General features: G+C 34.4%; 3 protein-coding genes across 14 annotated transcripts in view; 2 read left to right on the forward strand and 1 right to left on the reverse strand.

Annotated features, from left to right (window-relative positions):
- Positions 1-9,780: 9,780 nt before the first annotated feature.
- On the forward strand, positions 9,781-54,889 carry marchf1 (membrane-associated ring finger (C3HC4) 1). Of its 5 annotated transcripts, none has more exons than XR_015476527.1 (8): positions 9,781-9,876; positions 10,045-10,271; positions 35,249-35,299; positions 35,375-35,454; positions 38,249-38,890; positions 41,095-41,275; positions 49,058-49,462; positions 49,632-49,748. XR_015476527.1 is itself a non-coding variant. In XM_087237075.1 (8 exons), exons 2-8 carry the CDS (start codon positions 10,179-10,181, stop codon positions 53,577-53,579), a joined length of 1,512 nt encoding a protein of 503 aa, XP_087093201.1. In that variant the 5' UTR covers positions 9,781-9,876; positions 10,045-10,178; the 3' UTR covers positions 53,580-54,889. The 5 variants fall into 5 exon arrangements, 4 of the variants coding, with proteins under 4 accessions (XP_087093201.1, XP_087093202.1, XP_087093203.1 ...); XM_087237075.1 differs by lacking the exon at positions 49,632-49,748 and adding an exon at positions 53,263-54,889 and having other exon boundaries at positions 49,058-49,205; XM_087237076.1 differs by lacking the exon at positions 49,632-49,748 and adding an exon at positions 53,296-54,698 and having other exon boundaries at positions 49,058-49,205.
- A 1,831-nt stretch (positions 54,890-56,720) lies between these two features.
- On the reverse strand, positions 56,721-61,379 carry tma16 (translation machinery associated 16 homolog). The gene is given in 7 exon segments (NM_001177745.1): positions 56,721-58,281; positions 58,373-58,415; positions 60,020-60,168; positions 60,243-60,327; positions 60,934-60,971; positions 61,082-61,191; positions 61,274-61,379. Coding segments are annotated over 7 exon segments (585 nt in total). The 5' UTR covers positions 61,277-61,379; the 3' UTR covers positions 56,721-58,124.
- An 870-nt stretch (positions 61,380-62,249) lies between these two features.
- Positions 62,250-72,089, forward strand: part of fnip2 (folliculin interacting protein 2) — a 39,298-nt gene continuing 29,458 nt past the window's right edge. For 4 of the 8 annotated variants that reach the window (XR_015475953.1, XR_015475954.1, XM_087236426.1 and 1 more), the window contains exon 1: positions 62,250-62,456. Coding sequence is in view for 5 of the 8 variants with exons in the window: in XM_087236426.1 (XP_087092552.1) it covers positions 62,365-62,456 (92 nt within the window). In the remaining 3 variants the exon portion in view is untranslated. 8 annotated transcript variants of the gene reach the window in all.

The raw sequence follows: 72,089 nt of genomic DNA on the forward strand, positions 1-72,089 counted from the left end.
AAATGTTTCTTTCTAAGTGAGAAGTTCTAAGTGTTTCTTTTTTAAGTGAGAAGTTTTGTAATACGCATTTTCAAAATGTTTGCACATATTGTAATGTCCATTAACACTGGAATTACCAGAATTTTATAACTACTAGAATTACCATGTAATTACAATCATTCTGACTGTTCACTTAAGATATTATATTGTCACGTCATACAGTATATGCATTCAATGCTTCTATTGAGATACTCTTAATGTGAGAGATTAACCCTTATGTGCTGTTGGGGATGTTTTCTTTCACTCTGGGGTGATTTTGAGTCTTAATTGGGCCATAACCTTTTCTGTGATTTAGCTTAGTATATAATGATATTTGGTAACACTTTACAATAAGGTTTATTAGTTAATGCATTTACTAACATAAACTAATCGTGAACAACACATGTACAGCATTTATTAATCATAATTGAACATTTACTAGTGCATTATTAACATCCAAGTCCATGCTTGTTAACATTAGTTAATGCACCATGAGTTAACATGAACTAGCAATGAACAACTGTATTTACATTAACTAACGTTAACTAGCATGAACAAATACAGTAGTAAATGTATTGTTCATTGTTTGTTCATGTTAGTAAATGCATTAATTAACATTAACTAATGAACCTTATTGTAAAGTGTGACCTGATATTTGACATGAATGCTTTGACATTTTTAAAGAACTCAACAGTACACTCTGGTTAAATTGACTATCCTTTTGTTATGTTCTGCATGAAAACATCCAGGAAATTAAACCGCTGTAAAAATGCATCAAATAAACATTATTTAAAATTATTTTTTTTTTGCATAAATCTGTTAATCAACCTCAGTCCTGATCAAAACTACTAAATTGCTTAGATAATTACAGGATTTTAACTCTTTTATTGCCAAATTCATAAATGATGTCACTGATGGTGAAAAAACACACAAAATTACATATTTTCAATATAAAAAGTAATTGTGGTCTGGATTTTTTTTTACCTTTAACCAAAGTCTTGGACATGTGAAAGAACATTGACTTTGATGCATTGTTTTGATTGATTTTCTTTTTTTCTCCCTAATTTACTGTTGGTGGCTGTTTTTGCTTCATTGATTCCATTATTCCATTATTCCATTCCATTATTACTTCCATGACACTATATAATCATGCATTTTTGATTATTGATGGCTTTCTCTCTTGGCAAGAGGTAAAAATTGTAAGTTTTACTGTTGAGCCTCAGTTAACACAATTAACTCTTAGATAGGCCTGTGCAAAAAAGCTTAGTTTCTTGATTTCATATGGAGTATAACAGTTATTAACACAAATTAAAGTGTGTGTATGTGTGTGAGAGTGACCTTTGCGCACTTACCTTGATGTGTCTATCAAAATATGCATCTCAGCTCTCAGAACTACATGTTGTAAGCAAAAACAAAGACTGTTTATTTATGCACCATCAAATGTGGTTATAATGGAAGTCAATAGGGCAAAAACAGCCACCAACAATAAATTAGGGAGAAAAAAATGAAAATCTAAAACCAAAGTTGTTATTAATCGTTCACATGTCCAAGACTGTGATAAAAGATAAAGAAAACCCAGTCCACAATTACTATTTATATTGAAAATACTTCATTTTGTGTGTTTTTTCCCAGCAAAACAGTGACAACATTTGTAAATTTGGCAATTAAAGAGTTAAAAATCTTGTACAAACATTTAGTAGTTTTGATCAGAACGAGTTGATTATGCAAAAAAATTAAAAAGAATATTGATCCGATGCATTTTTACAGCAGTTTATTTCAGTGGATGTTTTCATCCAGAACATAACAAAAAGGTATAGTACAATTGAACACTGCACAAGGATTGAATGTCTGTCATCATATATAATCAAGTCATCATCATAAAAAATGACCTTTTTGGTAATAAAGCCTATAGTTTGTACTGTATGAAGTTGCTAGGCATCTGAGACACTCATATTTAAATTCACGGGGATAAGTAGCATAGACCAAAATGCATGCAGTCATTTTGACAGCTATGGAAGTTAAATGTAGAAATACTCATAACTCTTTTGTGTTTTGCAGTTTTATAAAATAATGTAAAATATACACATATTTAGGAAAAGTATTAAAGATATTTGTTTTATTTTAATAAAGCAATTCAATTGCAAAAATTTTAGGCGGTCAAAATAACTTCCTTAATAGTTCTAGTGTTCAAACTAGTCCAAACGGCATAAAAAAAGATGAAAACATAACTTTCACTTTTTGACACATTTCCGTTTTGGAGTGTGCTATTTGCAGCATGTTTCTATATTTGCACGTGCTGTGAGAATTAGTGTGCACGTGTGTTTAAGTGATGAAGATGTTTTCTCAGTTTGTAAGTATTCTTCTATTTAAATATGTTTTGTAATGGGATTAAGCTCTCGGCCACTGTATTTTTCAGTTTCTTTGTGGTAATATGCATGGAATGACAAAAGTAGTACTTTTTAAGATAGCAGTGGTGTTAATGAGAGAGATGCTGTTTATACGTGTATCATTCATACCTGTAGTATGCGTGCATTTCTCTTGTATTAGGCCATGAAGTGTAACAAGACTGAACAAAACCAGAGAGAAGAGAATAGTGTAGCACTCCATCTCAGTGAAGGGTGAGGCCATCTGCTTCAGCTGAACGAACAAACACAAACACACTGCAGAATCAGGCCTTCACTGATACCTCAGCATGCAGCGCTGCGGCAGAAACACTATAGCAGCACTGGCGCATTATCAAAATAACATTACTAACATCATCTGAGCTTGTCAAACCATACAGATATTTTAACACACACACACATACAGATTTTGGAATGTGTGACACACATAATTGGTATAAAATCATTTACTTACATGTTCTGTTGTGCGTACAGACACCCACTTTGAAGTTGTTGCCGCTGTACATTATTTTATTAGTGCTTGTGCTCCTGCCTGTATGCAGGTGATAGTGTAATATGACGAGGGTTTACCACAATGAGAGGCTCATATTGCATGAGGTTAACTATCCACCTTTCTACCCTGGATACCAGACACAAATGCACCTTGATCCGTCATGATGATCATGCAAATCCAAGCTTGAATGTCAGAGTTTAGACTCGACATAAACATTAGACACACTAAACGGGTTTGCATGGCATTGCAGATTGTCCTAGGATGCAAGATTGTTTTACACATGTAAATCTATTTGTTTTTCTGCAGTATATGTATTTTATTACAACATATAAGAAAACGGGGAATGTTAAAGTTACCTAAGTATCTATACACACATTGGGTTTTCATGTTTTATGGGGACATCCCATAGACAATTATTTTTATATGACACAGACTGCATATTCTGCCCTGTTACCTTAATACTACCCCTAACATTCTTCAAACATTCTGCAGTTTTACAATCTCAAAATAACTAGCGCTGCCTCGGATGAAAGTCTGGAGAAGATTTGTTTTTGCGTCTACTGTATGTAAAAACAGTTTTTTAGTGTTAATGTCCTTGCTACAGCTAATTCCACATGCAGTCCATATTCACCGTTTTCTCAGCGTACGAGCGGGCGCTGCCATTTGAATCATTTTAGCTCAAGACTTCCAGTCTCATTCACTTTCATTCATTTTTAGACATTAAAACAGCTCGTTTTGCTGCTTGATGTTGCAAACGGATCATTTCTTATTATATTACTCTACTTTGTATGACCATGCAAACACTTGTTTGTAGAGACCGTTTTCTGCCATTTATTATTCCTTGTCATTTCTCTCATAGGCAACTGAATCGGAAATTCTAAAACAATAGCAAAAACGAGCACACTTCTAAAGAGTAAAGTCATCATTAATTGCGAGACATGGGATTTATCACAGACCTTCTGACCATTGACTTACATTCAACTTTAAAATTGATCATTTATTTAAATTTTGTAACCCTAAGATTCGAGTTTGATTATGTTGTTTTATTCACAGGTACCTGCATGTATTTGTTTCTACACCTTCAGGTGCTTGAGAACTGATTATATGTCCCTGTCCTACCTAGACTTTTACAGAGTTATAATTAGCACATATTGGCTATTATCTTACACACGGGTGAACAGTCCTTATATCACAACTGCCTGCAACTTTCCATTGAACCTGAAGACCTTGATCACTTTCCCAGGAGAAAAACTGAACACCTCTGATGTAAAACCAAAGATAGAACGTCTTAGAATAGAACTGGCTTTTCAGGATTGTGTGGTGCATTCATTCATTTTCTTCTCAGCTCAGTCCCCTTATTAATCTGGGGTCACCACAGCGGAACAAACCACCAACCTTTCCAGCACATTTTCATGCAGCGGATGCCCTTCCAGCCACAAACCATCTCTGAGAAACATCCAAAAACACTCATTCACACACTACAGACAATTTAGCTTACCTAATTCACCTGTACCACATGTCTTTGGACTGTGTGGGAAACCGGAAGGAAACCCAGGGAAAACATGCAAACTCAGAAACGCCAACTGAGCCAAGGATCGAACCAGTGACCTGCTTGCTGTGAGGCAACAGCACTATCTACTGCGTCACTGCTTCACCCTGGTATTTTCATAAGAAGCATTTTATTGTTTGTGCTAAGAAAATAGAAAAGAAAAATAAGAGTGTATAATGAACAAAAAATTGTTTCTTTTATGGATTATTTAATGTTTTGCTTTTGCTGTATGTCATCAAGCATGTACAGGTGTATTTGACATCATCTGTGAGTCACCAATCAGCAGAGCCAGACAGAATCTGCAGACATTTTATGCTATTTTTGTGCTGATTTTTTTTAGCAAAGTGGATAGCATGATCACAGCAAGAAGGACACTGGTTCGAGCCTCGTCTGGGTCAGTTGACATTTCTGTGTTGAGTTTGCATGTTCTCTCTATGTTCGTATGGGTTTTCTCTGGGTGCTTCGGTGTCACTAAAGACATGTGGTATAGATTAATTGAAAAAGCTAAATTGGCCGCACTGTATGTGTATAAATGAAAGAGTGTATGGATTTTTCCTAGTACTGGGTTGCAGATGGAAGGGTATCCGCTGTGTAAAACATATACTGTATAAGTTGGCAGTTCATTCAGCTGTGGTGACTCCAGATTAAGAAAAAGACTAAGCCAAAAAGAAAATGAATAAATGAATGAATAACTTCTATTTAAGATTTACAATGAAAATTCAAGTTCAGTTGGCATTTCTATGTGGAGTTTGCATGTTCTCCCCATGTTCGTGTGGGTTTCCTCTGGGTGCTTTGGTTTTCTTTACAAGTCTAAAGACATGCGCTATAGGTGAATTGGGTAAGCTAAATGTTTTGTGGTGTATGTGTGTGAATAAAAGTGTATGGGGGTTTCCCAGTAATAGGTTGCTGCTGGAAGGGCATCCGCTGCATAAAACATGTGCTAGATAAGTTGGTGGTTCATTCCGCTGTGGCAACCCCTGATTAATAAAGGGACTAAGCCAAAAAGAAAATGAATGAATGACGGCAGAGGGTTTGCTGAATTATACTGAGAGATTTCAGCTGCTGTCTGGGCTTTCCCTGCCTTTCTATGCCTGTCGCTTGATTTTATTACACATAACTTCACTTGTAAACTAATTAATTTGTTTATTTGGCATATAGGGATTTAATTGGTTGTTGTCAACATCCAGTGAATATAAAAGTCAATGGCACCTTTAGAAATATGTTTTCTGAAAAAAATGGTGTTATGTTCAATACTACAATGGGTTAAAATACTGCAGAATTCTATGGGCTCAGATTTATTGAAGAGCCTACAAATAAGCAATCAAAATAAAAGTAGTCTACACTTTTTTTTTATTTCAGACAAATCTAAAAAACCCTAATGGCTTATGTCTAACCTTGGATCGTTTAGGTCTTGCAGAAAGAATAAATAAATCTGAGACATGTGTTGTTTTGAGCCAATTAAATGCCTTCAATGTAGCAGACCAATTAAAATCAGACAAAAGCAAACAACCTTGAGGCTTTGGTGAAAAAGATAGTAAAGGACATTATGTCACACTAGTGGTAGGCTTGCATCTTGTTTTGTTTCTGTTTACCTTCATGTAATAAAAAGAAACTAAGAGAGAAAGAAAGAGAAATGGCTCCTCCTATGTGCAGTGAATGAAAAAGAAGAACCACTTTTTTCTTTTTGTACACTGTAAAACCCAATAAGTTAGGGTAACTCAAACATTTGAGAAAACCGATTGCAACAAACCATTCAAAAACTAATCCTAATGAGTACTATAAACCATAAGCCATTTGAGTAAATGAAGCAATTTGAGCACATAAAACCCCAAAAATGAAGAGAACTCAAACCAACTGAGTACTGTAAAACCCAATAAGTTAAGGCAACTCAAACATTTGAGGAAACCGATCGCTACAAATCATTTGAGTAAAAAAAAAATCTCTACGAGTACTGTGAACTTACTCCATTTAAGTTGAAGTAATGAGGTATTTAATTAACTCATTACCTTCAACACTGTGTTCAAAACCCTTTTCAAGTGAGTAGAATTACCTTAAAAGTAAATTTAGAGTTACCAAACACTCATTTCATTTGATAAAGTTGACTGCTGGGTTTTACAGTGTACTAATCAGTTTTGATTATGGAGTCATATAGGCATAACATTGAGCATTATGTAGACTCTGATGAAAAAAAAAACTTCCACTGTGTGTAAAAAGTGTGTATTCTATTGTAGTAACTTGTTTAGATCAACTCACTTTTAAAAGGCTTTTTTTTCTTTTTCTTGAAAATTAGGTGATATTTATTGACATTTAACAGTATGTTTGATTATAATAATTTAAAATTTTACGCTTAGATATTAATTGACACTATTCACAGGTTTGGCATGCTGTACCGGGAGAGAACCCTGAGCTTTGAAACTTTAACATGCATTTGGTTGACCATATGCATAGTTGCATATTTTCTAAAACTTTTATGAGATGTTTGCACCATTTCAGGTTTTCCACCAAAATAAATTATTATTTAGCAGGTGGACAAAAACATTACTAAAAAAAGAAGTCTAAATCTATATTAGTGAACCAGAAGTTGAAGCTGACTTTGATTATAATTATATATTGAGTAGCGATTTTATTCCTTTTATTTGTTTACGGTTAGATGGGTGCGGCTAAACCTTTTTCTCCTTTTTCAAACTGGCATTATAAGAAAAGAGCTGCCATTCCAGAGTGGAAGTAACTGATTAGATTTGGATTAAAGGTTACCAAAACAATTTTTTTTTCAGTGGATAAACTTGTGCAGATTCATTGTTCACATTAAGACTAACAATGTGCGCTAACAGAATAAACATTGTAATCCAATGACTTTAAGGTCTAGATGTAATAGATTTTAGATTCAAGACCCTTTATTGGTTACTCCCTGCTAGTATGACGGCTAGCTCAACTCTCACATGGTTGCCCACTGAAGTTAAGCAGGGCTGTGCCTGGTCAGTACCTGGATGGGAGACCACATGGGAAAGCTATAGGTTGCTGCTGGAAGTGGTGTTAGTGAGGCCAGAATGGGGCACTCAACCTGTGGTTTGTTACTGTTCAGTTTGCACCCCTTTTCGGATGAAACATTAAACCAAGGTCCTGACTCTGTGGTCATTAAAAATCCCAGGATGTCCTTTGAAAAAGAGTAGGGGTTTAACCCAGCATCCTGGCCAAATTTGCCCACTGGCCTCTGTCCATCATGGCCTCCTAACCATCCCCATAATTTAATTGGCTTCATCACTCTGTCTCCTCTCCACCAATCAACTGGTGTGCAGTCTGGCACAATATGGCTGCCGTCGTGTCATCCAGGGTGGATGCTGCACACTGGTGGTGGATGAGGAGATTCCCCCTTAATGTGTAAAGCGCTTTGAGTGTTGAGAAAAGCGTATAAATGTAAGGAATTATTTATTATTATTATCATCATCAGATAAATCCCCTTTGAACTTAGAACTGCCTTAGTTCTTAGTGACAGATTCAGAACACATTCTGGAAGTTTATTCCAGTAACAATTAAAGAACTGCATAGTAAATACATAAATTTAGAGTTCACATAAACACGATTAATAAGTATTAAGTTAGTCCTCACTAGAACTTTATAATTTTCAGTAACTGTTTTTCTGTTTCACATTTCATGTTGTGATGTGTTTTTGTATTTGGTGCCTGATATAGATTTATATTAGACAGAGGATGCCACTATGTATTACTGCATTTAAAAAAAGCATTTTTTGAGACTTTGAAAATACTTAACTCCAAGGACATTTTCTTTAAGGACAACAGATGGAAAATTAGCATTGACTAATTCTGGAACATGTACAGAAATGTTTAATAATGTGCACCGCCAAGGTTAATAGAACATGAACATGAATAAATGTAAAAACTGTCACTTGACCCAACATCGGAGGAACATGCGGAACATACAAATGTGCTGTTACATTTTTGAAATATTACTTGAAAATCTCAGTGGATACTTATACATCTAATGGGGTTTGACTAAAAAGAAAATTTGATCTAAACGATAGTTATGACTTTGAAGAAACTAATCCACACGGTTGTATGCTTTCCATTTTTTGTCTACTACATAATTCCAGAAACTTGGGAATTATGGCTTTACGTAATTTCAAAATGTTGACAATTTTTACAGCATTTTGTAGACAGAATAGGCATGCTTATATAAAAAACAGAAAGAAGGAATAATCCAGCACGTTAAAGTCTCTAATTGAATTCTTCTTTAGTTATATCATGTACTAAGACCGATGGAATGAAATGTTGTCATTTTCTAGGTTTATATATACTCGCATTCTGACGTAACTATCAAGGAAATTTGCTGCTGCACCATGGCTGTAGCAGGCGCACTGATATTACATGGCACTTTCACCTGGTGACTGCTGGATTTTCAGTTGCTGTGTAATACCATGCACCTGCTGCAGTGATGGTACAGTAGTAAAGTTACTTAATTATTACATGATATTTGTAATAACCAAGGTCGATAGGGTACCCAGCCACATCGACCTAGAAAATCACATTTTTTCATATTTAATCAGCTTTACACAAAAATAAAATTTTTTACACAAAAATAAAACTTTTGCTGCTTGTTCAAACTATTTATTTATAATGAGTTGAAACAACACAATTCTTAAGTTTTTTTTGGGACAACTTAATTGTTTCATGTTTAATCAACTTAAATAAGAAAAAGATTAAGCTAATATCAATGATTTGTGTCGGAACAACATGAAGTAATTGTGTGAAACCTGGCATTTTTTATATAGTAGACAACGTAACCACTTTCCCAGAGATGGGTTGCAGCATCCACTGGGTAAAAACTTGCTGGATAAGTTGGCGGTTCATTCCGCGGTGGCGACCCCGGATTAATAAAGGGACTAAGCCGACAAGAAAATGAATGAATGAATGAATGACAATGTAACCACAAAAAAGTCAAGAAAATTTGGGAAAATGATCAAACCTCTTTTTTTGTTTTTGTTTTTTAAGTGAAATGCTAATGGTCTAATCCAATTCCATCATTTATGCTAAGCTAAAACCTCTCCCGCAAGACCCAGAGATCGGCTGAATGGATTCAAAATCGTAAAAACAAATCTTTACTAGTTTAACTCTAGATTAATTGTAAAATGAGCCTATTTTCAACTTCAAAAAAGTGGGTTGTTTCTTTAACAGCCTTTGTGTATGTGTGTGTGTGTGTGTGTGTGTTGAAGTAACTGAGGTTGTGTTGTGCAGCCCCTGGGGTTGTAAGCTGATTAGCTGACCGCTCCGTCCCATGTTGCTCCTGAAGGGAGGAGATTTGCTGCTAAAATAACCTCTAAGTCTTCTCAGCAACATGTTTACAGGTCACGTTAGCAGATGCATACACTCCACAAACTGAAGCTTCGCTGCAGCTCTCAGGTAGAGTAGAATTTAAATGAGCTCGATCTTTCTTTCTGTCTGTCGCTCTCTCTCTCAGTCACAGATCACACAGGAAGAACGAGAGAGAGAGAGGGAGAGAGAGCTAGCCTTAAGCTTTTATTCTGGGATGTGACAAGCAGATCTTCCGGATGTTTCTCTCTGTTGCAGCTAAAGTGTGAGATCTCAGCCAGGATGCTTAACCGGATTTGATGCGTGCGTCTGCAGGAGGGTCGTATTTGTTTTCATGCCGACCCTCGGGATGATGTGAGTGAATTGTTGGGCTGTTTCTGGGCACTGCTAGCATGCCTGTGCATCAGATATCGGTTGTACCCATTGCCAAGGAGACTGTCAATGGCTCCAGCCGGAAAAAAAGAGACAAGAGTAAAGACAATGAGGTAAGTACAAGAGAATCTAAACACATTTAACACAGAGTTTTCAGCAATTAGAGTTACGCTGATGATGGGTTTCCTTAAAAATAATGGATTCAGATGGCTTTGGTGGAGATTTTCTTTAGGGTTACTTTTTATATTGAAGTCAAGTTGTAAGTTAGTATACTATCTTATAATGATATTTCAGATTTGTTGTTGTTGTTATTGTTGCAAAACAAGTCTGATTTAAATGCCAAAGCAAGCAAGAAAGCTTCTGAAGTGAGGATGAAAATGACTCATTCTTATGTAAACTGATACACAGCCTTGAGCAGGAGCTGGGCAGTGTTGTATTGGAAAAGAAATTGCTGCTATAAATAGAAGTGAAAGACACTGGTACATATATTTCAGCCTCTTCAGGGTCATTGGCATTTCTTTTTGATATACTGTATAGTATATATACTTTTCCATCATGTTGCTTCAGCATTTTTTAAAGTTGTGTTTGCCATTTTTTATTTATGATGGTTTATGGCGACTGGTTTGTTGACTGCCTGATGGATAACACATACAAACAGGCAAGTGCTGGTTAAAATCACCACCTTCAGTACTTTTCAGCTACTAATGCTAGTATACTCATTTAGTATTTCTTTTTTCAGTGTTACCATCAGTCTTTATTACAATTGGATTGACATGAATTAAGAAAATTATATTTAACTGAATGGCTTAACCCTAACTGTAAATTGATCTCACAAGGAAACAGGACTATTTTACATTTTGTCAGTTTAGTGGCAAATTCATAATTCGTACAAAGAGTTCAGTCTTCTGAAAATGTGACACCAAACCCCGCCCCTAATCCAACCGTCATTGGGGATGAGCAAATTGTAAATACTGAATAGTATGAGCTACTAAATCAAAAAGTTACCAATTGCCGTGAGATAGCGTTTACTAGGCATGGGACGATAACTGTTTTCAAGGTATACTGTGGTTTGGAAGAGTCAAGGTTTTAAAACTGGCAAAATTTTCTGCTATACTATTTATAAGCTATGTGTAAGGTTTTTTATTAACTCATTTTATTAATTAATTAGGACATCAGTAGCTCAAGTAGAAAATCCTTAGATGCTGTTTTAAATTGTAAAAAAAAATGTGTTTTTTTTTTTTAAATAAATGAAGACAACAGAAGTCAACGATTCTTTTTAATTATTTTGCCAGACATGTTTAAAATATTTTAAATGTTTTTTTTGTTTAAGCTGAAATTTAAAAAGCATTTATTTTTGAGCAGAAATCACAATACCGTGAAACTGTGATATTTTTATCCAAGGTCAGAATCCTATACCGGCCAATGCCTTGCGTTGACATTGGTCAACAATGGAAAAGAGATTTTAAACATCAAGAATGACACGTTTTTACTTTCTGTACTTTAAAATATGACCTGCTCATTTTTATTTTACTTTCTGAGCAAATGATAATAACTATCATATATTTAATTACAATGTCTTATAATTACAACAGCAATGATATTTTGACAATTTGTTCTCACAAAAGTAATTCGAAACATTAAGACGCTTATATTTTTACTTAAAGACTTTAGGTTTAATTTGTAAATTAAATCACTTTTGTAAAAATGTGTTTGTATTATGTAAACTTCATGTTCACCCAGTGGTCCTTTTTGGATGTACTTAAGTAGGTCTTGTCCTGTTACCAAACCAGTGAGAATTTTGATTTGTCATTTAAATTATTGAGTCTAAATTATTCAATTTTTCTAATTGTACTCCTGAAACATTTTAGAACATTTTCAAATATATTTCCTGACTGCATGTTCTGATGGAGATACCATGCCTGAAATTTGGCTACAGTCTGAATTCAGGAACTCGAGAGTGTGGATTTGAATTAAACTGACCAGGCCTCACATGAAGATCATTTGAAATTAGAATTTTATTTGAAAGATCAAAATGTACTAAAGAAACTTATAGCATTCCATAAAATGTATGTTAAGTGAATTATTAAAATCATTTTAAAATTGTCATCATAAAATGGTATTTGAATAATTATCAGGTTTTAAATATTATCCACTTTCAGACAAAGGTTTATGAAGCTGTCATTTGAATATAAATAAAAATGCACATATAGCAGTTATATCAATTAAAATGGCTCTGTATTCTTTAAATTCTAGTTTAAGAAACAGAAATGCAGTTTAATTCTTGATGGTAAATATACATTACAAACTATATTATTCATCATAGAGTCATTAGAGTTCAGTAGTCTTGTTATGACCCCAGTAACACTCCATTAGGTATTTCAACAAGTGCTCTACAAAGAGTTAAAAATCATCCCCAATTCTCAATTCTGGATATTGCAAAGCCCAGCTTGAAATATGTTTATTATTACTATTTATATTATTATTACGGGCAGCACGGTGGCGCAGTGGGTAGCACAATCGCCTCACAGCAAGAAGGTCACTGGTTCGAGCCCCGGCTGGGTCAGCTGGCATTTCTGTGTGGAGTTTGCATGTTCTCCCCTTGTTTGTGGGTGCTCTGGTTTGCCACACAGTCCAAAGACATACAAGTTACTTGAATGAGCTAAATTGGCCGTAGTGTATCTGTGTGAATATCGTGTTGGCTTGCAGCTGGAAGGGCATCCGCTGCGTAAAAGGGCTGGATAAGTTGGCGGTCATTCTGCCGTGGCGACCCCTGATTAATAAAGGGACTAAACCAAAAATAAAATGAATTATTATTATTATTATTATTTTATAAAAATAAATAGAAAAAAGACTGATGTGCAGTCTGTATCAATGAATTGATGCAATAAAGCAAAGACCAATCAATAAGTGGATTAAAGACAGATTGAATGGATGCCATTTTAATGTGTATATGGATCTTCTTGTACCAAATTAATTGTAGAAACAAGTCTTTAATATGAGCCCATAACTATGTCTAGAACAATGTGGGAACACCTTTGCCTTATAAGCATGAAGAAATAAAAACTTTATTTCAAAAATGAAACTAGATCTAACTCTAGTACTTGCAAATAATATTTTTAATTACATTCACTCAAAACATTTCTTCTGTCATCATATTCAACTAAGAAATTACATGAGTCATGTAGATCTGTAAATGATGTCATATTTTAAATTCAAAATAGTTAAATTTGAGGAAAAAAGTCAAGTAGTATGAATTACTAATTAGCATATCACAAACATTATGTCAAATACTAGATAATTTAGTTTCGATAATCTTTTAGTTCACTCTACTTTTAGATTGTTCTCCAAACTTCACACCTATCCTCAACAAACCAGAGTTTACATCTATCATTCACGCCAGTAGCACAATCACTACAGTTAAAACTAAACATTAAAGCTGTAAACTAGGTGTTTGTTCAAATCCTAATCCTAATCGTAAGTAAAAGTAACAGTGCAGTGCACTAATGCATTTCAGAATTCACATCTTCTCCTATCAAGAACTAAGCAGTGCCAAAACACTTTGTCTTTATAATATGGTCTGATATAGCAACATGGAGACTCTCAGATCTGTCATATGTTGTGTTTTTGCGGCAGTCAAGAGTGTGATGTGGATTTCACATGTTTGATTTAGCAGTTTTCTCACCAGCAGCTGGTAATCCGCTGGTCTCTCTGCTGGAGCTGTCAGCTGTGATCACTTTTTAGTATGCACAGAAACACACAGACACATTCACTTGGCACCATAGTGAGTACTAAATGGGGTTCCCTGTCTGACCATCCTGACCTTTGCTCTTTAAAACTGGATGACAGATATAGTTTGGGACACATATAATGATTAATTGCATTATTGATCAAAAGATTTGTTGTTTGTGAAGTATATTTCAGCTGAAAATAACAGCATTTTATTTATGTTTTTATTTATGTTTCTATTATTTATGTTTATTTGTGTTTCTATTTAGTAAGGATGCATTAAATTAATCTTAAATTTACATTGACACCAAAAATATATTTATAATAAACGGTTTTGTTTCTATTCGATGGCAAATCCTGCAATAAAAGAATCTCTCACCATTTTCACAAAAATTCCTTAATCATTGACTGAAATACCAGCTGCTAAAAGTTCATCACAGAAATATTTTAACCATTAAACCACTAACTTTCAGAGTATTTAATCTATTATTGATCCAAAAATTATAGCCTTGATGTCTAAAAAAAACTCAAATGAATTAGGATCTTAATGCTTAAAACACTCAAAATTGATGTTTGTCTGAACTGCATCTTTAAAATGAGCTGCAACAACACAATTTTCGCGTTCTTTGGGAGACTTATTTGTTTTATGTTCAATCTACTTAAATTTGTAAAACCTAATAAGTTACCTTAATTCCTTCATGTTGTCCCAACACAAATCAATTGTGTGGAACCCAGCATTTTTTTAGAGTGATGCATTTGACTGGTAGAGTGTCAAAGATACTGCTTTAAAACAATTATTCTGAAGGTTTGATGGAATTTTCATTATTTGCTGCATTTTGAAAATATCAAAGTGTAATAAATCCCATGTTTTTTTCTGCCTCACACTGGGAATATTTACATTATATAAAAACATGGAATGGTGAACATGTCTAGTCATCTTAATTTATGTTGCACTGCTTCACAGCAGTATAGTTATGTTTTTATTGTTGGTCTTATACAATGACTCAGTGTGGACATGCAACAATCAATCAATCAATCAATCAATCAATCTATCTATCTATCTATCTATCTATCTATCTATCTATCTATCTATCTATCTATCTATCTATCTATCTATCTATCTATCTATCTATCTATCTATCTATCTATCTATCCATCTATCCATCCATCCATCCATCCATCCATCTATGGCTGTCAGTCAAATTATTCATAATTTGTTTGGCCATTCAATCGATAGTTTATTTCTTCTTTCAGTCGTTCTATTGACTGGTTGCTCAATTATTTGGTTATTCATTCTGTGGATTGCTTGTTTGTTGCATGTTTGCTTATTCTATCAATCATTAGTTTGTTGTTTTATTGGTTTGTGTTTGATTGAGTCTGATGTCATGTAGTCTAGCGTAGACAGACCTCAGCTGAAGGTCTGGGAACTTTGGCCGTTTTGGAAGGACTGCTCTCCCACTATGTTATTTGACTGACAGATTAACCAACCAATCACATTTCCTTTTGTACTGCACCATGTTTGTGAGCATGCATTGTCCTCAGAATAACAGCCCGTCCCACAATCATTCATTCACAAACGTCTTTAAAAGTTTACAGCAAGCACGCATCAATATGCTAAATGATCTTTCAGCAAAACACAAGAAATCAGTAGAACATATATGTAGACTTTGTTCTGAGATTCATTCATTATGCATTTTTACACAAAGATCATGCAGACTGAGATGACAGATTACTGAGTGAAAGTTTTCTCTGTTTTATAAAAGCAAGGTTTTGTTGTTTTTGTGAGTATCCACAAAAACAAACAGTTACTATCTTTATTGTCAAAATGACAGTATCTGAAGGTTTTCACTGCCATCAGAAAAAAATGAGAATATAAACGTGTCTGTCGACATCACGTGTTGAAGCTCTTATGTAGTGAGAAATACATACCTTTAATAATCCAGCATTTAAGTCACATTGATAAATATTCATTGTCAAAAAGTTATCTTCACTAAAGCAGACTGTGTGCAGGCAGTATGTTTCAGAAAGTGAGCATCATCCTCAATCTAAACATCACAGCTTTTTTATCCGCACATACTTGTTTTCTGGCAGGCTGATTAAGATTGCCACACACTAAGCTTCCAGAAAAACTGTAAACCTAAACTTATTAGTGTGCAACTGAGGATCTGCTAAAGTGTTTCCAGAAAAGTGTGCCATATGCATCAGATGTTTCACCAAAGGTCAGTGGGTGGTGCTTGGGGTGATGTCTGAGGCTAAGGCTAGATGTCAAATGACACTCACTGATTATTTAACCTGTGAGAGTTGGCACAAACAGTATGGCGAGACATTGATACAAACACATGTTAAGTGCTCCTGATTATTCTACTGCTGGTCATCAGACCAACATAAACTAGTTATTATTTGTATATTGCTTTATTTGTTTTGATGTCCTTCAATTATGGCGTGTGTAGAACTGTTTCGTTGTTAATTTGTTGGTCTGTTCATTTGATTTTAAATCAATTGTTTGTTAATTCTATCGATCATTCAGTTGATCTTTTGTTTGATTGTTTGTTCAATCGACTCTGTTTACTTATCTTATCCATTAATTGTGTTCAATCATGTTTTTAATCGTTGAATTGATTGCTTTTTCATTCATCGTTCATTCGTTTGTAAGTTTGTGTCTTTAGTCATTAGTCATTAGACTATCATTAGTCATTTCTAGTCATTTCTTTCTTTATTCTGTTAACTATTTCTGTGTTCTACATGCTATACATTTTTGCACTTTTGTTTGGTAGCAGGTGACACGGTGGCTCAGTGGTTAGCACTGTCACCTCACAGCAAGAAGGTTGCTGGTTCAAGTCCCGGCTGAGTCAGTTGGCATGTCTTTGTGGAGTTTGCATGTTCTCCTTGTGTTCGTGTGGGTTTCCTCTGGGTGCTCCGGTTTTCCACACAGTCCAAAGACATGCGGTATAGATTAATTTAATAAGCTAAATTGACCGTAGTGTATGTATGTGAATGAGTGTGTGTGGATGTTTCCCATTGCTTGGTTGCAGCTAGAAAGGCATTCACTGTGTAAATCATATGCTGGATAAGTTGGTGGTTCATTCCACTGGGGCGACCCCTGATGAAAAAAGGGACTAAGCCAAAGGAAAACAAATGAATGTTTGCTGGCAACTGGTGCTGTGATTTATGGATACAATTATTCACAATGCTTCTGTTTTTCCACATTTTATGTCACAGCATTATTCCGAAATTGATTAAATTCATTATTTTCCTTTAAATTCTACAAGCAATACTCTATGAAATTTTCAAAACATTTCAAATGTAGCTCAGGTGCATCCTGTTTCCACTGATCTTCCTTGACATTGTAAAGATTGAGGTTTTGAGACTGCAATTCCTGTTTGCTGGAATATTCCACAGTTAAATATTCTGATTGCCTTTTATACTCCATGTAATTCTATTGTTTGCGTTGGCACAGTCTACATTGTTAAAACACTATATAAATAACAATGAATTGAATGTGGTTAATTCAGCTGATTGGACATGATCTGGACAGGACAAATCTCTCCATAAGAGCACAAAACAAGCCATAAGAGCACAAACCTAGCTATGAAGTCTAAGGAATTCTCTGTAGACCTCTAAGATAGTAATGCATTGAGATACAGACCTAGAAATTCCGCAGCATTGAAGGTTTTAATAAGCACAGTGGCCTCCATAATCTGTAAATGGAAGTGGTTCAGAACTAACAGAAGTACTAGAGCAGCTACCTGGCCAAACTGAGGGATCAGGGGAGAAGGGCCTTAGGGTGCACTCACACTATGGTATCTGAACCATGCCCAGGCACGTTTTACGGTTCATTTGACTAGTGTGAGTGCTCTGAATTGGGCCCAGGCATGGTTTAGTTGGCAGAGCCTGGCCTAGTTGGAAGAGGTATGCCAGAGCATGGTTTGATTGGGCTTTGGCACAGTACGCTTGTAGTGTGCAAGTAAAGCGTGCCTGAGCCCGAAACTGAAGATACAACGTCACTTTTAAGCGACTGTTTCATATGGATTTATTAATCATTTTTAAATTTCTAATTTTTAATTTGAACTGTCATAGTTTATTAAAGAAACAAATCCCCCACTGCATGTCAGCTGCACCTACAGCAAACCTCCTTATACATGCAGCACGAGAACTTTTATAATAATTTATGAGTGTCAAAAGTGGTGGATCTGTTTAGCAAAATATTTGACTGCATGTCACTGCACATCAAACGACTTAAAATAATACACAACGATTTAACTAAAGCAATCTCCATTGTACAGAGCAAGAGCACTTCTCTTCTGTTTAACTGAACAGTCACATCATCAATGAGCATGCTCGGGCTCAGAAGGCAAAAGGCAATGTGAGTGCAGGCCGAGGCGGAGAGGGGAGGGGGGACAAGCACACTTTGGCATGGTTCATGGCAACTGTACCTAGTGTGAGCACGCCCTTAATCAGGGTGCTGATCAAAAATCCATTGATCACTCTGAAAGACCTTCAGTGTTTCTCTGTGAAGAGAGGAGAACCTTCCATTAACCATCTCTGCAGCACCCTACGAGTTAGGCCAAAAGAAACCTGAAGGACTTCAGACAGAGTTCAATCTTTGACTCATTGGGCTCTATTTTGATGGTCCATGCGCAGAGCGTGAAACGCAGGGCGCAAAACGCAGGGCGCAAATGCTTTCAGGGCGTGTCAGAACGCATTTTTGCTAATTTACGGACGGAAAAATGCGCTTTGCGCCAAAGCGCATGGGCTAAAAGGGTTGAGTTTATTTTCTTAATGAGTTGTAGGTGTGTTTTGAGAATAAACCAATTAGAGTCTCATCTCTCATTACCTTTAAGACGCCAAGAGCGCATTCGCTATTTACAGGACGCAAAGTAAGTCTAAGTGGAAAAAATGAGCATTTCACAAGCAAACAGTGAACAGTTGACAGTTTTTTTAACAGAAAACTGTTAAACAGAGCATCTACTGCGTGAGAATGAGAGATAATGGATCACTTTCACATTCACTCTTGGATAGGGAAACCTTTACGCACATACATCAATTAGTCTATAAATAATTAATTTCGTTTGTTAAGAACAAAGATTTGTTTCAAAACTATTTATAAATTCAGTTCTAATTTCTAGCAAACGAATAAATTAACAATAATGACCAAGTGTGGTCAAAATACTGAGTTATTTCCAAATACACCTGCCATGCCCCATATGGTCTAAAACCTGACAGGTGGGCAAATCTAAGCTTGTTTTTAATAAAACAAATGTAAATATGGATATATTAAATAATACTGCTAATAATAATAACATTATACAAAAGCAAATTGTTATGAATGAACTGAAAAAGCATCCCGAGATGAAGAAGACATAAAAGCAGTGATTTTTCATATTTATGTAGGCTAGAAAATAATATGTTTTGTAATATTTTAATCCTTTATATTTATATTCTATATCTATTCTTATTATATCCTATATATATCCTTAATATTAAAATTTTTTCATATGTAAAGATATTTGCCTATTGCTCTCTTTTGCGTATTAAGCAGTGCGTAAGCGAGGTGCAACTCTGCGCCGGAGTTTAACCCGGGTTAGTTTTGATCTAATGAAAAATCTATTATAGTTTCTCAAACTTGCAACGCGCCAGCGGTCCGCCTCAGAACGCCTTCCTTTTTAGACCAGAACACCTATGGGCGCACAAATGAGCGCTAATGCATTTGCTATTTAAACAGCCTTAAACCCACAGCCAGGATAACAAAGGAGTGGCTATGGGAAATTCTGTGAATTGTATTCAGTGGCCCAGCCACAGCCCAGACCTGAACCTGATTTAACATTTCTGAAGACGTCTGAAATTGTGCACTAATGCTCCCCATACGAACTGATGGAGTTTGCTGCGTATTGTTGGTAATATATAAAACAAAATGTAAGATTGTTTATTTTAGGATTTGGGATCTTCCCTTAAAAAATGTCCTCAACACTCTGAAGCATCTGCTTTATTAACTTCCATTCAACAAAATCTCTTTATTTTGCCCCTTCCATAATGCATCTAAATGAACAAAACACGTCATCTGTGTGCTGCTTTCTATAGGCTGATTTCTGATGCTGTACGAGTCAGTAGTTCATGGCCAGGTGTATCCCATCAGCACATTATCCCATAATGCACCAGTGTCTATAGTTAGCTGTTGAGCGGCAGCCAGAGCTTTAATCTCAGTCAGTGATTGGCTGCAGGCACATTGTCTCTTAAACAAACACAAATCTGCAAGGGAGGGTCACCATTGTCCGAGCACCTGCATACATAAGTGTGCATAAATTCAACACTGATAGGTTTATCTACATATTAGCAGCTGCTCTGAAGCCGGATTGTGATTCCAGACTGTTGTAATTTGTGTTTGGCAGAAACTCCAGATGGTAGAGCTCAAAAATATGTGAGCAGGATCTAACACCAATCCCATGTGCATCTAAAACCAGAAGTAGACCGACCACTCACAGATTATAGAGAAGTATAGGGCTAATCCAGACTGCCTAGTAAGTCAACATGCTTGTTTGAGCTCCTACATGCATCGGCCTTTGGAGCAAGCAGGACTGGATAGCAGTTTGGTAGTTATACAACATAAATGGGTGAATTTATAGGTAAGTGAATGTTAATTTGGATACTTCTGATAGTATTCGATGTTACGGTTAGTTAAATGTATGGAATGGAGATGGGAGAAATGAAATAGCTTATAATATTTGTGGTTGAGTTTTGATAGATGCGTAGGCTTTCAATTAGTTCTCAGTCAGTGCTTGCAGTTGATGAATATAATGATATGCATTCTAACTTTTTCCTAATCTGACTTAACTCAAAGAAGAAAACAGGGTTTAAGCATCAAAACAATGTAAAAAAAAAGTATGAGACGGTTTTTAATGTACATTTTTATAACATTAGTATTTGTTTCTCAACAAAAAAAGACTGTCAATTATTTTTACCATGCTTTACAAAAGACACTCCTGAAAATGACATTCAGCGAATCAGTAGTTTATATATCAACAAAATAGGGATGCGACGATTAGAGATTTTGGTTGTACGATTATAGTCTGAGGAATAATCACGGTTATCACAATTATTATGCATTCTTCAATTTCAAAATACTACTAATTTAGAAAATGACATGAAAACTGCTTATATTTTAAAGTGCTCTTTATATATTTTAAGTGTTATTTATTTACAGCACAAAATAACAATAAAAAAACAAACAATATAATCCATTTATTTTTGGACTTAAAAATAACTGAAAATGCTTTAGGCATTTAAACAAGTAATAATTTTACACTAAAAATAAATGACAGAACAAAATAAATAAATAAATACTTTTTGTCTAATGTAAATGTAAACGTCATATAAATAGAACAAATGTAGTCAAAGACTGCTGAACCTCTGTCTGAAAGGCACTAGTATGCACGCAAACCATGTGCTTCCATTGGAAATAACGAACTTGTGCACGTAAAAAATGGGATATGTGAATGGCCCTTAGTTAAAAACCTCCTCAGCCATAGTTATAATCGACCTTTGAGCCAATGTGCGTGCATATTGTGTACAAGCTCGGAACTTTGAACTAGTGCACAGTTGGCATAACTTTAAGTTGCAGCCAGTTTGTTCTATGCAGAAACATGGTGTTGAGAAGCCTTTACGATTAATTAACTGTGATAAATTAAACCGTAGTTAATAGTGAAATCGGTTAATCATTGCATCCCTACAACAAAACCAGAGTCATTCGACAGTCATGGGCAGTCCTAAAAAACAATAAAAATTATCATTTTAAAAAGTTATGTTTTGCCAGGATGATAATTTTTTTTAATAATAAATAAAATAAATAATCACTAAAACATCCTAAATCTCACATTTGTATATATATTCCTGTGTATATAAGATAAAATAAATATTAATTAAATTTGACGGGATTTCATCTTTTTTTAAGTTTTGGATGAAAAATGTGTTTTTATTTTTTATTTGTAAAAAAAATGAATGGCTTTCTTAGCAAGGATCTATTAATCTGAAATAACAGTGAAGGCATTTCTAATGTAACAAAAGATTTCTATTATAAATAATATGCTTTGTAGACTTCTTTTGTTATGGGAAATAGGTTTTCAGCAACCATTGCTCCAACTGTTTTGCAATAAAATTCAGTGTATGACACTTGAATAGTGTTTGTTGCCCGTTTCTGTTTTGATCAAGTGAATGTTAAAAAAAATTGTAATTTCCTAAAAATCTCTTTGACCCCATATGTATGATCAGTAGTGTACATAATACAACACAATATATAGTCTTTATATTAAAAAAATGAAGAAGAAAACACATGTGGGACACAATTTTTTCCCTTTCCATGTAGTGTCAGCTGTGTTGCGCCTTACTCATGATCAAAATGATGTTTTGTTCAAGCTCTCATTTGGTTTAAACAATAATAAAACACATGCTTTTCCTATTAAGAGAACTGCCTAGAGAGACAAACAGTAGTAATGACCTTTGACCCTGAATGCTAGGGCACTGACTTGATCTTTGACCCTAACTTTAAGGGTCAAGGCTAAAAATATATAACCCTATTACAACTTTCTATCAGCCAGACACAAGACTTCTACAAGAATGTTCTAGTAGTTTACCTGCTTAGCATTTACTGATCGGAATTCCTAAATGAATTATTCAACTAGACGATAGTAAAATACAAGAGGAAAAAGTCTGTTTGTGCTAGTCAGTAAAAAGCATCAGTGCTGGGACTTTACAAGTAAGATAAAAAGTAAACCTTCAATAATTGGATGTTATAAGGCAATTTCGGAAAGCCGATAAACCCTCAGTTAAAGTTCACCCCCAAAATGAAAAATGACTCACAATTCACAAAGAGTTTCTTTCTCCTGTTAAACATTTTGAAGAAAGGTGGAAACCTGTAACCATTGACTTACATAGTAGAAAAAGCAAATGTACTGTGTAAGTCAATGGTTACAGGTTTTCAACATTTTTCAAAATATCTTCTTTTGTGTTCAACAGAAGAAAATAACTCATAAAGGTTTAAAACAAGTAAAGTGAATGTAAATGATGACAGAGTTTTCATATTAGGATGAACTGTCTCTTTAATGTCTTTGTCAAAGCCTCTGAGACCTATTTTTAAGGTAAATTTGTATTAAAAAGCAGCTGTATGTATTATTTTGAATTGAACAAATCTGTGGTTTCAGAAACTCAGAAGAAAAGTGATCCTGTGCGAGGAAACTGCATTGATTATTATGTTAAAATATCAATAAGGAGGTCATTTTACACATGTTGTCAGAGCATAGAAATTCAAGACTAGAGGAATGAGCACTATTTTTCCAGTGAGGAAGGAGTTTTTTAGAGAAGAAGCTGTGGGGTTGGAAGGCTTTTATGCAGAAAGTGAAGCCATTAAACATATTACACAAGCCAATCTAATTGTAAAGCCTGTGTAAAGCATCAGGAGGAACAACTTTATTTGCTCAATAGTTTTTAGTTGGATTGTATGCGAGTATCAGCAATATTTAGGGTTGTTTTTCAAAAAGGTTTAAAAAAAGTTTGAATCGATACATAGAAGAGACAACTTTTGACTCAGCAGCAATACCGAACTGTAAAATGAATGTGGACATGATGAGAGGTTTTAGTCTTTGGGATGAAAAATAATGTGGAAAATAAGGACATGATTGCAGAATCTGGCCATGAAAACAGAATTAGCAGTATAATGACATTATTAACTTCATTTATTAAATAATCAACTTTTCTGTTTATTTATGTTAGTTAATATTAAACCTCATAAAGAAGTTTTTTGAAATATAAATGATTTTATTTTATGCACACAAAGAAATTCATGCATCTCTACATTAATCTGTAAAAATATTTGGTTTAACAAAAAAATCTAGTGTAATAATAACAATAAAAACAATAATAATAAAAATACAATTTTCCATGTTTTAATTTTATTAGACATAAAATAGAAACTGAGGACTCAAAAAATTTAACATTTTAGTTTAAACAATGAGTTAAACTCTTTATAAATTGTTTATACATTTAATACATTTTAGGATCTCATTGTATACATGCAAATGTATTAATAAAATGAAACAGATCTTTTTTAATACATGGAAAAAATGAGTAAAAAACAAAACACAAATAAAACTTTATATAAAAATAAAGTTATTACAGGGCTCTATTTATCAGGCAAGAATCAAAGGTCTCAATTTGATTTCCATTAGGACTGATAAACAGTCAATTATATAGTAATGATGTTGTTACTATTTTTGTCATTAAATAAATGTGGCCTTGGTGAGCACAAAATACTTTTTTTAAACCATATATATATAATCCTGTGTCATTCTGTTGTGATATAAATGAGTACCTTTATCATTTTTTGCTTTACAAATATTGTGAGAATTGTACAACAGAGTGTTCTTTTTAAAGTAGTTTTAATAATAATAATAATAATAATAATAATAATAATAATGAAATGATGGGACTAAGCTGAAAAGAAAATGAATTAACGATACTGAAAAGTATTTTTTTTTAAATAGTTACAGTTTTTCACATTTTATTTACATTTTATAATAATTTAACTGAATACATTTAATATTCCAGTTTTTTTTTTTTTTTTTCAAATTTCTAACAAGTACTTGCATACTTCAAATAATTTTTCTAAACTCTTAACACAGACTCACATCTATAAAACACAATTGGCCGAATGGATAATTTTCTTCTTAAAAAACATTTTGTTAAATGTATACTAACTCTTCAAATCAAAATAAAGCACATCTATCTCTGCACACACTAACCAAAACACAGGAAATCTGACTCAAAATGGCATTATTCTGTCAAAGAATAACACTTGTTTTCACTTCACATGCAGTCAATCAAAGTACACCAGGTTTCAAAATACTTGCTAGGGTTGACATTGCAGAAACTGCAGAGACTTTTATGTTGCAGTTTTACAGGTATTTACATGCAAAACACGCAATCCACCGCTTTGACAACTTTTTGGTTGGGAACTATGTCCACATATACAGTAATCGTCAAATTCAAAAGCATTCCAGTAAAAACAAATACGTTTTTACTCGGAAGGTATTGTAGAAACATGGAATGATAGGACAGAAAAAGATCTACAGTATTGCTCACAGTAAATATCCATGTAACACACAAGAGCATTCTGGGGGAAAAAAAAACAACAACAACAGCAACAACAGCAAAAAGCACAGATCAAAAAGGGAGGGAGGTCTAAAAAAAAAAAGCACAAAATGACTGCAATCTCTGTGATCTTCAGGGTTAGGCCACGTGTTTTCATCAACATCATTCCTCAAAGTCCTCCTTTTACTGTGTATAAGTGTAAATGTAATAGAAAAAAATAACCCCTGCCACTAAGTCTAAGCCAGACTGGAATCAGCTGTGGTTGGCCCAATGTACCCAACAAAAACCAGCTGTCAGTCAATTATTTAGTTGTTTGTTTATTATCAGCTGAGATATATTTTTGATATGGATATTGTTTTCGAACTGATAAGATTGAGGTTTTTATACTGTATCTAAGGTTTGGAATATAGTTTTTGCTATTGTGGGATGTTGTGTGTTAACCTTCGTAAAGACTACAAAAACAGTCCAACATTTTGTTGGGAGGTATGTCTGTTAAGAAAATGTGAGCATTGTGGAAATGTGTTCACTGACTGTATATTGAGTGAAAATTACATGGAATGTGTGAATGGTATGGCCAAAAATAACAGTTGCTGTGCTAATTGTGTTTAGAGTTTTAAAAATTTGACAAAATATATATTTTTTAAACATTCAAAATAATCATTAAATTACAGAAATTTACCATAAAATAACTGATATTAAATAACAGAATTTTATCAGAAATTTAAATTTAAGTAAATTTTAAATAAAATTTCTGTAATTTAATATCTGTTATTTTACGGTAAATTTCTGTAATTTAACCTCAGCTGCCGGAAATAAATCGTAAACTTACTTTTTTTTTTTTTACAGTGTGGTTGGACAAATGCTTGTTAGCGACAAAAAAAAAACTGTAATAACACAGATATTGAGGGTATATGGGGTTCAAAAAAGGGCATTTTTGACCAACTCTTAATACATAGTGTAAAAAGGTAGCAAGTTTTAGTATTTCAGTTAATTATATATACTTTTTGATGAATAAAATTAATGTTGACCATCAAAGATATGTCAAATAAAAAACGGAAAGAAAAAACTACAGAATAATAAAAACAGGGACACAAAAAAAGTTCTAATACAGGGAACTGTTTTTTTTGTTTTTGTTTTTTGTTTAAATTGTTCTTTGCGTTCCTTTTCATAAGTGAAGACGTAAGAGGGGCGACGTAGTGGTCCAGTAGGTAGTGCTGTAGCCTCACAGCAAGAAGGTCGCTGATTCAAGCCTTGGCTGGGTCAGTTGGTGTTTCTGTGTGGAGTTTGCACGTTCTCCTTGCGTTCGCGTGAGTTTCCTCCGAGTGCTCCGGTTTCCCCCACAAGTCCAAAGACATGCGGTACAGGTAACTTGGGTAGGCTAAAATTGTCCGTAGTGTATGAGTGTGAATGAGTGTGTGTGTGGATGTTTCCCAGGGATGGGTTGCGGCTGGAAGGGTATCCGCTCCATAAAAACGAGCTGGATACGTTGGTGGTTAATTCCGCTCTGGCGACCCCAGATTAATAAAGGGACTGAGCCGAAAAGAAAATGAATGAATGAATGAATGAAGACGTGACACAAATTTATAAGGGCTCTATTTTGACGGTCCATGCACAGAGCGCAAAACGCAGGGCGCAAACGCTTTCAGGGCATGTCAGAACGCATGTTTGCTAACTTACGGACGGGAAAATGCGCTTTGCGCCAAGGCGCATGGTCTAAAAGGGTTGAGTTTATTTTCTTAATGAGTTATAGGTGTGTTTTGAGAATAAACCAATTAGAGTCTCATCTCTCATCCCCTTTAACAGCCAGCTGCATCGCGCCATAAGCGCATTCGCTATTTACAGGACGTAAAGTAAGTCTAAGTGGAAAAAAATGAGCATTTCACAACAAAGCATCTACTGCGTGAGAATGAGAGATAATGGATGACTTTCACTTTCGCTCTTGGATAGGGAAACTTTACGCACAGACATCAATCAGTCTATAAATAATGAATTGTGTTTGTTAAGCACAAATATTCGTTTTAAAACTATTTATAAATTCAGTTCTAATTTCCAGCAAACTAATAAATGAACAATAATGACCAAGTGTGTTCAAAAACCTGAGTTATATCCTAAAACACATGCTGTGCCCCTTATGGTCTAAAACCTGACAGGCGGGCAAATCTAAGCTTGTTTTTAATAAAACAAATATAAATATGGATATAATAAATAATACTGCTAATAATAATAACATTATACAAAAGCAAATTGTTATGAATGAACTGAAAAAGCCTCCCGAGATGAAGAAGACATAAAAGCAGTGATTTTTCATTTTTATGTAGGCTAGAAAATAATATATTTTGTAATATTTTAATCCTTTATATTTATATTCTATATCTATTCTTATTATATCCTATATATATCCTTATTATTTAATTTTTTTCATATGTAAAGATATTTGCCTATTGCTCTCTTGTGCGTATTAAGCAGTGTGTAAGCGAGGCGCAACTCTGCGCCGGAGTTTAGACCAGGTTTGTTTTGGTCTAATGAAAAATCTATTTTAGTTTCTCAAAATAGCGACGCGCCAGCATTGTGCCTCAGAACGCCTTCCTTTTTAGACCAGAACGCCTATGGGCGCACATATGAGCGCAAATGCATTTGCTATTTAAACAGCATAGCGCAACGCCTCAAAAAGACTCTTGCGCCAAGCTGACACTACATACTGGGTGTATGATAGGGCCCTAAATGTTTGAGCCGTGCATGCTGGGTGGAAACTCCAAAACGTTTCAGCATCTCTAAAAATGCAGTAGCAGCATGAAATCACAACTCCCAAAGTAAAAGTGTGGGTTCACTAGAGGTATTATGGCACTGTCAGTCATTATACGGTGCTCGTAATACTATCATTTCATCTGAAAGAATGCATTTGCACCTGCACGCTTCCTAAAAGATCCACTGTGGGTGCATGAAATATTTATGAGGCGATCAGATGTTGCTGTCTGTCAGCTTTCTCATCAATAATTCAAAACTATATAGTGTCTCTGTAGAAGAGAGAACAGCTCGAAAACTAGAAGCTAAACACAAACTCTGTTGTGTTATTATACTGTTATATTCATTGCAAGATAAAGCATTTACTTGATGGTTGCGGTTATTGTGATATTATCTGACGTGTTGCTCTTTATAAGCCTGATATGGAAAGTATAGCTTACATTTATATTAGAGCTGGGCAAAGATGAATCGTGATTAATTGCATCCAGAGTTTGTTTTGACATAAGATATGTATGTGCATTATATATATTTATTATGTTTATGAAGGCGGCAGGGTGGCTCAGTGGCTGTCTCTTCACAGCAAGAAGGATGATGGTTCGAGTCCCAGCAGGGCAAGTTGGCATTTATGTGTGGAGTTTGCATGTTCTCCCCATGTTTGTGTGGGTTTCCTCCGGGTGCTCCGGTTTCCCCCTCAGTCCCAAGACATGCGGTACAACTGAATTGGATAAACTAAATTGGCCTAGTGTATGAGTGTGTGTGTGTGTGTGTGAATGCGAGAGTGTGTGGTTGTTTTATATGTGTAAAACAACATATATGCTGGAATAGTTGGCGGTTCAATGCCCTGTGGTGACCCCTGACAAATAAGGGACTAAGCTGAAGGGAAATGGATATGTAATACATAATAAATACATAAAACAAAACTATTGTGTGCATAGATATTTAAATCATCAATTATGATCAGTATAATTGTTATAATTATACAGTGTCCTCAGCATAAAAGTGTACACCTCTCACAGATCTCTCTTTTAAATTACTATTTACTATAGGATGGTTTGCAGTAGTATATTTGTGCGTGCACATTGGATTAGTCAGTAGCAAAGATTAAACTGGAGCTAATCTAACCAAATAAAATTGTATATTCCCTAGGGGGAAAATATTAAATACAATTTTGATTAAACAGGTAAAATCAAGAAAAACATTTTAAAAACGTAAAATTTATATTTTATTGGAGATAGGAGTTAGTAATTTGATGTTAGGTGACCAAACTCTTATTTTGATGAAAACAACTGTTTATATAACTGTTGTATAACTGCACCAAAATTCATTGAGAAATTTTCAAAAGCTGAGCTTTTTATTCATTCATTTTTATGTTCTACATCGTAAATATAATGCCTTAACATAAATAAAAAAAATTTCAAATATGTGCATATATAGAGTAAACACATCAGAACAAAACCGTTATTTTGGATGTGATTTATCATGATTAATCTTTGCCCATGCTAAACTAATTTATATATTTAAAAAAAACAGCAGTGTCCTCAGTCTGATATTGATTTGTGTGTTTGCTTTTGCATGCTAATTTAAAGGGCAGATAGTTCAGTTAATGATGGGTCAGAGGAAAAGTTGGGTCCATTAAAAGTTCAAGAAGAATCAGCTCTGCCTCAGGCACATGGAGGCAATAAATGCTAATACTTTTTTTATTTAAAAATAATTGAATAAGCAGCACAACTGTTTTTAAGATTAAGATTTAAGATTTTAAGATTATTAAGATTATCAGAAATGTGTCCTGAGATCTAATCCAGTATTTGAAGGAGCATGTGACACAACAAACTGGAGTAATCATTTTGTTACTATATTTGTAATTAAATAAATGCAGCATTTTATAATAATAATAGTAATAATAATAATAATAATTATTATTATTAATATTATAATAATTATTATTATTTAAACCATAACAACACAAATAAATCTTACTGATTCCAAACCGTAAAATCTGCATTTTACCAATTTAATCAGGCTTTTTATGTATTAATTAAAACAAACAAAAAGTATGATACTTTTGATAATTGTATTTTAAAAATAGTTTGGTTACACATAATAACATCTCTTTTTTGGGTTAAAATTTTCTAACCTTTTGAGTAGAGATCACAACCATTGTTGAAAGTATCTTATACTAGCATCTTCTTTCATTGCTTTAAAGGAAATCTGAAATAACATGTACTTCCATTAGCGTTTGGTTTAACAGGTTAACAAAGATCTCTTTCATTTGTCTTTTACATTTTGTCCATGTGATTGTTGTGGGGTTGTAATTGTGGTGTTATTGCACAGTGCATTGTGCATAGTGTAAAAGTGCATAGTATGTAGTGTGTCATTAGAGGCATAACTATTGTTCAGATGTTGTATTTCAAGGCAAGTCATATTTTTGTCCTCAAACCATTATTGCTGCATTCAGGTCTAGTTTCATTATACATATGTTTTTTGACTCTAGGCTGTGAAATAACTGAAATCAGGACTGATAATGGAAAGGTAAAAACCTGAGAAGAATACTTTAAATGTGTGTATTCTTCTAATGATAATTGCTCATCTTAGAGGGCCCTATCATACACCCAGCGCAATGTGGTGCAAGGCGTGACGCAATTGTTATTTGCTAGTTTAAGGTTGGCGTAAGAGTCGTTTTGACGCTTTCCGCCACGTTGTTAAATTAGCAAAGGCATTTGCGCTCATATGTGCGGCCATAGGCGCTCTAGTCTAAAAAGGAAGGCGTTCTGAGGCGCATTGCTGGCGCGTTGCTATTTTGAGAAACTATAATAGATTTTTGGTCCCACTTTATATTAAGTGGCCTTAACTAATATGTACTTATACAGGAATTAATAAAAATTTTTGTAATTACATTTGTAAATACACTGTTGACCATCCCTTACACCTTAACCCACCCTTAAACCTACCCACACCACCAAACCTGTCCATAACCCAACCTCTATCCCAACTCAAAAGCACCACAAGTGTTCTCAAATACATTATAAACACAGTAAATACATTGTATTTATTTTTTGATGTAAGTACATAGTAGTTAAGGACACTTAATATAAAGTGGAACCAGATTTTTTAATAGACCAAAACAAAACCGGTCTAAAGTCGAGCGCAGTGTTAGTTGTGCACCTCGCTTACACATTGCTTAATAAAGACAGGATGTAGAGCAATACGCAAATATCTTTACAAATGAAAAATAATTAAAATATTAAGGGTTTATAAAGGATATATATAGGATATAAATATAAAGGATTAAAATATTACAAACATATTATTTTCCAGCCTACATAAATGAAAAAAACTGCCTTCATGCCTTCTTCATGTCGGGAGGCTTTTTAGTTCATTCATAACAATTTGCATTTGTATAATGTTATCATTATTAGCTGTATTATTTATTATATCAATATTTATATTTGTTTTATTAAAAACAAGCTTAGATTTGTCCACCTGTCAGGCTTTAGACCATATGGGGCAGCATGTATATTTGGATATAACTCAGGTTTTTGAACACACTTCATTATTATTGTTCATTTATTCGTTTGCTGGAAATTAGAACTGAATTTAGAAATAGTTTTGAAACAAATCTTTGTGCTTAACAAACTAAATTAATTATGTATAGGTTAATGGATATCTGTGCGTATAAGGTTTCCTTATTCACTAGAGTGAAAGTTAAAGTAGATTATGAGATGCCTTATATCTTATTCTCATGCTGCAGATGCTCTGTTTAACTGTTTTCTTGCTAGTGAAATGCTCAGTTTTTCTGCTTACACTTACTTTACGTCATGTAAATAGCAAATGTGCTTATGGCGCGACGCAACTGGCTCTTAAAGGGAATGGGAGATGAGACTCTGATTGGTTTAATCTCAAAACACACCTATAACTCATTAAGAAAATAAGCTCAACCCTTTTAGATCATGCGCCACGGATGTGCAAAGCGGATTTTTCCTTCCTTAAAATCGCAAAAGTGGATTCTGACACGCCTTGAAAGCGTTTGCGCCCTGCGCTTTGCGCTTTGCACATGGATCGTCAAAATAGAGCCCAGAATGTTCATCAGCCAGTCAGAATAAAGCATTCAACAGCGCTGGTTTTACTGTTATATGACACTGGAACAAGCAGAATTCTATAACTTAGAATGGCCATAGCCATCCTGTCTGACAGACTGTATTCATTCATTCATTCATTCATTCATTTTCTTTTCGGCTAAGTCCCTTTATTAATCTGGGGTCGCCACAGCAGAATGAACCGCCAACTTATCCAGCATATGTTTTACGCAGCAGATGCCCTTCCAGCTGCAACCCATCGCTGGAAAACTCAAACACACTCAAACACACATCATACCCATTTCACTTGAACGACATGTCTTTGGACTTGTGGGGGAAACCGGAGCACCTGTAGGAAACCCACTCGAATACAGGGAGAACATGCAAACTCCACAGCGAAACGGCAATTGACCCGGCCAAGGCTCGAACCAGCGACCTTCTTGCTATGAGGCGATTGTGCTGACAGCCAGTATACTTAACTTAATTTATGACATGTTATATTTGCAATTTAAGCTTCTTAAATGTACAATTGTTAAAATTAAGCTTTAAATGTCATTACCCTTAAAATACCATCTTTTATCCCAGTGAAAAGGTAGTTTTTTCTATCAGAAAGGTGTGTTTTTATTAGCAGAAAGTTGCTAGGCAACAGAAACATGTATATTCAAAAGTCAAAAAGTAGCAGATGCTGAAATGACTGCGGTCAGTTTGACCATTGGTCAGGACAGAAATTCTAAAAACTCTTGTGTTTTATCATTTTTATATAAAAATAAAAAAAAACACGAAATAGCAACGTTAGGATAAAAATGTACATATATTTAGGAAAAGTCTGAAAATTTGTTAAATGGATTTTCCAAACAGTGTATATGTCTGCCTCAGTGGTTTTTCTACTGTTCATTATCATTATCAGTTCAATAAGAAAATAAATTAGAGGCTGATAAATTATGGATTATGTCTGCCAGTGGATCTCTACTACATGCTGCTGTCCCTGTGGTTTTCTTTAGAAGAGTTTGCACTAGAGGGAAGAATTTGTTTGTGTTTTGTTGTTGTAGTCAAGCTCAGAAAAGAAATTGGTATCAAGATTTGTATTCATCAGTCTATGTATTGGTTATCGGTCTCCAAATATAAGAGTTAACGGAAGGGCAGGACAGAATCTGGAGAGATTTTTTGCTATTTCTGTGCAGAATTTTGTAAAAAATTTGTAGATTTATGTTGAATGATTTTGCGAGTATAGTAAATAACTAAAAACAACAAATGAAGTACAAAAATAATAACTTGCTTTTAAGGTTTGCAATGCAAATCCAATTAGATCCATTTGCTAGGTAAAGTTTCTTTACTAAAAGACAGAACATATTACTTTACAAACTGTAGTCCAAATAAATCATACAAACATCAATATTTATTATTATGAAATGAATGTAAAACTGAATAAACGTTTATTTATATTAAGAAAATAAATAGACTCCATAATGGGCTAAAATATCTGCAGATTTCTGCACGATCAGATTCTTTGTGAGCCCAGTTATCGGTATTGGCCAAAATACTCTTATTTATAATTTTGATTTGACATTTTATTGTAAAGCACTAAGTCAGTGGTATGTCATTTAACTTTATACTTAAATCAAAGCTCTTTACAGTTGAATGATTTAAGACCTGAATGATTCTCTCCTCACTTCCTGTCCTATATCTCTCTACCCTTAAATAATCTTTAAAATAGTCCTAGTTGCCATGAACACGCAGACGTGTGCGCACGCAAATGGCTCTTAGGATGGTCTAGATATTTTTAGTAATAGGATTTATTTGACTTAAAGCTGCAGTCACATTAAAGATCTGTTTAAACATGTGACAGAAACCTTGCTCTAAAAGTCTAGTTCTCTGTTTGTTGATGTGTTGTTTGCGTAAATACAGTACTGTATCACCAAACTGATTTTCCATATGTATGCCATTGGTCAAAATCACCATAAAGCGTGAAGTGCACAATATACCCCCCCCCCTGACTTGCTTCAAACCTGTTTGTGTTTCTTTCTTCATTAGGTTTTTTTTTTTTTTTTAAATGTTAGAAACTGGTAACTATTGACTTTCATAGTGTTTCAGGCCCGTAGCCAGCCTATTAAAAGAGATGGTTCTTTTTTCTCAAAAAGTGGACCTACTTGCAGTTATTCAAGGTTCAAATACTGCATTTCAAGCACTAATTTTGTCGGATGGTTATTATTACCACACTTTTTTGATGCAACAAAAATACTTTCTACATTTTAGTCAAAGTTCTTATCATACTGTTTTTTGTTTACAAAAATGTATGTTTATTTACAAATTTGCTTTTAAACTAAGTATTTACAGTTTTATTTATATTGTAATGAGATTAGAATTTTAGAAATATGAAAAATATTTACTTTCAAATGCTCCTTTTATCATCCTCCATCATAAAAACAAACAAACAAACAAACAAACAACAAAAACGTGGGAATTTGTAAAAACTGATTAAATTAAAAACTGTAGCCTATAAGCAAATAACAAACTGGCCAGCTCATTTCCTCAGTCAGAATTTGTTAATTTAAATAATAAAAGCCTTCTTTTATTGATTATTTTATTGGTTATTTTCCTAAAGCCTTCTTCTATTGGTTATTTTCACAATTTATGATGGCACTGTCAAAAAGTAGACAAATTAGTTCATATAGGGGCCAAATTCTGGACTTTGTCAGAAGGGGGTGGGTCTTTAGAATCACTCAAACAGACGACTCACTCAACATGTAACGTGTAATCTCAATTTAGTTATTTTGTATGTTAGTTATTTATTTATTCATTTTTTTTATCTAAATTCATTTAAATTAATTAATTAATTTATTAAAATGTATATTTATTCATTTGATCATTTTATTATATTGTAATTTTTTATTTATTTGCATTTTTATTCATGTATTTAATATTTTATTCAAATTTAAATTAGTTTATTAATTCATTTATTTTATTAAAATTTTAATTGTATTACTTATGTGATTATTTTCAGATATATATTATTTACGTACATCTATTGTATTATATTTGGTACTTAATTATTATTTATTCATTAATTAATTTCATTGTTTTGTTGAATTGAGTTCAAATGATTGTGGCGACTATAAATGGGATTAATAATTAACAATTCCTTATGGTTTACCAAACCATTAATATTCAATTTGTATTGTCACACAAAAGACCAATAAAAAGATTTACAATAAAAGTTTAAGCCACCCGAGGGAGAGTGAATGGTGAGAAAATGTTCATATTTGGGTAAAATATCCCTTCAATGAATATGCAAATTTGGAGTACAATGTGTTGGCAACTATAATCTGAAATAGGAAAAAGTTTCTTTCACTACAATGATAAAGGGTTGACTAAGGTAAAGAGAGCATGAAGTTAATCCACTTTTTTTACTTCAGGGCGAAAAAGCACCTGGGAGATCGGGAAGTCGATCCAGCAGTATATCTAAGGTAACACACACACATACACACACTATCATTATTAAAAGTCATTCTAATGCCAACAGTGTAATATGATTGTTTCAGGCCAGCAGCTCAACGCAGGGAGCTGTGCTGAACAGCATCTCTCAGACATCAGTTACACACTCCTCACAGGACATATGCAGGTGAGTGTGGGTGACTGGAGTTACTGTGTGTTTGTTAACTTTTTTGCACATGTGGGTTAATGTAGTCAGTTCAGTTATGTAATGTCATTGTCTTTGGAAATTTATGCAGTGGAGTTCAAAAGCGTGAGATAAATTGGCAAGGATTTTTTATTTTCATTAAGGTTGAAAATAAGCAGAACAATAAAAATGGATGTTAATCATTCTATTACTTTTTTTGCAAATCTATTACCTTAGATTAATATAATTTATGAAGTTAAATTAAACATGGAAAATAGAATTACTTTATAAAACATTACATTAAGCATGCAAAATACACTTATAATACTTGTCTTAAAATATTTTGTATAGTTAAATTTACTTAAAAATGGACTTCAGAACACAAATAGTTTTTTCTCAAATCCTTTGGCACATTTTTCCAAACAGCCGTTACCTTCTCTAAACTGTGAGTGCAAACTTTATTGCATGACTGCAAAATGTAGCTACTCACCCAAAACATTGTATTCATGCCTCAAAACTGTGTGTGTGTTGGTCAAGGCCACCAAAACAAAGAATGTTTGTCATCGTGTGAGCCACTGCTCAAAATGATTAGTGGATTTTTCATCATGACAGTCAACCATGGAAATTTAAGGTTCAGTAGTTGATCTGCCACAATGCTAACCGGTTAGCATAATAGTTTTGAAACACAGTCCCTCCCTTGCCGTCCAAAGCCACGCCTCTTGAAACACGAGGGCGCACTTTAAAGATGACAGACAACCCTCTCTCATGTGCTGTTCTATAGCGACTCGGCTTAGTGCTTGGCTGGAACATGCAGGATATACACTTATTTCTAAGTCATACTTACATGCTATTTAAAACTGAATATTCAGAGTAGCATGGTTATTAATATAGGGAACGCATCACAGGTTGTCATTGTTAAAAAATGAACCAATGTGAATATAAAACCAACTTGACTTCAGTAAAGCAGGCTAGGTGGAATAACGCTATTAACTTATGTTTTGTTGTTATACTGAATAAAAATCGACATTATCGATGCTGTAAAAGGACCTTATGAAATTGAAAATAGTCACATCAATCTATCTTCTGTGCATATAACCAGGGGCGGACTGGGACAAAAATTCAGCCTGGCACTGTAGCCACACCAGCCCACATTACCACACTAATACAGCCCCACCCACAGACATGGACATTCACATTCATTGGTGTAGAGATGGTGATATAATTTAAGCAGTACGTACGTACCTACCTACCTACCTACCATCCATCCATCCATCCATCCATCCATCCATTCTCTTTTCTGCTTAGTCCCTTTATTAATCTGGGGTCATCACAGTGAAATGAATTGCACATGGATACCCTAAAGTGATTGTTAGCACTTGCATGCTCAGTACTTTTTACACACTTTGTGGAGAGAATAAAGAATCAAAAGAATTCTGGATTGATTGCATCATGAGAGGATTATGAGAGGATTAATTACATACTGTAACCTATGCATGTATTTAATTCTTTACTTTTTTTTATTTTATATTTTTATTTTGCTTTTTCACGAATTAACAATACAGAACATCAAAACAAAGCAGCAAACAAACTATTAATTCTTTACTTTAAAGACTAGCTATGTATTCAGAGTTCACTACTAATGCCTACAGTACTATGACTATAGCTATAGGTTCTTTTGCATGTTAGACTATATTGCTAGTAGGACACAGCAGTCTGTATACTCTAAATCATGTTATCTGCTGATAATGACATTTTCAAATGTACAGTTGAGTTCTACGATAAGCTTAAAACTAACATTTGTACCTAACATTTATTTATGTAGAGTTAATGCTTAATAGATAATGAATTAACTATTTGCTTATGCTTAATAAATAGTTCATAGTGTGTAGTTGTTATAAAGTGTTACCATTAATTTTTATACAAACGTATTAAGTGTAAATTGCAATCTTGCTTGTCCAATTATTGTATTGTGCATTTCATATTTCTTACATCACCACAAATAGAAAAAAATACTGCAAAGTAAACATCCATGAAAAAAATTATAGTTTTTGTCTATACGACAAACATTTGCACTTACTGTCTGCACACACGTGCCAAAGCATTTGCTTAAATCAACAAGAAATCTCACTCTGATGTGAACAATAAGCTAATTTCTCAGAGATCTGAACTTATTGTTTTAAAAAATAAAAATTTCATTTGAGAATTGAGCCAAAGCAACTAAGTTATCTAAGTTGTGTGCGACGTCATACCGTCTAGTAGTGATCAAATTATACACAAAATTCAGCCAAACGTAGCCTGGGGCACATATTTCACAGTTCTCAAATATGTAGCCCCGGGCACATATTCCCAATGAGCCTGGGTTGGATTTGTTGATGAAAAACCAGAGTGCTCTATTTCACTGATGCCTGATTCTACAAACTGAATCAGGGCAACTTGATTCAACATTAACCCAATGAAAGCTGACAAACTAAACCAACTAGCCAGACTGACACTGACCAACAGCCTGATGGTTGACCGTTGGCTTGGTGGGTCTTGGCCTTTAGGGTTTGAAATTATTTTAAATGCCACATTTTACTTCTGCTGGTCTGTAAAAAAAACACTTTTAGTAAATTAATTGTATGGAAAATGTAGGCCAATAAGAGGGGGGATTCCAAAGTAATGCACTTTTTATTCTTCCATTTGGATTCATCCACTCACTAATCATTTCATGCTTTGTTGCTTATTCCATGCCTTTTGATTTTTTTATGTGTGTGTGTGTGTGTGTGTGTGTGTGTGTGTGTGTGTGTGTGTTGTGCAGCTCTAGTGGTCAAGCTAAACGACATGGCTCAGAACAGACCACACCTATCATGCCCATAAACCCCGCCTCTGACCCCGCCCCCACTACTTCCAAGCGCCAAGTTAAACGCCGCGTCCGCCGGCGCAGGGAGAGCACCGGGACACCTGGCTGCTCCACAGAGTGTGTGGGACAAAACCCGAAACAACCTCGCTCCCATAAACAAACGCGCACACTCTCCGACTCGTCCTCAGAGGACGAGCAGCGCTGGAGAGAAGCTCGTTCCTGGAGCCGACAGAAAGCCAGACGGAGACGCAGCAGCAGCCGACACAAACAAACCCAAACTCAACGAGACGGCACTGAGCTCATGTCTGTCAACTCAGATGAGGCACAGAAGGAGAACCAGCCACCTAAATGCAAGGGCTCCAATGGCAAGGCCCACAAACAGTCAGTGTCAAAAAAAGAGGACAAAAGCCAAGCAACCAATCAGAGGAAAGCGAGTGAAAGCAGAAGTGAGGAGGGGGAGCCAATTACAAAGACGTATGAAGAGGGAGGTCAAGGAGACCCCGATTTGTCCGTCCCCTCCCCATACAAATGCACTGTTTCCAGCAATCATAATGGCGCCATGCAGCCGCCATGCACTGATGATGAGCTAGAAGTGTGCAGGTGAGAGAGAGAGAGAGAGAGAGAGAGAGAGAAACGCACATGCTTAAAATAATTAGGGTTATCCATATACATCATCCATCAAGGCCATCCATACTGGTGTTACAGTTTAGAGTTAGTCTCCAACATGGTTGCATGTTTTTGAGTACAAACACAGGGAAATTAATATTATTTAATAAGAATTTAATTATTATTATTTAGGTCTATTTTAACATTTGATTTATTTCTGTGATGGCAAAGATTAGGATTATACTCCTTATAATATGATGATTTTGATTATCAAGGTTAAAAACAGAGCTTCATAATATTGTTGGATTCACAATCATGATACTCTGACAATCAAAACATAACTAAAAGAAAGAAAAAATTTATTTAGCAAAGAGACATTAAAGTGATCAAAAGTCACAGTATTGACAATATATTTTTGAAGAACAATATATTTATGAAGATCAGTTGGTAACACTTTATTTTAAGGTATAATTCTCACTATTTATTTATAAACCATTATAACATTTTGCTCAATAAACTCCTTATTTGCTGCTTGATGGTTAAGGAAGTAGAAAGGTTTAGGTATTTGGTAGGGTTAAGGATGTAGAATAAGATCATATATACAAATAAACAGCCAATATTTTGATAACAGGCGGGTAATAAGCAAGTTAATAGTGAGAATTGATCCTTAAACTAAAATGTTACCAATAAGTAGGCCCACACGGAATCTGCATGCACAGAAATCCACAGACTTTTAGCCCATCATTGAGTTTATGTATTTACTTGTGTAAATGTGTATATATTTATATTTATTTAGTTTTTAAATTTATTTAAATTAATTTCACTAATATTATTATCATATAATAACAGTAATATTAAAATGTTGATATCATTTATTTATAATACAGTTTGTAAAGTAATATGTTCTGTCTTTTAGGAGATATATTATATGAGAGACTTGCTTTGTTTACCAAATAAGTGGATCTAATTATATTTGCATTGTAAACATTTAATAAAAGTTATAAAAAATATATTTTTAATTTCATATATTACATTTTAAGTTACAGTACTCCTAAAATCATTCCGCATTTTACAAAATTCTCCGCAGAAATAGCAAAAAATGTCTGCAGATTCTGTCTGGCCCTACTAATAAGTCAATATGTTTATGAAGAATTTTATTTGCAATAAATGTAATTTATTAAATTTAGTTTATTTTAGCAAATACTTCTGACATATAAATATAAATATACTTTCTGAGAATTTAAAATGAGTCAGCATATAATAAATATTTGGAGTATTTTGGGTCCCACATTATATTAGGTGGCCCTAGATAGTATGCACTTCCCTCCAAAAATAAAACCAATGCACTTACTGTGTTCAAAATGTATTGCAGAACCCTTCTGTTGCTCTTTAAGGGGCATACGGTGGCATAAGTCCCTTTAAGTGTATTCAATAGTCTTTGCATACGGTTAGGGTTAGGGACTGATTTGGTGGTACGTGTAGGTTTAGCAGTGGGTTAAGGTGTAAGGGACGGTCAACAATGTAGTTACAAATGTAATTACAGAAATTAATCAGAGATGTAATTACATGCCTGTATTTAATCAATCATAAGTACAATATAAAAACATGTATTTACACAATAAGTACAGTTGGTCATTGGGTCATTTTCACAGTTTGTCTGAAAATATTTTTACTTCTGGAGAAAGTCTTACTTGTTTTATTTCGGCAAGAATTAAGCAGTTTTTAATTAAGAAAAAACATTTTAAGGTCAGAATTATTAACCCCTTTAAGCTTTATTATTTTCTCTATAGTCTACAGAACAAACCATCGTTATACAATAACTTGAATAATTACCCTATTCTGCCTAGTTACCCTAATTAACCTAGTTAAGCCTTTAAATGTGACTTTAAGCTGTATAGAAGTGTCTTGAAAAATATCTAGTAAGATAAAATAAATCATTGATTAGAAATGAGTTATTAAAACTGTTATGCTTAAAAATCTGTTGAAAAAAATCTCTCTGTTAAACAGAAATTAGGGAAAAACAGGGGGGCAAATAATTCAGGGAGACTAAAAATTTTGGCTTCAACTGTACATTGTAACAAATTATTAATTTTAGTGCAAATATATATTAGTTAAACTCAATATAATGTGGGAGCAGGTAAAGTAGGGGTTAATGTGAGATGAATTAGAGTGTAGAGCATGTGTTTTGGTGTGTGCAGGATCTGTCATTGTGAAGGGGACGAGGAGTGTCCTCTCATCACTCCCTGCCACTGCACTGGAAGTCTACGCTTTGTGCATCAGGGCTGCCTGCACCAGTGGATCAAGAGCTCAGACACTCGCTGCTGTGAGCTCTGCAAATATGACTTCATCATGGAGACACACCTCAAGCCTCTGCGCAAGGTAACACACACACACGTACGGTTTACAAGGACTCCTCATATGCATAATGCATTTTATACTGTATAAATAGCTTATTATACATTCAAAAACAATTGTTTACAGATTTTTAACTACTTATTTAAAATAAGCTATAACAACACAATTCTTAATTGTTTTATGTTCAACCCACTTACATGTGTTATGTTAACTTAATCAGTTTATGTTGGGACATCATGAATGAATTGTGTGGAACCCTGCATTTTTACAGTGCATGTCCTGTGGCATATTTTGAATGTCAAAAGACCTTGTTAAGTATGAATTTTAAGCATGTCCTCATGAATAATAGTAGAGTACAAGGTCATACCCATGTCATTATGCAACGCTGTGTCCTTGTAAACCATAATAAAAAGTACACACGCAGACACACATGTTTGCTTTTGTGAGTTGTGGGGTTTGCAAAGTTTTACTTCATGACAAAAATAGTATGATTTATAAAACTTTTGAAAAATAGGCAAATCAGTAATGTCCTCGTAAGTCACTTTTTTTTTTTTTGTAATACGGGTGTCGTGCCCATGTCGTTTTACAGATTTGTGTCCTGATAAACACACACACACACACACATCTCTTCAGACAGCTTAGATCCTGGTGTTTTTCCGCAGTGGGGAAGCACAGATGGCAAAATGTGCACCGAGATCTGTACATAGAAATTTATTTGGCTCATAATGCTCTTTCTCAGACTAATAGCTTAACATTGAAATTATTTGAACTGTAATATTACTGAACTTTAAGATATATTTATTATACATTTTTATGAACTAAATGTTTGAAGTTTTCATGTTTTAGATGACAAAGATCTCCATATATAAGCATCCTTGTGCAAGGCATCTATATCATTTCTTATAAAAGAACTCAATTTATCTACATTTATAATAAACATCACAAATAGCTCAACATAGTTTCTATATTACTGTTAATTTAAACATTTTTTATTTATTTATACCTTTTTGACATGTTAATGAAATTAATTATATATTCATTTTCATTTCAATCTTATTTTAATTTCATTTGAATTATAATTATTAAACAGTCTAAAATAATGATCAAAATAAAGAAATGATGCAATATTTCATTAAAAAAACTTCTAACTTAATAATTAAAGTTACTTTAATGAAATAGTGCATTATTTGTTTATTTTGAATATTAATTGAGACCTTATTTTAATCTGTTTGTATTTGTATTTTAAACTTCTATTTGCTTATCTTATTAAACTATTAAATCTGATTAAATGTATACATTTTGATTGATATTGTATTTTATGGTTTAGCATTTTTATTTTAAAATACAATTGATTAATTCATTCATTAATTATTACTGTTTCAGTTTTTTTATGCTTCAATAAATTACTTAGATGTATAATAAATAGAAAAGCTTTGCTCTCTAGTTGGTAAATAAATATTAGGGGTCTGACAGATTACTTTCCACTTTTTTTGGGTGAAAAACAAATCTATGCATTTTTAAAACAAGTTATGATTCTATGTTTTCTATTTGATCCACCAATTATAAAATACTGCACCATTTAGAAATTTGGTGTCAGTCTTTTATTCAGCAAAGGATTATTACATTAATCAAACTGACTAAATCTATAATGTCATAAAAAAATTACTGTGAATGGTTAATTAATTATTGATGCTGTATTCTGTCTATTCTAAATCCTAAAAAAATCCAACATTAATAATAAGAAATTCATCTGAGCAACAAACAATAATGCTGAAAATAGAAGCTTATTTTAAATTGTATTAATATTTAACAATAACGCTGCCTCCCCTGCATTTTTATTAAATAAATGAAGACTAAAAGAGACTTAATTCAAAAACCATGAAAAAATCCAGCTCTAAACATTTAGTATATATTATGTCAAATTAAACTGCAATGTCTAAAACATTTTTTTTCTGTGATTTTTTTTTTTAATTCATTGGTTTAATCAATCATTTAAGCATCATATTTATGATGACATGTATGCTAACTCATGCTATAAATACATTAATATGGTACTAAAAGCTTGTTATAGTTCATGGTTCGAATGCAAACATGTTTCAAGCATTATGTGCCAAAGCATTAAGTAATCTGCCCCTCAACAAACGATTCATGGCCTGACAAATGTACACTTCTGACATCCATATGAATGCAGTTTGATCTGATGTATTCGAAAAGCACATATTATTTAAACTTTCATGCCTGTTTCTAAAGCCTATCATGCTGTGTATAATTTAAACTTTCATGCCTGTTTCTAAAGCCTATTATGCTGTGTTTCCATAGCGACACATATTAAAGACTAGGTGTATAGCAGAGCAATCTCTTTCAGAGACTTTCATCACTTCAAGTAGATTTATGGAACAGAAAGCAATGATTTTTTTTTTTAGAAAAATACATCATTTATGCATTTAAATCATCAAGTTGAACACCAGTTATGGCTTTTCCCCCTCAGCCTAAGCAAAAAAACATTGTGATTCTCGTCTTAGCAAACAGTTCTAATGAAATAAAATCACAGAGTTTAATCTGTAGGGTCCAGCCAGTTGGTCCAATGACGGTATCCAATGGTGGATGAAGGTTCACTGCATGTTCGGTCTTTCCAGTGCACAATGTTGATTTATATTATTATATCTGACTCCAATTTTAGTATGAGGTGGTTTAGAATATTAATATATTTATCCTCGTTTTATCTGACTCCAGTTATAAAACATTGAGAAGGTTATTTTGTTTCCGTTTACATTAATTTAGATTATGATTGAATATTCTCTTCGGTTCATCATTTTATGTTATTCTCGTTCATTGGGATCTATATAACATCCTGAATCTTGTACCGGCCGAGTATACAATTTCTTAAACACAAGCATTTCAGTCTTGGTCACTAAACAGGGGCGATTGACCGCTATCCTAAAAAGGCAGAACCCTACTTACTCAGATTAGGATATTTTTTATGCGGTCCCCATAGGTCTGCTACCTCCTAAATCAGACAGAGCTATTTAGTCATATAACGATCATTACTATAGAATTAAGCAGACCAGTCGTACTTAAACTAGTAGTAACTTTGAATAATCACTATACTATTTAAATAGTATTATAAGTTTATCGGGTGAAGGACTATCCCCTTAGAGATCCTTTTACAGCCTAAGTATACATGAATAAATGCCAATTTGTTAGTCGGAGCTCCAGAGACATCGTATAGCGTGCCGCAATGCTCCGTCTACCGTGTTCTAGTCCGCTACTAACCTGAACAGGGGCTTTTGGTGCTATGAAATTACCACAATCTACTAAAGATAATAACACGAACTCTGTTTGAATCATTCAAAACATAACAATTTATTAGTCAGGTAAATGTATTATGCCAATTCAATCAGTCAATTCATAAACGATCAATACAAAACATCAAATTATCAAAGATAAATCCAAGATTAAAAAGATGCATTCCTGACTTTGAAATATACAAAACATGGAACAAGCCATGTTATGGGCTGATCTAGTTAGGCAGAATCGCCCTGAGACTTTCTCATACCCTACCTTAAATAATCCAAGAATTCCCTCAAGGAAGGGGGTCTGAATAACAAAAAGGCATTCACACTTAGTGTAAAAGTCACACCCCTCACAGTGGTTCAAAAGATGCCTGAAGTTATATATTTATTGTGTTGATTATGTCTGTTTCTGAGAGAATGAGACCATTGTACCAATCGCACTGAGACATTTCAAATGATATCAAACATGATAGTAAAAGTCAGTTTGGTTAATCTAGAACAATCAAACATTGAAATGACCATATGCGTGAGTTGGGGGGATGAAGCTGAGTTTCAGCATACTCAGATACAAATGCAGCAGGAACTGGTTTTTCCGCATTCCCCCCTGGTGGGTTGTGGAGTCCATTGGCCCTGTTTTCAGCTCATGTTTTGAATTGTCAAAGACATCAAAAATATTTGTAATATTTCAATTCTTACAAATCACTGATTACATTTACTGAATAGCACCTTCTTATCCTGCTTAATAAAGTTGGTAACCTGTTTTCCTTTATCAAAGTATGTTTTTTCGTATTATTTACCAGGGCCGGATTAACCAATGGGCATTATGGGTACAGGCCCAGGGGCCTGTTCGTACTTGAGGCCCCTGCGAGGGACACTGATTTTGGAGTGTCTATTTAGGCTAAATTTAAATAGTGCACCTTGTTGGAATAAGCTGAGTGATTCCCGCCCATCACCGTTTATTGACAGAGGCAACATAACAAAACAGCGTGAGTGGAGTAGCTCGTAAAGCGAATGGCAAAATGATTTGACGTGATCGATTATTAACCCGGTTCGAGTCCAGCGTCTGATGAACACATTCTTCTTTTTTCCCTCACTACTTATCAAATTTTGCCTACTCTTCATCATGAGGAAGACAAGTAGTAATCATTAGTAAATGTGTGTAATATGGAAGACTCAGATTCATAGAAGTGGATTGGAAAGGTGTTATCCAAATCATATGTGTTACAAGTTTGTAGAAGTTATACATTAAAAATACAAAATACCTTTAAATATAAATTTTTAGTACTGCTTCAGTGAACTTGAACAAGTATATTAAAATCCATAAATTTTCACTAGTTGTATTAGTATATTTTTTTTTATCAAAAAAAGCTTTAAAAATAAGGTAAATCTGCATAGACAATAAATATATGTGCTGTATATAATTTAAAATATTATGTTATTTTTATTTTTTAATTTAACGTTAGGAGTGCGACCAAGTAGGGGGCCTACAAGACATTGTGCCCAGGGGCTTCTGAATTCTTTATCCGGGCCTGTTATTTACTCAGCTTTTCCTCGTTGTTCCGAACCTGTTTGAGTGACTTTCTTCTGTCAAACACAAAAGAGGATATTTTAAGAAAGCTGCAACCTATAACCTTTGACCTAAATAGTATTCTTCTTACTATGGTAGTCAATAGTTACAAGGGTTTAGCTTTTTTTAAAATATCATCAAGACACTCAAACAGGTTTGGAAATAGCCATTAAGCCATTATTCTAATTTTGCCAGAGGTGTAAACACATTAACCTGCTATCTTTTGGTTTACTAAAGTGCATGTGTGATATATGTAAGGGATTAAGAACATCCAGCCGCTTGTTCTTGTGTAATAAAGCTCAACAGGATTATCAGCAGTTTTATAAGATGGAATGGCTTAATTTTGTTAAACATTCATCTGGATGTACATTTTCCCACTTATTATACAACTTGCCACAAAATTTAAATATTATACACAAAACATTGATTAGCTCTTTAATAGAAAATAAAGCTTTCTGAAAGAAAAACACCTATACAGTGTACTCTGACCTTCTTATTTACTCACAAGATGTATTAAGAATATAGGCAAGATCACTGGTGTCAAACTCAAGGTCCCAGAGCAAATCTGGCTGGCTATATCAATTTATGTGGTCTGCGAGAGTATAAATTTCACACCTAATGTCAATTCAAGTATTCATTCTGGGTGGTGCAAATAACTTGTTAGACTAACTCTAACAAATAACTCACACTATATACAGTTGCCTTGAACCGGGCCAAAGCAATCTTGGCCCCCCTCCCGTCTCCCTCGACGGCCCACACTCACATTACATTCGGGCCTGGGCACGCTTACGTCATCGATGATGTGCTGTTCAGTAAGCGCTTTCACTCAGCTCAGTGGAGATTTCTTTAGTTATATGATTTAAGTCGTTTGATATGCAGAGACATGCAGTCAAATATTTTGCCGAACAGATCAGCCACTTCTGATGCTTATAAACAATCATAAAGTCCTCATGCTGCAGGAATTATGAGGTTTGCTGATGGTGCAGCAGTCATGCAGTGAGGGGTTTGCATCTTTATTAAACTACGACAGTTTGTGTTTATTGAACAGTAAGAATGATTAATTAATCCATATAAAACAGTCCCTTAAAAGTCATGTCTCACTTTCAGTTTCGGGCTCAGGCACATTTTGCACTTACATACAAGCATATCACGCCAAAGCCCAAGTGAACTGGTGCACACCTATTCCAACCGGGCCAGGGCTGGCCAAGTGAACCATGCCTGAGCCCGATTCAAAGCACTCACACTTCTCAAACGATCTGGGAAATGGACCTGGGCACGGTTCGGAATCTGATAGCATAGTGTGAGTAGACCCTTAGCCAAACACACAAAATTTGCTTCAATTGCGTCTTCTGTGCAAGTTCAAGTTATTAAACTTGAGCTTAAAATTTGCATGAGGAGAAAAGCAGTGTTTACCAGACATTACTCTGAGTGCTCTAGAGCGAGTGGCACTGTGCTTTGTGTTTGATGTGAACCCTCCCAGCATTATAATAAAATCCATCTTTATTTACATCATATATTGACTAAACTACATGTCCCATAACACATCTTTGTAGTGTGAATCGCCATCCAGCTCAAAATAATTTTAATTTCCATAATTCTGCTTCTCTTGCAGTTTGATCTGATATATAAATATATAATGTGTCAGAGTTTTGGAGAAAGGTAATGACTTCTGATGGTAACTGTCTTTGTTATTTACTTTGATGGCGTAATGCTGGGTTTTTTTTTTTAACCTGATAAACAGTTTCACATTAAAATAACATTAAGTAACGTCTATTTAACGTTTATGCAGATTCATGTATTTAGTTGTTACTTTAACATGTTATTATAAAAAAGGGATAATTATTTAACAGCATGTTTAAGGAGTGGTCCAGAGTGTATTTTTTAAGAATTGGTTGTGTTTAAGATGCAAAGCAATGTGTGCTCATGCTTTATTTGTGAAAAATCGCTTATTTTTTTCATACTTCTTTATTTAGTTATATACTTCTACTCAGCTAACATGAAAGCAACTGTCATATTTCCTAGTTCCTCCGAAAGCCCGCCCTCAAGAGACTCTGATTGGTCACCTAACATAATGTGCTGTTATGTGACATCATTAACCCAAATGTATTTTTTGTAGTCCCCAAACTTCGTTCACTGTAGACTTTGCTAAGCTAACTCTGTAAAAGCCAATGCCTCCATTTGCATTGAATTTTGAGCGTATTACATTTAGAGATGTTGTTTATGTTCACACAGCCAGCCACATTACACATCAACTAAAGTTTAAAATATGATATCCTAGTGGACCACCCCTTTAAGGAGAAATAACATTTATACAGTCTTACAGTTACAGTGAAAATGAGTTTGACGCCCATGGTTAAGATGATATAAGGTACCTGGATGAGCCTCTGTTAATAGTTTAATCTGTTGTTGTTATAAGGAGTAACATACCTTGGAATGTCATGATTGGATAATCAGAATTAATTAGTCTGGGGAGCTGTGCAATGAGCCTTACTGCAGATTTAAGCACATCCAGACAGAGCAAATGTTTTGCAGGATGAAAGGAGGAAATATAGTGCTTTGTTGACCCAAATTATAAAATTGCCTTCTCATCTTGTGCAGAATTCTACGTAACGTATATAATAATAATGATAATAATAATAATAACAATAGGTTTTATACATTTCATGCTGACTTTACAATATTCTTTTTGTGTTTTTAATAATAATTTAACATTGAAACCAAATTAAATACTCAAGAGTTTATCAAGTGGTTTGATGTAGACATCACAACTGAAAACAAACTATTTCAGTAAGCTGATTTTTGTGATTTATCAGGATACTTTTCTATTTTTGTTTGTGATCTAGTGCTGCCACACTGTGGATGGAAGAATAATTGCAGAAAGGTGATGCTTTCATTGAAAAAATTAATATAATGTTTTCCTACCCTTGTACTCTGTGTGGGTTTTAGTGGGAGAAGCTCCACATGTCCACGAGCGAGCGGCGGAAGATCTTCTGCTCCGTCATCTTTCACTTGGCAGCTGTGGTGTGTGTCATCTGGTCTTTGTACGTCCTGATTGACCGCACGGCTGAGGAAATACGCCACAGCAAGAACAAAGGTAAACACACTCAGAGGTGAAATTTTTCACGCAGAGGCTTTAACGTTTAGACATTTCTTTGCACAATAGCATTTAGTTTTAGAAGTGAAAATAAAGTGCAGCAATGCATTAGTGCTGCAAAGCAGCTTATTCATTTTAAGTGATCATTTTTGATATTGATCACAATTATCAGTGTTTTTGACTGTACAAATTATGCATGGTCACATTGAGATGAATACTTTTTAACTATAGTGCTGTTCCTGTAGCCTAAAATCATAGTTCTCAAACTGGATTCCTGGAGGGTCGCAGCTCTGCACAGTTTTGCTCCAACTCTATATCAAACACAGCTGATCCAAATACTTGAGGTGTTCAAAAGAGTCATGAACACCGTCATTAGTTGGATCAGCTGTGTTTGATCAGGGTTGGAGCAGAGCTGTGGCCCTCCAGGGATCCAGTTTGAGACCTATGCCTAAAATGGTAAATAAAATTGTTGAAATGTAGTATTAAAATTCCTAAAACTTAAATTGAAAACATTTTAAGAATTCTACAATTTTTGAAAAATCTAATAAAAATCAAAAGCTTCATAAGTCTATTTTGCTACAAACAGAAGAGCTTTTTTCTGAAGCAGCAAGGGTTTTTATACTAAAACCTAATTTACCCAGTCCCAAAAAAATGCTGTGATCTGCGGTCCAGTCCAAATTTTATGCCCTTCCCTGGAGTGCTAAAGTGTGCATAATCGAGGGGTCGAATGTCTGTCCATTTAAACTTCCATTATTTCACCAATATATAATGCACTTGAAAATGTTGGCAGGGATTCTGCTGAGAGGAAGTGCTTAGGAAGCTTGAAAGTGCATGCCTTAGATTGCATCCAAATCTGTGTACAATTCAACTGTATAGTAGACAAAAACAATTTGTAAATAAAAAAAGTAGTGTGTGTTTGAATTCACAGTACTCTTAAACAAGTACACAGAAAGTACCCTAATGACTTTAGTGTGCACATCATGGACACTTTTCAGTTCCATCAGGAAACAGGAAAGGATTTGTGAATGGCAGTTAAGTGACGCGACTGGACACATGACATTGACAAATGTATTACTGTATATCTAAATTTTATTCATCCCTAAACATTCAAACTATTTGGAACAGAATTCCTCGCGACCCTACACTCTGCTCATTTTGCATGTCTCTCTTGTTTAACATACATGATTCAGATAACCAGCTCTTTAGAAGAGAGCTGTTTTTCCCTGAATAGAGTTCATTGCTGTCTACCCCTTAACATGGGAAACCAGCTGAACTTGGGGTTTTACTTCATTCAGAAACAAAGACTTGCACTACCCTGTTTACAGCTAAAAGTTCAGACAAAACTAACTACTGTGAATGCGTTTTTAACCGAAATCATGAGTTGAATTGAACGTGCTTCTTTCAAACTGGAATCATGGCAGAATATTCTGTGATGTCCACTTTCTCAGGAGACGTACAGTCACATGATACAAGACTCTGAAGTGGTAAGATAGATGTGCAGAGCAGAAGGTCACTAGGACCAGGATTCAGAATTTTAGAACAAAATTTTTGCACTTCTGAATATGAAAACTTAAACAGATCAGATTTATTTCAGCGCAAATAACTGAAATTTTGGGTGATATTTTTTTTTTACTTAACTGCAGAAAGCAAGGAATCTAAATCTTTCTTTTTTCAAAATATTTTACAAATTGGACTTCTGAAATCCTCTTTTTTTCATGCTCAAAAACTTAAAGTGCACGTCTGTTTTGTGATCAGTTCTGTCATTTGAACGCGCCATAAAAAATCTTCACAGCCAATAGCACACATCTAAAGTGTGAAAGAGTATTTGTTTCTCGGCTGTGATAAGTAACATAAAAAAGCATTTATCAACTGTTACTGATACTAATGTATTATTCATCCTTAGTTATTAATTCTTAAAAGTAAGTACCTCTTGGCTTTGTGAGCCTTGTGGGCAGTGTACCAACATCAGCATCTCAAGCTTTGAGTCCAAGTTTTCAGACCTTTTCCGATCCCACCCCCATCGCTCTTTCTAACTTTAATTGCTGTCTAGTTACAGTCCTATCATAATAAAGCCAAAATAAAAACACCAGAAAATAAATCTTTAACCCGTGTGTGATGTTCTGGATGTTTTCATCCACTCTCAGGGGATTTTGAGTCTTAATTTGCCCACAACTTTCTTTGTGTTTGAGCAAATAGAATGATTTTTGGTGACAAATATTAATTTCGCACATATTTTAAGAAAATGCTTTGACATTAAAAAAATTTAACAATACAGTACCACCCTATTGTTATGTTCGTGGCTGTATTTGCCCCATTGACTTCTATGATAATGACATTTTTTGTTTGCAAATCTATGACACCAAATAGTCTTGCATTCTTGATTGTTGCTGGTTTCCGCTGTTGGGAAGAGTTGTAGTAGTACTAGTAGTAGTTGTATTAGTAGTAAAACTTTATTGTCCTTGACAGGAAATTTCTTATGGGCATCAACATATTGCTGCAGACATTCCATAAAACAAACAATAAAAACTATACAATATACAATAATTATAATGCTAATTCAGATAAACTCTTAAGTAAACCCACTGAAACTGGTACAAAGGATTTCTTATATCGGTTCAACCTACACTTTGGGACTCTATATATCCTACCAGAAGGAAGCAGGTCATAATGCGGAAACAAACAATGAGTTGGATCATTCAGAATCCTTTCCACCTGATTAAGAACACAATTCTCATATAAAACTTGAGGATTAAAATAATCATCATGCCCAACAATTTTCCATCCTGTCTTCAACTTAGATTTTCACTGTACAGATAGGTTGCCAAACCACACTGTGAAACAATACCTGACAACGCTTTCAAGAACAGCTTCATAAAACAGCATGATAAGCATCTTGTTAACTCCAAAAAGATGTAACCTCGTAAAGTTATATTTACAAATTTTTAAGCTTTAACTGTTGATCATTAGTTGAAGTCCAAAAAAGCTGTTTCTGGATAAAAAATGATATGGTTATATGGGGTATAGTGTGTGTGACTGTGAGAGAGACATTTGCGCACTTCCCCTGATGTTTGAGAAAATAAACATAACGCATGCTTCCTTCTAGTGGTAGGAAACAAATATGTCATATGTACATGCTACATATATTTCAAAATGTATCAAAAATGATTTATATTTGAATATGATGACATATATATTTCTGTCATATTCTAAGGTCTATATTTCTAAGGTCCTATATTTCTAAGGTCCAGGGAACATTTCCAGGTGTTGATGAATTGGCTACTATATGTTAATGCTTTACATTTAAGTACAGAAGTTTTTTTTTATTTTTTTTTAAGAACAGTAATTTTTCATTTTTAACTTTTAAAAGCATATTTTAATTAAAACGTTGATGTTTTATTTGCTTGTTTGTTTCTTTACATATAAGCACAGTACAGTGTTAATGTTCAAACTATTTTTAATGTTCAAAGTGGCTGACAATAATAAATATTTTTAATAATAGAAATGAATCTGCCTTGTTTTGAACAGTGCAGAGCTGTGGCTGCTTCATCAGGCCTACTACACTACTGTATTTCAAAACTGCTCATTATGGTGGGAGTTGGAGAGGCAATTCTTTTCTGTGGTGGTACTTGATGGAAAAAGAACCACTCATCTAAAATATATAATGCTGCCAACTGACGATCAACAGTAAAAATGAAAAGTTTGAACTCTTCAAGGAAACAAGGAAAAACACCAACAATCAAGAATGCATGATTATATGCTGTCATGGCTTGGCAATCAAAAATGTCATTATGATGAAATACAATGGGGTATAAAGCAGTCACGAACATAATGAAAGCGTAGTCAAGTTGAACTATACACAAGGGTTAAGAAAAGTGACAATATGAAATTTTAAATGCCGCTTTATTGTGTTTTTAGTGCAGTAGTAGAGTGTTGTGATGTTTGAATGTTTCAGTAGAAGATCCAGTGTGGAACACTACATGATTCTACTAGAGTAGCTGGATGGTAACATTATCATATAGTGCTGTAATGTCATGCCAAACTCTCATTGCACACACAGCGTTGGTGCGTTTGTCCCCTCTCAATGCCGTAGGGGTGCTGGACTGGCCGTTCTGGACCAAGCTCATCGTGGTGGCTGTGGGCTTCACCGGAGGACTCATCTTTATGTACATTCAGTGCAAAGTCTACCTGCAGCTCTGGAGGAGGCTGAAGGCTTTCAACAGGATCATCTTCGTACAGAACTGCCCCGATACCGCCCGCAATGGAGAAAACAGGCCATCTCAGGTCACCCAGAGCAACGGCACACACGGGGCAGTGGAGGTTCCTGCACCTCAGACACAAACAAACGCTGGAGGAGTGGAAATGGCTCCTGTTTGATTAACGGATGCTTGGTGCTTTGAACCTCAGTAGCTGGAAAAAGTCTAGAAAAAGGCTTCTTCTGGTGTATTTGACCAAAGTCGTGTGACTTGCATAAAAGCACTTTTTTATTTCCCTTCTAGGTTTATTAGAGGATCCATAACCTTATATAAGATGTTAATAGGTCATGGTTATACGATAAAGTTTTAGGATTGACAACCGCATTAAAATACAGAAATCCACTATGTAGATTTAGTCATCAGCATAAGCCCTGTTCTAAATATAGGTCTTCCTCTGAGTCCAGTTGTTTTAATCATATTATGCTACTTTGACTATTAGGTCAAATCTGATGTGGAGCTTGAAAAAAGTGAACATTGTGTGTGTGCAACAAGCAAAAGGGGAACTCTCTTTTCTCACACACACTTCTAAATGCTAAAATGGCATCTTGTAGGAAAAAAGCCTAAGTTAAAGCTTAAGTGTTTGGGACAGGTAAGACATTTGCTCACTTTATTTTGATGGTCCATTTGTTGAATCTAAGTTACATTGCATCTACATGCCAACCAATTCTCATTAGATTATAAGTAGACTGTTAGGTTATGCCTAGTGTAAGTTGACATGTACTTGCAAAGTTTCTTATAGTCAGTTAAATGTCTGTTGAAGGAGCAGTATCAACAGATATTAAGCAGACAGTCTACTAATACTCAAATGGACCATCAAAATAAAGTGTCACCAAACATTCAACCAGACCACTGTGTCACCATCACCATCAAAAGAGTTTTATTTACATTGCGGCCCAGTAAAACTGTATTTGACAGTTTGTGATAGACAGTTAAATTAAAAATGGTGCCTGCATCTCAATCAGCTCCCTAACTTGTCTTTTGTCTCTAGGTAGTTTACACAAATTCAGATACGGGTAAGGACACATTGGGATACTGAGAATATGAAAACTTCCACATTGTAATCTGTGAAATGACAACATAACTGATATTTTCCACATATTCATTTTATAACGTACATTATGAATAAATCATTTGATTGTTTCATTTAAATCAGGGTATCTTTCGTGCATTCCATATCTGTTTTCAAAAAAAAAAAAAAAAACTAAGAAAATGGCAGTTTTTTGGTTTTTCTTTTGCACACAAAAAAACTTAAGTTCATAGTTTGCTGCCAAACTTCTTGCTGCTGTGCACCTAATGCTGAGCAAAGATAGCCATTTCCGAGCAGAACCTGGTTTGCATGATTGCTTCCGAGCAAGGCCTTTATAATAATAATAATATTAATAATACTAATAACAGCAATAATAAAAAAAACAATAATAGGCTAATTCATTCATTTAATAATTTTCTTTTCGGCTTAGTCCCTTTATTAATCTGGGGTCGCCACAGCGGAATGAACCGGCAACTTATCCAGCATATGTTTTATGCAGCAGATGCCCTTCCAGCTGCAACCCATCACTGGGAAACACCCATACATTCTCATTCACATACATACACTACAGATAATTTAGCTTACTCAATTCAACAATAGCGCATGTCTTTAGACTGTGGGGGAAAACGGAGCACCCAAAGGAATCCCACGTGACCGCAGGGAGAACATGCAAACTCCACACAGAAACGCCAACTGACCCAACCAAGGCTCAAACCAGCGAGCTTCTTGGTGTGAGCAAGACAACAGCACTACCTACTGCGCCACTACATCACCATAATAGGCTAATAATAATAATAATTAATATAGTTTATTTAGCGTTTTGTTATCGTTTAGTCTTTTTAATAGTTGATAGCAGGACCAGAATAAGAACACAATGGGCCAATAACAAAAGCTATTTTATAATAAAGAATATTATTATGGGGGCGACATCACAAGTTAAGATTTGATAGACCAATCAGAGGAAAAAGAGAGTTTCAGAACTGCCTACATGTGCATAATGAATTTTAAAGTTGTTTATCCGTTTTCCTACCCTAAACCAAAAATGCTTTTTTGTTTTTGTTTTTTGTAAGCAAAAAAAATTTTTTTTCTTAGTTTTCCTTCTTTGGTTTGAAAACAGATATGGAATGGACTAAAGATACCATGATTTATTTACCAGCAATATTTCAATCATTAATAAATAATTGCTAGATTTTTCTAAACATGTCTATGTTCATTTAATATTAGATATGAAATATATATTATATCTATCTATCTATCTATCTATCTATCTATCTATCTATCTATATATATATATATATATATATATATATATATATATATATATATATATATATTATTATTAATATATATATATTTTTTAAAACATTGTTTGTGGCTTGAGATTGAGACGGACCTTGAAATGGCTGACTCCCTTATCAGTGCCCTGACTACGGAACAAGAGAGCTGATTGAGACGCACTCCAATTCAAATACATATTTTCAATTTAGATTTTGAATGAAACTACTAGAAAAACTGTGATTTTTTTTAATATTCATATACTACCAGAATTTTATGTATATCAGTGTGGTTGTCACCCCTATGTATGCACAGAACAGGCACAAGCACTAAAAAAGATGTATGGACAACTAAGTAGTTTTTATGTAGTGTACATGGCCATCTAGTGCATTTTATTATATAAAAGGTTATCATATATAATCATGTCTCCAGTCTATAATTAGCATAATGACTTTCCTACTATCTGAGCCATTCAGTCTTAAACGACCTTCTCATTTGTAGTCATATAAAGTTGATGCAAAATGTTTATCTGATTGGCAGCCATATTCTATAACCTAAACCTACATATACTTCTTACTATTTAGCCAACAAAAGGGAACATTCCTACACTCATAACCTGTTCTGAAGTGTTCTAGCCGTCGTCTCCTGTTCTGTAGATCAGCCTGAACTCTGTGACATCTGAATTTGAGCAGAGGTGAACATGGCAGAAGGTCTTGAGCCAATCCTCTATAGATCTAACCTTTACCACAGCTGTGTTTTCACTCATCTCTGCTGAACTCTCTAGTCAGAGTCTCCTTAGAGTGGAATACAGTTAATTTCAGTGAGTCTCTGGAAAATAAACTTAAACCAAAGATACAAGTGTTGACAGACATGCATTCAGTAGATAGCTTGTTGTCTTTTATAATGTGAACACATTTTCATAGTTTTTACTGATCTGAGTAAGCAGCTGACAGGAATTGTTTGTTTTGTTTATAGTTTTAAAGTTGGTTTGAATTTGGTAAAGGAGGCACCATCAGTTCATACCCTGCCTGGTTACTGTAGTTTTCATTTCTATGGGTGAAAATGCATTTCAGATAGATATGGCTATTACAGAAAGCATGCTGTCAGGGTTTTTTTCCCCAAAAAGCTGAAACCTATCTGTATTTTACTGCAGCCATTTGATTAAAATAAGCAGTATCATTTGTTGCATTTTATTTTAAGATGTCTTTGATACTTTGTAATACAATTAAGTATTGTGTAATATTAATTAATTAATTACATATACTTAGTAAAGATTTAAAGATAAAAATGTGATTTGGTTTAGGGTGCGTTACATGTAATTATCCTAATTTTCTGTTTTTTTTTTACTGTTTAAATAAATAATTAATAATTTACTGTTTTTACCGCAGTAAGTGCCATCTGAAATGTTATTCTAAAATGAGCATTTTTATCCAGTGTCTAGGTTTAGTCATTTCACTTTTATTGTTCTTTTGACTGCCTTCAAGTGAAATAACTGAACATAAACACAGGAGGCTAAGAAACATTTCTAAGAAATTTATGAGAAAAAAAATTCTTTATAAGAAAAATTTGTGGAGGCTTATGCATGCACATTTTTTATAAGATTTCAGATGGCGCTTAGAGGCTTTTGCATATAAATTCTTAGTGTATAAAAAGGACACTGATAAATAAAAATATACTTCAATGTCAAAAAATAAAAAGTAAAACAAACAAAAAAAGATTTCATCTAAAAATAGCTAAACAAATTGATAACTATGGTAACCAGGCTTTGTTTTTCCTCAGTAAAAGTAAAATTAAAGAATTTAGCACTATTATTAATTTTAATGTAATTTTGATTTTTTAAATATGCAGTAATTGAGAAGCTATGTGTTGAAGGGTTTGAATGAGAACATTGTTTGTTTATTTATTGACATGAAAGAGATCTTTTAATATTAAGGTTTGAAGAGGATCATGTTTTACTATGCGATTTTCGGAAAGATTTCAGCTGATTTTACATTTTTTGTATTATGTGATTTTCTGCAATGATGATTTGACATATTAAATCCAGTTTTAAAAATGTGTCATAATTAAGTGAGATTTGATCAATGTCAGTTTTCACAACTCAGATGCACAATATAAAAAACTTGCAAAAATCAGCCAGTGCAATAAACTCCATGAATGTTCATTTCAAAGTCTCTGTTTATTTGTGTGTTGATAGCCCTGTGGTACCTGAAGGACTAAGTTTTCTCCTCACGACAAAATGTTTCTGCAAGAGTCTGGTTAAAAAAAAAAAAACACCAGTAGTATAAAACATCGAGCAATGTCTGGCTCTTTCTGTCCTTACACTCAGCATGAAGTCTATTCCTCTACTGTGTACTGCAGTAGATCTCACAGGTCAGAATCAGAGTCCAGAGATTTATCTTCCTCGTTCTCTTCCTCCATGTGTGTATCTTGTGAAACTGTAGACGGTTTGCTGTCGGAGCCTTTGGCTGAAAGCTTTCTCATCTTAATGCAGGGCAGTTTCTTAAGGTCACCGTTCCATTCTCTGTCAAACACATGCTGACTTTTCAGTACTCTGTGCAAGATGTTATTAACAAAAAGAATGATTTTAACAAAATAAACGATGTAGCAACTACCTGAATATCTTCAGATGCTTAGCATTGATGATGTCAGGAATTTCTGTAAAGTGAAAAAGAGTAAAAAAAAACAAAACTTTTTTACTATTTAGTGCAGTTTTTCTAAACCTGACCCACAGGGGGTCACAGGAGAGTCTGTGAGGAAGCTTTAAAAAAATGAATGTAAACGAAACACATAAATAAAGCTGATTAAAATAATAACAATTAATAGTAATTAATAAAATCATTTCATTAAATATTAATAAATATATGAAAATAAAAATAAAATAACCAATAAAAATGATCAAGATGAATTGCAAAAACAAAAATCTAAAACTTCCAAACAACAAACAAATGATTAAAATGAACCTTTAAAAACTGATTAAACTAAATAAAATAATTAAATTGTGTAATAAAATATAAAATCCGTGTTAATGAATAAATTAACATGAGTAGAGGCAAAGTGTAGTAATGTACATTATCGAAATTTAGAAACTAAACATTTTTTAAACAGTATTCATTTTTTACAGCATGAGTGAGGTCTATTTATAAACTAATTTCAAGAGGATCACCTGCTTATGATTGTTCTCAGCTGGTCTCACATCAGCTCATGATTGATTCTCCAATTACATGATTTTTAAACTCACTATAAATAACTAGATTTCCTATTTGAATATCTTTGTCTTGAAGAACCCACCCCTACTCCCCTTCCTTTCCAGATGGGTGACAGTGATTAGCACTGTTGCCTCACAGCAAGAATGTCTCTGGTTAAGCTGCGGTCACACTGGAGTCTGATTATGCGAAATTGTGTCGTGCGGCGCTGCGAAAAGGGGCAGGAATAAACAAAATTATTAGGCATTAAAAAAGCGAGCGATTGCTCCATGTTTTAAATTACTGTCCAGAGTGGTCATGTTTTGATCCTCGATTGTTCTCACGCAGTCAAGTGATGCGATTTCGCAGGTTAGAAATCACCAAGCTTGAACTTTGCACCGAAGCAACCTGTGAAACTTAGCACACATGATACAACCTGTGAAACTTAGCACATGATACCGAGTTTCCGGCCTGATGCATTAGCGTGCGTATGAATGAAAGTCTATGGGAGGAAAAGCCCAGTGTGACCGCAGCTTTAAAGTCTCTTCTAAACTAGTTAACCAGTTAAGTTTAGTTGTTTTCCCCAGGTTCTCCAGTTTCCTCGCACAGTCCAAAAGACACGCAACCCAAAGTAAACTGAAAATACCAAATTGATACCATAGCCAAGCTATTAGTACATCTTTCCTCAGCCATCCTATACCTGTCATTAGCCAGAAATAAGCTGGGGGGAGTTCATCGAGATCTACCTGAGCTCAAACTCCCCTCTCGCCCTCCAAACGGGAGGGAGCCCAGGACTCGAGGATCTCATTAGCTCAGGGCTCTCTCTCCCAGGACAGCATGCCACACAAGCTTTGTTATTAATCATCAGCTAAATGTTAACACTTGAAATGAAGTAGGATGCATTTTACAATCTAATGTAATTATATTTAGGGGTCTGTGGCATAATAAAACACAGTTTTGTTCCTTCTAAATAGTGTCCTAATTATTATGAGAAACATTTTAGTTCAAACATTTTCAACATGGTTATCATGCAATTCTTATTAAAAGGGAACAAATAAAGACATCTAAATTATTTACCAAAGCCATTGCCTTCATACTGAGCTCTCTCTCGCTCTATGGTTTGCTTGATGATGGCCTCTCTAGAGCTGTGCTGGCGACCCTGGCGGCCTTTGATGCTGTTCGCCAGCTCGATCTGCTCCAGTTCCCCATCAAACCGCTGAAGATACCTGAGAAAGTTGTATTTATAAATATTCTCAATATACAACTTTTTATCATATTTAAACCTCGGGATGTGTCATACTTCTCAGTTATTTCACAAGCATCTTGTCTGGTGTATTCTGGCTTGTCAGGGTTCAGCTGGTTTTGGAACCACAACAGTTTTTCACCTGCAGAAAATGAGTGATCAGCAAACAGGTATATAATACATTAGATGAACTTATGTTCTTATGCTAATGTTCTGCCAATGTTTTCTCCAAGACACAACCAAATGTTCCTCCAGTAATGATACTTGCATATTAGTTCAAAGCTGTCTTTTATAACCTATCTGGTACGACAAAAATATTATTTAAGCATCTTTTAGACATTTTTTTCCCTGAAATGTTTTATTGGAAAGTTAGGCATGTTAAAACATGTTTTAAAACGTCAATAATTAATTGTCTGGAATGATTCTGAGAATGTTCAAAAATAATCAAACTTAATATCTTTTCTAACGTTTACATAACAAACTCAACAACACTAACGAACTGAATGTTTAGAATATTTTGTTTTGTATTCAACAGAAGAAACAAGTCCTTAAAAATTTGGAACCACATGAGAGCAGGTAAATGGTGGGACAATTTTCATTTTTGGGTGACCTAGCCCTTTAATTGAATGTTAGCAAAACACGTTTCCATTAGCTTTGGGAAAATACCAAAGCTAACAGAATGACAAAAACTTTCACATTCATTGCTTCCACAAATACAATACAGAATAATAAAAAATGAACTACTCACCAACTAAATTTAAACGCTGGGCCTTTTCACCTTTTAACCTAGAGGTGATTATACAAATGCTACATTAACAAAAATAACAGTACTCGGTATAAATTCATTTGCTTTTTAGGGACAAAAAAATAAATCGTAAATTGGAAAAGGCTCTTACTTTTCTTTCCTCTCTTGTTTGATGGCATCTCTGGCCAGATAGGCGGCTTTCCTGCTGTATGGGTGAATAACCTTTTTCTCCACCGGCCCCTTTGGTTTTCTCCCTTTAGGCTGAAATAAGAACGCCAATTAGTAAACGCGACATTTAAATGTATATTCTGATTATGTAGTCGAAAATGAGTTTAAAACTTACCATATTTGTTAATTTAAGTAAACGTCTATCGTTTACACGTGTGACGTATGGGGGAAGGTTTAAAGGACGGACCGGTTCAACGGTATTTTTGTTCCGTGTCTTACACATTTGCCACAAGCCTAGTATGTCCCTTATAAATCTAAATTCTTTATACACACGATAAAAAATCTCAGAAAAACTGTAAATAATATATATATGAAATTGTTCTTACTGCTGTTTTCTTTTTTCTTTTTTGCAAAATTACTTTATCAACCTTTCGTTCATATTTATGACCATAACGTTTATTTGTATAACTTTAATGTTTTATGGTAGTTTAAACATTATGGCAGGGTTTGACTTTTTATCCATTGTATATTTACTTTGTACATTCAGGTTTTAGGCATTAATCTTATTACTCTTCTAAACTAAATAATATATTTTAATATAAATAAAAAATAATAAATTAAACAATTATAATACTTATTTACAAAATTGTCCAACTGCAGAACGGTTATCATTTAGTTTTGATACAAACTTTATATTGCTTTTCAAATGTAATTTTGCATCAGTAATCAAAGAACTTGTCAAAAATAAAGCTTTTAATCTACCTAATATTAATTACTTTACTCTTTATAATTTTTATGTTTTACATGAATTATTATTATTATTATTATTTCTCGTTTTGCTTTTTATTTAACTTTACTGTATTATTGTATTTATATTCAGAGAGAATACTATCACGATGTAGAAATGATTTAATAATACATAACTTTTTACTTAATATATAAATGCCTTAATTTAATTTACATAAAGCCAAGCATTTTAATATTAATACGTTAAATACCAAATGACTAAACAGCAACGACCAGAAAATCTCTGCAGAGTGTGCGCACGTTCTGCACGTGCCAAGTTGCAACGGCAGTGTGTGAGTGCGCGTCCCCGTCAGCAGAGCGCGCCCGCGGACTTCTGTTTCTGTTTGCGTCGTTGCTCAGCTGGTGCGAATGTCACATGACTTCAGCATGGATCTTTACTAGAAACCTGAGTCTGAACGCTCGTCCCAATGGGGAAACGCGAAGCCCAGATTTTGTGTTGATGAAAAGCAAAGCAACAGCATGCCGACGTTGCTGCAAAAGCTCTTCAGCAAGAGAGCAGTCGGTAACGGTAACGGCAGCGCCCGGGACTGCTCGACGGGAGCGGAGCAGCGGTAAGTAGGACCGTTAGCACGCGCATGTTACTATACCTATGGAGACACAGTCACGCGCTCTGCACACCTGCACGCGCCAGTCTGTAAAAAAGCGCGTGCCAGTCTGAGCGTTTAAATGACAGTGACGAGCTCTCCGCTGCATCCAGCTGTTTATTTCTATGATAAAGAGCAGAGGCTCGTGCAAGTTTATGATCAGCATTTTATTGTGCTATCACTCGCAGGCCGTAGTGTTATTTGATCTATACGCGCTGAAGAGTCACACGCACGAGCTCTGCGTTTGGTCAGCTGAGTTATGTAACACCTAGATGCAATTATGCTTGCACAATACCTGCGAGTTTTCTCTTGTTTTTTAAGTGTTTAGCCTATGTCTATTTGGCTTCTGTTGTGCTCCATTTTTGGTCCCTGTATTCTCGTTAGAGTGACTGGAAAAGGGTTTCATGGGAGAGTCAGTAGAAAGAACACTGCTGGTTAATCACGCCAGATTTGTGGTGTCACCTAAATTTGAGGCAAATACCTGTCAAAACACCTTATTCTAAATGTAAAGAAAAACAAGTTGCAGTGTTTTTTTAATAATAAATGGGAAGCTGTTGTTGATGATTAATTATTTAGTTTTTATTTCACATAATAACTAATGTTTATTTATAATGAATTAATGACGTTTTTATTTGTAATTTGAAAGACATCATCTGTCATCTGTAATCTATAGAAAGCAACCGAAAATATGTGTAACTCAAAAATGCATAAATCATAAATCCAGAGATGATTTTTTTTAACTGGTCTCTTAATTTTTCCATAGCTTTGTGTGATATATAATTTTATTTTACTTTCAAAATAAGGTACATTTACCCAAAAAACAGTCCACTTGATCACTTTTTTTTATTAAAATATAGTTTTTCATTTAATTATTTTTATTTGTTTATTCATTTTTTTCAAGTTGGGTAAATGACAGAATAAAAATTTTAAGTGAATTTTCTATTTAACCCTGTTAATAGAAGTGAAAGCTTGGATGTTGGGGAATGAAAAATTGAGAGAGAAGAATGTGAAAAAAATATATATAAATACAATTTTTAGAAATAAAACTAAATATTTGAAAAAAAAAAACTATTATATTGCAAAAAATTGGTATTGATTTATGTGCTAACATACCTGGCTAACATATGCCTTTATTCAGCAATGTGTTTTGATGGACTCTTTCCAAATACATGGTCGCATGACAATCATGCAGTTTCCTAGAAGGAAGTGAACTGACCCTGTTTACCAACTGATAATACAAGAATACTGATTGCAGTGTTAAATAGGTGGTTCAATGTGACGGAAAAGATCAGTAAAGGGATTTCCATCTAATGCAATCACCTCACAATGAACTCCATTGCTCAAATCTGGCCTGTTTGCACAATTAATTTAGGTCCAAACCAAAGAGTTTCAACATAAGGATATAAATGTTCACTTTTACTTGTATAATAATTTGACACAGGAATAAATACAGCTCTCACAAAACAAAGATTTGTTTACGTAAAGCAGCAACAAAATAAATTTTTAAAGTAAATTTTTTAAAGTAAATTCTTTTTTATGCTGCACTGCAACATGTAGCACATTTTAAGTAAACGCAGTGCAGGGCTGCCGGCCAATATTATGACATATATTTTAAACTTATGTTTTTCAGTTCTGTGTTAGAATTACATTAGATTATATGATTTATTTTTGGAATTTGTAAAACTAGTTTAAGTTTTAAATGTTTGCTTTAAATAATGTAAATTGTAGTACTTTAACAACAAAAGTTATTTGAGTTAGTTGCCAAAGAAAGGGATTATTAACAATACCTACAATAACTGATAATTATATAAGTATAACTAATGATTTCTTAAAGCAAAAGGTGTCAGAAAGTTTAACCTGGTGCCATAAAGTCAATCTGCTGCATGTGACTTTAATATAAAATAATCACTCGGGTGGTCAGCTTGTGGCGTTTTATTTGCATGTTGTTATTGTAACAATTTTTATATTCTTTAGGCTATGGATAAAATATAGTAATTTGAATGGTTTAATAAAATGAATATGATTTTTGGAAATCCCCAAGCACCGACTCCCACTTTGGAAACCACTTCTCAGGTCTGTTTTGAGTTTAACGTTATTAATCTGTTGTACATGCTTTTGTCGATCTCATCTGTTCACATTAATTTTTATTAACATATTTTAAAGCAAGGCATGTTTAATAGCAGAATTTGTGCATTAAACTGGATTACCCATGCAGTGTAGACAATTCAACCAATCAGAGAGTCGCAGAGAGCAAAGAGCAGCAAAAGATTTCTTTATATGATGTGACTGACAAAAATGAGCTGGTATGCTATCTGTGTTTATTACATGGTTTGTTGAAATTCTCTATTCTGATTGGCTGGAAGATGTGTCATAAAATCATAATAGAAATAAATGGAGAAGGGTATAACGGAGGTCAGAGCCAGCTCCATGTGGGCTGTACAAACCTGGAGTTTTTATTTATTTAATGTCTTGTACATGACGCGGAGTCCAATATTGTGCTTTATGAATTTCCCCAACCTCACAGTAACCTGATGTGTTTTATTAATATCTGCTCCACCTACACCACCTAAACCCAACTTACTTGTGGTTTAAGTCCCTTCCACTTGGAGGTCACCCAACCTACTTGTGGTGTAATCCCTCCAGCTTGGAGGTCTCCGGGCTGCAGCGGTACCTACTGTACCTGAATAAATGTGCTTTCCTCAAACATTAGTTACCATATTACCTCTGTGACAGAGCCTTCATTCCTCTGTGTAATCTTGAGGACACTGACCTGTTCTTCACCAGTCGATGGGAATTAACCAACTCCAAAATATGCTCAAAAATATTTGCGAAAAGGTAGCTTACCGTACGTTCACACCGAAAGCGATGAGAGCGTCAAAGTAGCCGGAAGTTGTTCATTTTTAATGAGAGCCTGTGGCGAGGAGCAGTGCGGCACGTCTTCGCCGGTGTGGGCGTCGAGGAGAGTTGAAGTAAAGTCAACTTTATGGTATCAAGCTATGACGCAGTTCCCCAGCAAGCAATCCGAATGAAGTAGTCCACCGCTTAAGAGAAATTCAGCGAACACAGAACTGTTCCGACCACAGTTGTTCCCAAGGGTCTGATGATTGCGGTCGCCAGATTTGTAATTATTTACAATGTTTTCTGGCAGGAACATACTTTAAATAAGTTACTGATGTGCATTAATGTTATATATATATATTTATCTTTAAAAAAGCAGGAATCCCATGCGACAGTACAAAATAGTATTGATGCTTAAGGATATTTTAGACATATTGGATAATTAATTTGAGCAAAGCCACACCACACACAACTTGATCTTCCATTGTTAAATGAATTTGATAAGAAGTGCGCAACATTTTCATGCTAGAAAGCAAGTTTTATGCAGAAATGTAACTGATATGACATATTGCAACAGCCCCTTTAGGGCCTACTCCCACTATGCTATCCGAATCGTGCCCAGGCCCGTTTTCCGGATCGTTTAAGAAGTGTGTGTGCGCTGAATCGGGCTCAGGCACGGTTCACTTGGCCGGCCCTGGCCCGGTTGGAAGAGGTGGGCCAAAGCCCGAAACTGAAAGCGAGACGTAGCTTTAAGGGACTGTTTCATATGGATTTTATTAATCATTCTTACTGTTTAATGAACGCAAACTGCCCTAGATTATTAAAGACGCAAACCCCTCACTGCACGACAGCTGTGCACCTTCAGCAGACCTCCTCATTCCTGCAGCACGAGGGCTTTATGATTGTTTTTAAGTGCCAAAAGTGGCAGATCTGTTCGGCGAAATATCTGTCTGCGTGTCACCACATCCCTAAGGACTGTTTGGCGAAAATTTGACTGTGTGTCACTGCATAACAAACGACTGAAACAATATGACTAGAGAAATCTCCACTGTGCTTAGCGAGAGTGCTTACAGAACAGCAAAGCATCGATGACGTAAGCGTGCCCAGGCCTGATTGCAGTGTGAGTGCGGGCCGTCAGAGGAGACGGGAGGGGGGACAAGTGTGCTTTGGCCAGGTTCGAGGCAACTGTACATAGAGTGAGTACAGCCTTAAATACAAGATCAATGTAGCGACCTTGAATGCTCTCACCACATTCGGTGTGAATGCACAGTAACACGCGTTACTATGAGCTATTAGATATTCCCGTGTCATTTACACACACACAAACACACAGCCTCTCTTGCTCTTCATCTATGTCTGCCTGTGACTGAGTCAAAGCAGGGATTAGAAAATCTAACATGACATGACTATTGAAAACTCTGTCAAGTACTGTGCAACAAAACTGGTTTTACTTGTATATAAATTAACAAAAGACCATGGATTTTAATTGCACTCTGTTTTTTGTAGCTGGTTGGTTTTGTTTCATGGTTGATGAAGCTTTAGCAAAGATTTTTTTAAAGGAAATAAACTTTCAGTAAAGGTTGCCAGCATTAATATATTCTGTTGTCAGTAACTCAATATTATTTGATTAAACAAGCAGTATACGTTTATCAATACAGCTGCCCCCACAAGACGACCCACTTCATGTAAATAATTAAACTCTTTAATAGGCTGCTGCTATTAACAATTGCATAGATGCTTTAAGTTCTTAAAATGATCACTCTCTCTTTGTGTGAGAGTGAAGCGTATGACTGATTGTATATTTGTTGCAACATGCATGCATAGTGTTAGCAAAGAGTACATGTTAGTTTGTTTGCTGAAGTTTGCATTTTTGGCCAGTGAGCGTGTCCTATGACTGTGTTTGGATCACATGCTTTGTGAGAGGGTGTGTGTGTGTGTATGACCGTCATGTGACGTTTGAGCTGTATTCAGTCAGTCATCAGATAGATAAGAGTAGAAACCCCTCAGTCTCTCAACCCATGTTAACCCAAACATCCCTTTTCTCAGTTTTCATTCTCCATTTCAGTTTCCCCATCATTCTGTTTTCTCTCTCAGTTTTTTTTATTGGTGTTTGATTTGAAGAACTGTTAGACATAGTAAGACGCAATTTTTAGGAAAAGCGGATGAGTGTATGCATGCATGCAGGCACACACACACTCTGTGTAGTGGATTACCTCTGAAGATGAAGATTAAGAGTCGCACGAAAACCACCTCAAGGTGGTTGTTCATTCATGAGGATGCTTCATGGAACAGGTACACAGAGTGTGTGTTTGTGCACTATATGTTGGTCACCATACAAATGTTGTAATCTTTTTTTTTTCTTTGCTTATGAGAGCAAACTATATTTAATTGTAACTGTGTGTGAACACTTGGCAAATGTATCTTTCTGTGTGCACGTGTTAAGTAAAATGAAAATTCTGTCATCATCATGTACACACATAAGAAGATTTTTTGAAGGGCGTTGGAAATATGTTCAGCAGAAGTAATACAATCCTAAAAATTTGTGAAAATTTTTATTTTTGGGTGAACAATCCCTTTAAGACATTTTTTACACAATTAAGACAGCTTTGAGCTTATTCTGTAATGACTTCAACTTCTGTGTTAAAAATACACACACAAAATGCACTGAAGTATGCAGCTTTAACTCATTTCAGTCTGTAAATACAGTACAGATTTTCTTTCATGTGAATCAAATGCAGCATTAGGGCAGTAAACAGACTATCTAATAATTCATAATTGAATGTGTAATTATTTTCATTTTTAAATAACGTTTGTTTAAATCTGTAATTTTCATGCTACTTACTGTTATATATTATATTTTGTATTCTATTTTATACTCATTTTTGTAAATCCACAAATTCGTACACTGTAAACCCGAATTAGTTGACTTTTAGATTGACTTTTTAGATTGTTGCGTAGAAACCCGTTGCACGAAATAAGTTTAGTTTTTACATATATTCAACTAAATAGGTTAAGCTGTATTAAAATAAAATCGTTAGTGGGTGTGAAAGACAAATCAAATTTGGATCAGTAGTCTTTACTAAAAATGATTAGTTCACATTACTAATTTTTATAGAGGATAAATTTTGTACATTATTATTAAATTGAACATATCATATTATTGTAAAAAAATTGCTTTTATGCAATGATAATTGTTATATTTAAGTAAATCTATCATTATTAAAAATAATGCCACTGAAATTTTACAATTTTAAGCACAAAGAATCAAACAACTTTTCAAATTTGTTTTATTTCTGTTAAAGTTCTACAGGGAACTTTTCTTTATATGTATTTACTTATACTAGTCAATGTTAATAATTTAGTTTCATATTTTGAACTTTATACCTGAAGCTGAGACAGAAACAGTTTGTTCTAAATGTTATTGTCCCATGAACGTATGAAAGAATGTTATGTATTGGTGATTAACTATTAAGACCTGTTAATGTAAATCTGTGATTTTTCAACTAGAGGGGTTGTGCTTTTTAAGTGGATTGAAAATGTTATGGCATATAATCATTTATTCAAGTAAACTTAAGAAAATGTCAAACTATAAACAAATCAATTAGTTTTTTCAAAACCATTTCCTTTAAAATTCTCTGTCTTTAATCAGAAACAGCAAATAGATGTTTTCTGGACTTGAAAACATGTAAAAAAACAAACAAACAAACAAACAAATCTTAAAAAGTAATTGTGTATATGTTACAGTTGTGCCAGTTATTAGTTTTTGTTAAGTTCTACTTTATTTGCTAGACATAACCAATTGTCATCTAATTAAAATGTATCCAATTAATCTAATTAAAAATAGAGTTAGAAACTCATTAAAATATTTTGGATATTAAAACTTCAATAATTTTAATATTTCAATTATTTCTAAAAATGTTTACTACCTAAAACATAATCTTACTTTTCATCACAGAATAAGCAACAAAAATATTTCATTTCAAAATCAGTTGGAGTCAAAAAGGTTGAGCATCACTTGTGTAAATCTTTATTTTAGTTGACAGGTCATTGAACTCCCTGTGCTTTCTTCACCGCTACTGAAGCTGGACTTCTTTTCTTGTTTTTTAATCCAGTAATACATTTAGTGAAACATGTAATCAACAAACACACAAGGGATGGTGCATGTGTAGATTTTGTGAATGAATGTTCTAGTTCAGCTTTTAGAAGACAAACAGATTTCATTCAGCCCATCTGAAATGGTTCTAGCTGGCTGTCAGCGAGCTCTCGGTGTGTGTTTGTGTACTACAGCGATCATGTGACAAAGCGGTTGCTAATCATGTGATGTTGAAGTATGAGGAATATCTTAAAAGATGTGTCCTAACAAGGATGTGTGATGTCCGAAAAGTTCATTATAAGGCATTGTTCTTTGCCTTTTAAAAGTGGATCACTGTTAGATGTTTTTTTAAATATAGTCAAGCCTGTTAAAATAGAGCTGGGAGGATATTAAAGTGGTTTTCACTGTTTGAGGCTCATAAACTAATAAATCTAATAATGCAAACAGGTTTTTGTTTGGGTTAGCGATGGGATTGCAATTGTCCTTTCATACTGATTACAGATTTTAACAAACATATTGTATTTATTAAGACAATCATTTATTTTTATTTGAGTGCATAATAAACAAGATTTTATTTGGCTGAATTTATTCTCCAGTGATTTTAAAAATAGACTAATAGGTAGGGCCAGACAAAATCTGTGAACATTTCTTGCCATTTCAGCACAGAATTTTACAAATTCTGTGGATTTATGCAGTACGATTTTGAGAATACTGTAACCGTTTCAAATTGTATTTCGTAATTACAGTTCAAGTCCAATTAGAAGTATTTGTTTGGTAAAGTCTCTTATATACTATATCTACTAAAAGACTGAAAATATCATTTTACAAACGGATTTGTACATAAATCATAAACATTTTGCATATTATTCAAAAATATGACTGAAATTAAAATAAAAACTGAATGAAGTTTTACATGCATTTGCATAAATACTCAAAAATGGAATAAAATAATTAACTAAATAGACTACATGCATAAGCTTGATCATTTATTGATTTCAGTTACAGAAAGTCAGTGATCTGACTTTAGATTTGTGAAAATCTGCTACATAAATCAAGCCTAAACAAAATTAAAACGTTACACTCCCTATATAATAATATTTTTAAGTAGTAGTCGGCACCAATAGCCTTTGATCGAAGTCTTTCCCCTCTCTTTGCTCCCTTCTTTCCTGTCTGTAATCTCCACTGTTCTGTCCATTTAAAGGTGAAAAGCCTGGATGTAAATAAAACAGAATTGGAATGGTTTTTGATACCCATTATACAGAGATAATTTAGGTGGGGGGGGGGGGTCTCTCTCCATAGCACCACCAGTGTGCAGCATCTACTTGGATGATGCGACAGGAGCCACAAGACAACCAGTGCGCTCACTACACATCAGCTATAGGTAGAGTGGAGAGACAGTGATAGAGCCAATTCTGTGGATGGGTATGGTTGGGAGGCCCTGATTGATAAGGGCCGATGGAGGGAATTTGGCCAGGACACAGGGGTTACACCCCAACTCTTTACGAGTAGTGCCATGGGATTTTTATTCAACGACGGCGACCACTGACAGTATAGTGTCCTCTTTACTTTACTGGGCCATAAGCACTCACACAAACCACAGTTTAAGCGCCCCTGATGGCCTCTTTAATACCACTTTCCAACATTGGAAACAATAAGCCAATCTGTCAGTTCCAGTTTCAGGATTCATGTTTCTGCTGGTGAGCTTTTTTAAAACAACCTGGTAATTCATACAAAATACATTTAAAAAAAATTCTCTTCTGCTCACCAAACCAGCATTTGTTTAATACTTGGTGAGCAGCAGATAATTTTTTTACTTGTTTATTTTACAGGGGCACTTGACATTGTTATACAAAGATAACCAATGTTGCGTACGTTTTTTGCAAATAGCATAAAGCTAATTTGCAGCCCTCGTCTCTGGTTAGGCTTTAAAGTACATTTGTAAAATGTATTCAGATGGAAAACAGATTTTAAAAAAAGAATTTATAATTTAAAAATTGTGTTTTTGCTGCACTTTGGATTAAATAAAGACAGGCTTGGTGAGGAGAAGAGACTTCTTTGCAAATCTTACTGCTATAAAACAATTTACTTTGCAAATCTTACTGCTATAAAACAATTTACCAGTAGCGTACATAAGATGAAATGAATGCTTGGCTATAGTGAATGAATACATTAAGTAGGACTATAGATTTCGATATAGATTTAACTATAGATTTCTGTAATCTATAAATATTGTCACTGAAAAAAATGTATCCTACTTTTTTGTGACTGAAACAAACTGCTTTTAGATATTTACATTTAGACATTTAGCAGATGTTTTTGTCTAAAGCGACTTATGAGGAGGCATTCAGCAATTCAGCAGGAAGAGGCAATACACACCAAAAGTGCTAATTATGAATTCTTAATTATGAATTAAGGGCTAGAGGGATGAGGGGCGAGTGTTTAAATGTGCTCAGATGATTGCGATGAGGTTTTAGTTGTCATTTGTAAGATACTAGTGAATCAGCAGTCCGTGTGGAAATGGGAAGATCATTTCATCACTGGAGAATATTGAATGAAAAGGTTTCGGAATGTGACTTATGGCCCCTCTGCAATGGTACTACGGGGCGGCACTCACTTCAGGAGTCCTTCAGGAGCAGGTGGAGGTAAGAAGGTGCCGTGCCAGTGGCTTT

This window comes from Danio rerio, chromosome 1 (assembly GCF_052040795.2).
Source record: "Danio rerio strain M-AB ecotype USA chromosome 1, GRCz13ab, whole genome shotgun sequence".
NCBI lineage: Eukaryota > Metazoa > Chordata > Actinopteri > Cypriniformes > Danionidae > Danio > Danio rerio.

What these genes read in the sequence shown, in the direction of transcription:
- marchf1 (XM_087237075.1), top strand. Translation starts at nt 10,179, where the DNA reads ATGCCTGTGCATCAGATATCGGTTGTACCCATTGCCAAGGAGACTGTC. An exon ending in ACAAGAGTAAAGACAATGAG is followed by an intron (nt 10,272 to 35,248) that starts GTAAGTACAAGA and finishes TTTTTACTTCAG; the next exon opens with GGCGAAAAAGCACCTGGGAG. An exon ending in ACCTCAAGCCTCTGCGCAAG is followed by an intron (nt 41,276 to 49,057) that starts GTAACACACACA and finishes TGTGGGTTTTAG; the next exon opens with TGGGAGAAGCTCCACATGTC.